Below are 69,617 nucleotides of genomic sequence, written 5' to 3'. Positions count from 1 at the left end.
AAAGACACACAGACACAGACACAGACACACACATACACACAGAGAGAGAGAGAGAGAGAGAGAGAGAGAGAGAGAACTGAATGGGCTAGCTTTCAACCAAGATCCTCATATGTTAGCCTCCTGAGCAGCTATGATCAGAGGTATAAGCCATTGGTACCTGGATTATACCATCCGTTTTAAAGGGGATTTAAATTAAGTCATCTTTAATGCTTTACTTTATTTATAGAACACAGCCTCAAGCTCTACCTTAGCTTTAGGCTCAAGGCTGCCTCTCTACTACTGTGCCACAGATCCACCTCCTGCTTTTGGCTGGCTAATTAAATAGCAGTGACCTTTCTATCTAAGCTGGCTTTGAAGGCCCAATCCTCCTATCTCAGCCGCCTGAGTATTGGAAGTACAGGATTGAAGCCCTAGTGCCATACTTTAATATTTAACATCACATTCTTCTCAATGTTATAGGGATGGAATCATTGGACAAATATTTTTCAGTTAAGGGGCTTGAACTCAGGGCCTAGTTCCTGAGATTTTTCACTCAAGGCTAGCACTCAACCACTTTGAACCACAGGTCCACTTCTGGTTTTTAGGTGATTAAGTAGAGATAAGAGTCACATGGCCTTTCCTGCCTGGGATGGCTTCAAACTGTGATCCTCATATCTCAGCCTCTTGAGTAGCTAGGATTACAAACATGAGCCATCAGCACCTGGCTTTAAACAAAATTATTTTTGCCTGCATGACTATCCTAAATCCTATGCCTATGAAGGCTTTATTTTTTTCCTCCTTATCATTATATACTGAAAGCTTAATTAATATATGTATTTTTTTCATAGAATTTTCTGTAGTCTACAAGAACATTGATCACAAATGCATTATTTGAGAACATGAACAAAAATTGGTAGCTTGATGATTTTTGTAACAACAGGATTAACGCTATTTTCTTGCTCTTTTTTTCTTTTTGGTGCCAGTGGTACGGTTTGAACTAAGGGCCTGGGCGCTGTCCCTGAGCTTCTGTGCTCAAGGCTGGCGCTGTACATTGCTAGCCACAGAGTCCTTCAGACTTTTAGGTAATTAATCGGAGATAAGAGTCTCACGGACTTTCCTGCCTGGGCTGGCTTCGAACCTCGATCCTCAGATTGCAGCCTCCTGAGTAGCTAGGATACAGGTGTAAGCCACCAGAGCCGGGCTTCGTTTGGTTTGGGATAAAAACCGAAAATACACTTGAAGGCAGTTTAGAAAGCCAGAGAGAAGGAAGCAAGAAAAAAAACACAAAACCCCAAAACATTAAGCTGTACCTTTCTCAATCCGTTTAGTGTAGGGTACAAGCAATGTAAATTTGATTCAGACATTAGAGCGTTAATATTAAATGAAAGCAAAAAAGGTACAGGACGCCACTACTGAAAACATAAGCGGAACGGGCGCAACGTCTATGCCAGATGGGGCCAGCGGCGGGGACCTCAGCAGTTTAGGCCCTCGCAGGCCGCCGTACACCGGGGGACATCTTAGCTTCCGCTAACTCGGGGCCTGGGCCGAGGCAGCTGGTGCGCGGAGTGATGACGCACTTCCGGAGCACGGCTCCGCGCAGGACTGTGCTTTTGGATCTGGCGGCCGAGCTTGGGGGGGAGACGCGTGGGAAAGGGTGAGGGAATTCTTCTGTGGTAGTAAATGGTTTCCCAAACACCTTATGCTAGGCAGGGAAAATACTTAAGAATTGTTGTTTTATGCACGTTGCTCCGTCACGATAGGAATTTAAAGGAGTTATCTCAACACTGCTTTCACCTGTTGATTTTTTTTTTTTAACCCCGTCCTGGGGACCTGGTGCTCTCTTAGATTTATTGATCAAGGGTGATGCTTTACGATTTGAGCAACACCTCTGCTCATGTCTCTCCCTCTCTCTCCCTTCTCCCTCTTCCTCTCCCTCCCCCTCCCTCCCCCTTCCTCCCCCTCTCCCCCCCTCTCTCTCTTTTGCTTTTTTCTTTTTCCGATCAACAGTGAATTGTAGCCTCCTTCATCTTTTGACCAGAGGTGCTTTTGAACCACATTTACTTCTGAATTGCTGGGACTATAGGTGTGAGCTACTGTTGTCTGGCCATAAACTGGTTCTTCAGTCTTGGTGATTACTACCCAGTTGACTAATCCTAGTGGCTGTGAATTAATAAATTAAGTAGCTTTAACAGCACGTATGAAATTGATGATTTTTCTATGAAAATTTTCTTGTAATCTATAACCACTCAAATTCATGGTTTCTAAACTCATTTTCTTACAACTGTGACCTAATTATTTCATCAATACTTATTGAGACAAGTGCTGGTGGCTCAAGCTAGTAATACTAGCTAGTAATCCCACAGGAGACTGAGAGCTGAGGATTTGAGTTCTAAGCCAGCCCAGGTAAGAAGTCGGTGAGACTCTTAACTTCAAGTAATGACAAAAAAGCTAGAAGTGGAGTCAGTTTACACTGGCTCATGCCAATAACCCTACCAACTCAGGAGGCTGAGTGCTGAGGATCAGAGTTGGAAGATAGCAAGGGGAGAAAAATCCTTGAAACTGTTATATCCAATAAACTACGCAGAATAAAACCAGAAGTGGCACCATGGCTCAAGTGGTAGAGCACTATCCTTGAGAAAAAAGAAACTCAGGGACTGTACTCTGTCTTGTCCATGTCCCTTCCTTAATATTTATTGAATTGGGTATAGTATGTGTGTGTTTCCAGGTAGCAGCAACCCAGTGTGTGTGTGGGGGGGGGGGGAGGGATCTGTGCAAATAAATGAAAATTTCTCCAAATAATGACAGATGGTTGTTGGATTTTGTATCTGTGGTCTGGGCACTGGTGGCTCATGCCTGTAATCTTACCTACTCAGAAGGTTGAGATCTAAGGATTGAGGTTTGTATCTAGCTCAGGCAGAAAAGTTTGCAAAACTCTTCTCTCCATTTAACAAGGAAAAAGCTGAAAGTAACATGAGGCCCCAGTGGTAGAACAACAACCTTGAGTGAAAAAGCTGAGCAACAGTGCAAGGCCCTGAGTTCAAGCCCTTGTACTACATACACAGAGAAATGTATCTGTGATAATTAATCCTAATTAATTTTTTTTGTATTGGAGACAAACTACATTCTGATTATGTTTTCTATTGCTTTATATAAGTCTAGGAGCAATTAGTTTTGTGTGGCAATGTCTGTTTTCAGAAACTCTAATCTTAATTTTATCTCTTTCTATTGATTAACCATGTATGCCTGTATGTATGTATCCATCTATGTAGGCTTTCTTTAAAAACTTAAGTCCTTCAGTGCTAATAGAGAAGAGGACTCCTCTCCACCTCTTCCCCTCCTCCCTTTGCTGAGGCTGCATTCCACACAAGTGTTCCTTCTCTTCTGTTAATGGTGACCGGTGGAAACCACACTGCACAGGCATTGCCAATTTTCCTACTCTGCCATTTAGCTGAGATTTTGTTCCTACTTGGAAACATGCTCTCTGGTCAACAAAACAGATTTAGAGCCAAATAGCAGACTTTCAAGTTAGAAAAAGAGAACAGCTGCACGCAATCATTTCAGATGATTGACAGGCTGGAATAGCCTTCCAAAAATAGTCTCATCTCTGCATGTGAGCCCATTGTCCCTATCAGAACATTCTTTCCAAGGCTTCTGTCTCCAGGGGCCATGCTTGATTGCAGAATGCTCACATTGGAGGACCTTGGAAGAAATACAGATACTCCACTCAGTTCTGTGAATGATGACAAAGGTTTCATAGGCCTCAGAGTGACTTTGATTTATACCCTGTATTATTTTTTATAGTTTGAGGACCAATGAGCTGAATTTCAAATTTCCAGTGCTTCGAAATCTAATCTCATTAACAAACGTGGTAGATGACTTATGGCTGTGTTCAGAAACAACTGAGATTAAGGGCATTGTTATTTTTATTTTCTGGGAGATTTACCCAGTTGTCACATTTCAAGGAGGCAAGGATTTCAAGAGTGTGTGTACTTGCAGTAGGAATGTTTGTCTTGCTTTGGGTATTTATCTAAAATGGTGTGAGAACCTTGGTTCCACCTACAGCAGTACAAAACAGAACAAAGCAAATGAAATAAAATGGTGTGTTCTCATGGTATCGTGTTTTTGCTCCTACCTGAAAATACAATTGGTGTAGGGACATTTCATGATTGTTATTTTATGATTGAGATTCTTACACGTTCTGGAAGTGGAACAACTGAAGAAAGCCTAGATATTAGTTACTCATGCATATCTTATAAGACCACACTGCCCCAGAGTCCATGCAAATGAAGGGGTAAGTCAAAAGTTCCGAGGTGCTCCTGATGATTGGTTTTAAACAGATGAGTTGATTATCTGCTAGGCTCAATCTGTGTATTGATGAGCATGCAGGTGCATATGTTTATTGCTAGAAAACCAGTGATTCTCCAGGAGTTTCTTCAGGCAGTATCCATGTAGAAAAGCTGTGAGAACCATTTGATCTGATTTCCAGGAGAGTATTCCTTCCATTCAAGAAGAGCTTGTTTTCCAGATAAGAGAGTAAAAGGTACTGTGATAGAGAAATCTAAGGCCTGGGGTATGCTCTAATTCAGACAACAAAGTGTCAGTTCTTCCATATCATTCTGTTTTCAAAGAGGATGGAACTGAAAATTCTAAACACAACAGTGCAGACCTTGATGAATGTCTTTATGTTTGCCTTGAGCCTGTGATGACATAAATAAGGTTTGGACCCTGCTTCTTGCTTTATACTCAAAAGATGGCCAGTGCTAAAAAGGATGAGGGCATAATCACAGTCTCTCTGTGGAAATGTTTGGCTGTTCACAGTGTTGTCCTTTAAGCTGGCTACCCATGACTCATAACTGGTTATTCAGGAGGCTGACATTTGAGGATCATAGTTGAAACCCAGAGAATACTGGAAAGTGTGAGACTCTTATCTCCAGTTAACCAGCAAAATGTGAGAAATGAGATGTGGCCCAAGTGGAAGTGTGCTGGCCTTGACAAAAAGTCAATGAGAATTGTCTCAGTCCTGAGTTCAAGCCACATGTTTGAATTAAATGAAACATTATATAATCTCCCTAGCATAAGCCAACATCTCTTAATTGTCTATGTTCTATCATCTACTTTTCATTCTTCCCACGTAATGTTTGATTTTAGAGATGACAAAATATAATGGTAATGATTAAGGGAGTTGAGCGTGTAGCAATATCCTTAAACTTTATTTAGGAATAAAATTCCAGGAATAATTACATTCCTGACTTTGAAACTGGTTAGAAATCGTACATAACTAGTCAGTAGGCTGAGATCTGAAGATAGCAGAGTAAAGTCAGTGCACGCAGGAATATCTGAGTTTGTTATCTCCAATCAATCACCAAAATTCAGAAATGGAGCTTTTGATCACGTGGTGGATCACCATCCTTGAGCAAAGGAACCTAAAAGATGGTGTCTAGATTCTGAGTTCAAGAACCATTACCCCCATACTCAAACAAAAAAAAATCATAGTTAATATTTTCAACTATGTCTTTCTACTAGCAAAGCACTTTTCTTTTTGCCCCCAGAAAGTACTAATTAGTTATGTGGTAAAGTTCTTCAAATCTTTATTGCTTTTGTTGTTGTTCATCCTGGGGCTGCCCCTCAGCTCTTTTGCTCATGGCTAGCACTCTACAGCTCTGAGCCACAGCACCATTTCTGGTTTCCTCATAGTTAATAGGAGATAAGAATCTCACAGATTTTCCTGTATGGGCTGGCTTATAACTCAGATCCTCAGAGCTCAGCCACCTGAGTAGCTAGGCTTACTGTCTTCTCTCTCTCTCTCTCTTTTTCTCTCCCTCCCTTCCTTCCTTCCTTCCTTCCTTCCTTCCTTCCTTCCTTCCTTCCTTCCTTCCTTCCTTCCTTCCTTCCTTCCTTCCTTCCTTCTTTCCTTTTATTCATTCTGTGCTGCTCCTAAGGCTTGAACTCAGGGCCTGGTGGCAGTCCCTGAGCTTTTGTGCTCTAGGCTAGCACTCTACCACTTGAGCCACAACTCCAATTCTGGCTTTTGTTTGGTGGTTAGTTGGAGATGAGTCTCATTGACTTCTTGTCCAGACTGGATTTGAACTGCCATCCCAGATCTCAACCTCCTAAGTAGCTTTGATTATAGGTGTGAGGCACCTGTGCCAGTCTTACCTTTGCTCTTTTTTAAAACTTGTTCTGGATGTCAAACCCAGCACCTTGCAATTGCTAGTCAATGCTGTCCATATTTTTGAAGCAAATGAGCAGCTAAATGCATGGCTGCAGCTTGTGACTCACGGGGTGGATTTGTGTTGGTCTCTGAATTCCAAGGTATCTGGAGAGGAGAGACAGTCCTCCTGAAGTTGACATACAGGTGATGAATACATCTCAGGTACAGATATTTGTAAGCCTGCATGAACCTGTCTGGGTCTGTCATCTATTATGAAAGGAACTCCTTCTAAGGCCACTTGTGAAACTAGGAAAGAGATGGAATGACAACTATTGCTTATATCTTTGTATCCTGATCTAAGGCCCAATCTTCTTCTCCTTCTATTGTTTTTTTTTTTTTTTTTTTGCCAGTCCTGGGCCTTGGACTCAGGGCCTGAGCACTGCCCCTGGCTTCTTTTTTTGCTCAAGGCTAGCACTCTGCCACTTGAGCCACAGCGCCACTTCTGGCTGTTTTCTATATATGTGGTGCTGGGGAAATGAACCCAGGACTTCAGGTATACAAGGCAAGCACTGTTGCCACTAGGCCAGATTCCAACCTAATTATCTTTAGGAGATGTGGAATTATTGGCATTTAATAACTTTTTTTTGCCAGTCCTGAGTCTTGAACTCAGGGCTTGAGCACTGTCCCTGGATTCTTTTTCCTCAAAGTTAGCACTCCGCCAACTTGAGCCACTACTGGCCACTACTGGCCTTTTCTATGTAAGTGGTGCTGAGGAATAAAACCTAGGGCTTCAGGTATGCAAGGCAAGTACTCTTGCCACTAGGCCATTTTCCCAGCCCCCTAATCTTCTTTATATCGCTTCCACTAAATCATGGAGCGTGGCTCTTGGTTCTTATCTTTTTAACTTAGTTGGTAAGATATCACCAAGCTTATAATGGGCTTTTCAAGTCATGTGGTTATTTGGCAGCCAAGTGTAATCATTTGGTTTCTCCTAAAGCCCAAATTTAGTACAAAAGCTATTTCTTCAAGCGTATAGTAGTTATTTTCAGAGGATGAGCCACGGCTCCACTTCCACCTTTTAACGGGGTTAAGTAGATCAGAGTCTTATGAAGTATTTTGCATGGACTGGCTTCCATCCACAATCCTCATATTGAAGTGATGAAGATAATCTGTTGCTATGCTAGCTTTCAACAACAAGGTATTGCTAATACTGTTCTGTAGTGTTCAATGTAAAACTTTTCTTTTACTGTTCTGTAGTTTTCAATGTAAAACTTTTCTGAAGCTGGCCCCTGCTGTAAGTTATGTTGTTGTATTTACCCAACTTCCTTTGAACTTGTTCTGCTCTGTATTTATCACACCTATAACAGCCCTCTCCATCAGAGAGGTTCATCCTGTTTTGCCACCTCCTTGGTAGGTGATCTTCAGTGAAGGTCAAAAGGCCCTGACTTGTTTGTTGTGATGGACACCTCTCAGAAGTAACAAGTCCCTATTGTTAAGCTAAAGGGAAAATTCATGTAATTTTGGGGTATATGAGCTGCCTTCTGAGATGGCCCAGGACTGCATCTTGAGATCCCAACCTGCATTCCCGACCTGCATTCCCAGGGCACCAGTGTTTTCTCTTTTTTCTTTCTTCTTCTTCTTTTTTTTTTTTTTTTTTGCCAGACTTAGGGTTTGAACTCAAGGCCTGGGCACCATCCCTAAGCTTCTTTTTGCTCAAGGCTAGTACTCTACTGAAAGCATAGGTATCAGCCATCCCAGAGGACCATAAGGAGATAATCACAGGCAGGAGAAAAAGGTTCATAAGGAGGTTTATTAGTGGGGCCATAGTTCCCACGGGAGAGGGAGCTACATGGCGTCTGCACCTCATCCAGGTGGCAGCTTCTCTCTGGGGGTAAAGAGGAAATAGATAGGTAGTGAGTAGGAGTGGCTCATTAGGTATGGGTGGATCTGGGGGCTATTGGGAGGAGCTGAGGACCTGAGGCTAGGGAAATGCTAACATCTACCACTTGAGCCACAGCACCACTTCCAGAGTTTTCTCTTTATGTGGTACTGAGGAATCAAACCCAGGGCTTCATGTATGCTGGGCAAGCACTCTACCACTAAGCCACATTCCCAGCTCTTACACCAGTATTTTCTTGCTCAATAAAATCCTTTTAAAAATTTTAATCCAAGTCTCATTGCCTGTGGATCCGTGGACCCCACAACAATATTTTAGTATCCTGAGTAGCTGGGATTGTGGGTATAAGCCACGGACTCCAGGGGGAGCAGTAGGTATTTGGAGCTACACCCATACGTACCATTGAAGGTAGAAATGCATTTGTGAGTTAACCTGCATCTGCACATAGGTTATTTGAATACCATCCATTCCTATCACAGTGCGGACGCCCAGCACGCATGCGCGGATGGTGCTCCTTGTGCGCACGCGCACGCGGCTGCCCGCTATCAGAGTGGCCGGCGCGGGTTCTGAGCTGGGCAGCGGCGCCGGGAGGTGACATCGGTCCGGTTCTGAGCGGCGGCAGCGACGCCATGGAGCCGGTAAGGTTAGCCAGCCCGGGGCCTTCCGGTTTGTAGAAGCATCGCTCTGGTTCCTCGAGGTGTGTGGAGCTGGCAGGCTGGGGACCTGGGTGTAGACCGTGGAGACTCGTGGCGAGGTCTTTGTGGTGGAGACCCCGGGGGCCCTCGCGTGGATTCGGGACGCCGAGGTCGCTCCCGGGGCGGTGCCACGAGGCCGCACCGCCTCCCGGATCCCGTGAACCACGTGTGTTCGTGGAGGTGACGGGACTCGGGTCTGAGTGGACACTTGGCATGGTGGGGCCCAGTGAGGACTGGGCGACCCGGTGGGAGCAGTGGTGCTGGCGTTTGCTGCGGCGTGCAGCGCGGGTTACCGTGACGTCCTCACGCACACACACGCACACACACGTTAACACACAACCGCCACCTAATGCACACAGCGCTATGCAGACACACAGGCCATCCTGGCTCTGGATTTGAGCCATTGCGGGAGTCTCTGCCCCTCTAATCAGCACAGGCTCCCTCTCCCCAGATCTCAGACTCATGAATAGCTCCTGTTATACAGAGCCAATGTTTGTTGTTTGGTTAGTTGGTTTTTGCCACTCCTGGGGCTTGAACTCAGGGTCTGGACACTGTCCTTGAGCTCTTTTTGCTCATGGCTAACACCTTGCCACTTGAGCCACAGCACCACTTCTAGGTTTTTCTGTATATGTTGTACCAAGGAATCGAACCCAGGGTTTTGTGCATAATAGGTAAGCACTCTACAACTAGGCCAGACTCCTGGCCCCTGAGCCAGTAATTTGAAAAGTCTGAATGTTTATGCAATTAGAATTCCAGGGGATGTCAGTGATACTTGCCCTTGAATAATCCCCTCTCCATTGAGTGTAGGCATAATCTGTGAACAGGATGAGCTATTACTTCCATATGGGAAGTGAATGGATCTGACCTATTTAACCCCTTTGAAAGCAGAGAATTTTCACCGGCTATTCAGAGGAGAGGAAGTCAGAGATTTATTGTTTGTTTGTTTTTTGCCCGTCCTGGGCCTTGGACTCAGGGCCTGAGCACTGTCCCTGGCTTCTCTTTTGCTCAAGGCTAGCACTCTGCCACTTGAGTCACAGTGCCCCTTCTGGCCATTTTCTGTATATGTGGTGCTGGGGAATCGAACCCAGGGCTTCAAGTATACAAGGCAAGCGCTCTTGCCACTAGGCCATATCCCTAGCCCATGAGGGTCAGAGATTTAAAGCACATGAAGTATTTAATGAAGCATTGCTGGATGGAAGATTGGGGGGAGGGGCACATGATAGAGAACTGAGTAGTCCCTAGGCACTGAGAGCACCCCTGCATGACAGCCATCAAGGGAATGGAGAGTTCAGTCCAAGAGACATTGGGTAATGATTTCTATGGCAACAAGAATGATACTGGAACAAGATTTTTACCTTAATCATCCATATGACACATCACTGAGCCTATGCTGATGTCTTAACCCCAGCCTGTGAGATCCTGAGCAGAGAATGACGTCATGTCCTGCCAGACTTCTGTGAACTAAGGAAGGGTAGATGCCAATCACCTCATTTGTGATTAAACACCCTAAAACATGAAGTAGCTCTAGTTCACCAGAACATAGGGATCGACTGTACAGCAGAAGGTGAGAGAGAAGATGTGGGAACCATGGCAGGACCACTTCTTGTTGCTATATTCCAGATGCTCCATTTCAGTTTTCTCTTTTATGAGACATAGGTATTTTCCCTTGGGAGCACTTATCACTTCTACTAATCTGTTCCAAAAGATTTTGTATTGCTCTCTCACTCATAAGATATCCCAGCAGCCAAGAGCCGATTTGAGTCTGGGATCTTGGCGTCTCTCCTGGTCGTCCCTGAAGGTTCAGTCCCCACTTTGCGAACCCAAACCCTCAGAAGAAATCAAATGCTAGGAGCGGGAACACCGCCCTTGTCGGCAGTGTTTCTGTTTTTTAAAAAGAATATTATTAATACAGGTTGGTACAGGGGGGTCTACAATTTGATAAGTTATGTGCTGTGAGTGCATGCCATACATATACATATATATATACATATACATATACATATACATATGTATACATATGTATATGTATACATATACATATACATACATATACATAAATATACATATATTTATATATATATATTTAAATGTCACCTCTTCCTTTAGTTTTCTGTAGTTTGACCCTCCAATCTATGTCTGTTTTTATAAATGATGTGTGGATTAAAATGAAAGTGGTTGGGCTCTGGTAACTCATGCTTGTTGTCCTAGCTACTCAAGAGGCTGAGATCTGAGGATCACAGTTCCATGCCAGCCTGTGTAGGAACATCTATGAGACTTATTGCTAATTAACCATGGGAAAACTGGATGTGTTGTTGGGTCCAAAGTGGTAGTATACTAGCGTTGAGTAAAAATGGTCAGTGCCAATGCTCCCATCCTCAGTTTACACCCCAAAAATGAGGGGGGAAAATGTGATTTTTTAACCTTTTTCCTAACATTTGAAAAGTATTTTTTAATGACATGGGCTTCTAACAGCACAAGTTTTTTTTTTTTGTTTTTTTTTGGCCAGTCCTGGGACTTGGACTCAGGGCCTGAGCACTGTCCCTGGCTTCTTCTTGCTCAAGGCTAGCACTCTGCCACTTGAGCCACAGCGCCACTTCTGGCCATTTTCTGTATATGTGGTGCTGGGGAATCGAACCTAGGGCCTCCTGTATACGAGGCAAGCACTCTTGCCACTAGGCCATATCCCCAGCCCGTAACAGCACAAGTTTTAACTGAAGAATAAATAGTGATTTGTTTTAATTATCTTGTCACCATTTTAAATTCCATGAAGTAGCCAGGCACCTGTGGCTCAATGCCTGTAATCCTAGCTATTCGGGCTGAGATCTGCCCATTGTGATCTGAACCTTGCCTGGGCAAAAATCTCTCTCATCTCCAATTAAGAACCAGAAAAGTGGAATGACACTTTGGCTCAAAGTATTAGAGCACTAGCCTTAAAGGAAAAAGTTAAGGGACAGTACTCAGGCACTGAGTTTAAGTCGTACAACCAACAAAAGTAGAAAAAGTCAGTGCATTAAGTATATTGAATGTAGTTTGAAACATAACTTTTAAGACTTAATAAAGGATGTTTCTTATGCAGATGTTTCCTTTTCTCTTCTGTATAGCTTCAGCTTGAGAGGAACTACAGAACCAAGTGGAAGTCTACATCCGATGTAGGAGGACACTTGGGGAACAGCCAGAGTAACAACAGTGTGAGTTTCAAACACATTGGACTCAAAATCGGTTGGGATTAAATGACCATATCATGCAGTGAAAACATGTAATTTGGTTTTAGTAACAAAAATTTAGGTGGAGAAAATAAATAATCGTAAATTGGGCTATCTTGATTTATTTGGCCCTGATTTTAGTCTCTCTTCCCTTCTATTCTTATATCTGGGGTTTTCTGTTTGTTTTGATATTTATCCTTCAATGTATAAATGATGAGGTATTTCTGCTACCTACCTTGTTATTTTTTTTCCCCAGTCCTGGGGCTTGGGACTCCAGGCCTGAGCACTGTCACTGGCTTCTTTTTGCTCAAGGCTATTACTCAATTACTTGAGCCAGAGCACCACTTTCACATTTTTCTGTTTATGTGGTGCTGAGTAATTGAATCCAGGGCTTCATGCATGCTAGGTAAGCACTCTACAGCTAGGCCACATTTCCAGCCCTTTCTATGTTATTCTCATTTTTTGTTTGTGTGCTTGTCCTAAGGATTGAACCAAGGGCCTGGGCGCTGCCCCCGAGTATATTTCGCTCTAGGCTAGCACTCTGCCATTTGAACCATAGCTCCCCTTCAGGCCCTTTGGTAGTTTCTTGGAAATAACTTTGGATCTTCATATCTCAGCCTCCTGAGTAGAGGTTACAGGCGTGAGCCACTGGCAACTAGGTACTCTTGATGGTATTATTCACTTGGCATGCTTTCACAATTTTTTTAATGTCTTAAAAAGATATTAATGTACATATTTTTCTTGGTTTGCAGTAGCTGCACTTTTTTGTGTAGAACATTTTGTCCAGTTAAAAATTTAAAATAGATCTGGATGAATAGCTCAAATGAGAGAGTTCTTTTTACCTTGTAAGGTCAAGGGCATGATTTCAACACTAGTATCACCACATACATTTACAAGTGATTATTTTTTTGTTTGGTGTTAGTGATGAAGCCTATGGTTTTTGCTACTCAGGAGAGTGAAATCTAAAGTTCCACAGTTCAAAGCCAGCACCAGCAAGTAAGGTCGTGGGAATCTTATCTGTCAAATGAACCACCAAAAACTGGAAGTAAAGCTGTAAGTCAACTGATAGAATGCTAGCCTTGAGCTAGGAGTGTCCATGTATATAAGAATATATTTTCTACATTTATTATCTTATTTTATTTATTTTTATCTTTTTGGCCAGTCCTGGGGCTTGGACTCAGGGCCTGAGCACTGTCCCTGGCTTCTTCCCGCTCAAGGCTAGCACTCTGCCACCTGAGCCACAGCGCCCCTTCTGGCCGTTTTCCATATATGTGGTGCTGGGGAATCGAACCAAGAGCCTCATGTGTAGGAGGCAAGCACTCTTGCCACTAGGCCATATTCCCAGCCCTATTATCTTATTTTATATAGTTTATACTAATAACAGTATATGAATATATTCTCTTTCTTCCTCTTCCTTATTTTTTGTTTGGCCAGTCCTGGGACATGGATTCATGGTCTGAGCACTGTCCCTGGCTTCCCTTTGCTCAAAGCTAGCACTCTACCACTTGAGCCACGGTGCCACTTCTGTCCTTTTCTGTTTATGTGGTTCTGAGGACTCGAACCCAGGGCTTTGTGCATGCTAGGCAAGCACTCTACCACTAAGCCACATTCCCAGACCCTACGTAAACATATTTTCTAAAAGTTAAAGCTAAATAGGATGCTCAGAAGTTACTTTCAACTTATGACCAATTGATCCCTCTTTCTTTCCTCTTAAAGATCATCTTTTAGAAGTCGTTCTGTCATGGTTTTAACCTTGCATATGCAGTTATCTATGCATGTGTGATGTATTACACAGAGCAATAGTGTAGCTTTGGTTCCAAGGCAGAGTGCTAGCCTGGAGCAAAAACAGCCAGGGACTGGGCCTACACCCTTAGTTCAAGCTCGTGGACCATCTTAAAAAAAAAAAAAGAAGAGTGTAAAGGGTAAAAAATGAAATCAGAACATGGGGCCCATGCCAGCTCTGGACTGGCTTTGAACAAAATAGCCCGAGGCCAGTGTTCAGGCCCCACATAGAGGAGAAAAGGAAATGATCGGAGGTCCTGGTAGCTCAGTCCACACAGTCATCGCCATCACCGTGAGGCGGGTGCCTTGCCTTGCAGTTAAGAACCGTGCGTGCATGGCCCTAGGGGGCTGTGGTGCGCACGCGCAGTGGGAGCCCAGCGTCCCAGTGCCTGCCGCCGCGGCTTTTAGGACAGGGAACCCCTGGCGGCAGACTTGCTGGATGTGGGGCTCTGAGCGGCGGCAGCGACTCCGTGAGAGGGCGAGGACAGCCCCGCCGGGGGCTCCCAGCCTGGAGGAGTCCAGAGCCGGAGGCTTGTGATCTGGTTGTAGACTTGGGGATCCCGGGCCGCGGCCTTTCCTCTGGAGACCCCGATAGACTTGGTGCTCCCGGGAGGCCCGGGCGCCGCGATGCCGCACGGCCGCGCCATCTGCCGGGTCCCGCGGACCACTAGTGTCCGTGGCGGTGGCCGGGCCGTGGGTCTGAGCGGATGCTGGGCGTGGTGGGGCCGTGTAAGGGGAGGGCGGTGCCGTGGGCGCGGAGATGCTGCTGTGCGCCGCGGGATCGGGCGCGGGGTCCCGGGACCGCCTGGCTCCGGGATGGCCGCGGTGGCCGAGCAGAAGGGGGATAAGAGATTTGGGGTTGGCAGCAGGGTTTCGGGTGTTCCATTAAGCAGACTGAGCGCCCTGATTTGGGCAAGTTGCATAGATTCGATGAGACAATTCAAGGTGCAGTGTATTTTAAAACCTGGTGTGTGGCATACAAGGATATAAATAAAGTATTCTAACAATAGTCCTCAGGGAAATAACAGTTGAGTTGATCTAAGGGTGGGAAGCTAGTGACGCACACTGCAATGCTTTGGGAAGAGATGGGTTAGTGTAGGAGTCATAGAGAGAACAGAAACAGTTTTCATTTATTGTTACTGTAACGGTGATTTGCAGAGGGGTTATGGCTACCTAAGTGAGAAGAAGAGCACCTCAATTTTTAAAGTCTGCTAAGCAAATGTTTTCTTTTCTTTTAGGGAGTTATAGACCAGAATGTACCAGAAGTGGAAGTCTGAGTCAAAAACAGGAGGACAGCTTTCAGGATCAACCAAGAGTAAAAACAGCAAATATGAAAAACATTCAGGTTAGAACCTGGCTTGGGATTAAAAGCATCATGTAGTGAATATGACATTAAATATAATTTCAGTACCAAAAAATGTAGGTGAAGAAAAATCAATGAAATATTCTTTAGTCATTTGTCCTAATTTAGCCTATACTCTGATTTTAGCATACTTTCTTACCTGTTCTTCTGTATAGGTTTTTCTCTTTGTTAGTTATCTTGTGCGTGTTTTTTTTGTTTGTTTGTTTTTGTCAGTCTTGGGGCTTAAACTCAGGACATGAGCACTGTCCCTGGTTTCCTTTTGCTCATGGTAGCACTCTACCACTTGAGCCACAGCACCAATTCTGACTATTTTTACTCATGTGGTACTGAGGAATAGAACACAGGGCTTCATGCATGCTAGGCAAGCACTCTACTGCTATGTTCCCAGCCCTATTTGTAAGTTTTTATGTATAAATATTAAGTTATTCCTGTTACTTCCTATGTTATTATTATTTGTTTATGCACTGTTCTTTGGTCTTGAACTCAGAGCCTGGGCACTGTCCCTGAGTTTCTTTTCCTCACTTCTTGGTTTTGGGTTGTTTCTTAGAGATAACTGTGGATCTTCATATCTCAGTCTCCTGAGTAGCTAAGATTACAGGTATGAGCCCTAAGTACCTGGCTTCTTTCTATGTTATTCACTTTGTATGCCTTTCCCATTTTTGTGTATTAAGAAGCACTAATATTTATATTTTTCAGGCTTTCCAATATCTATAATTTTTTGTGTAGTACATCTTAGTTAGTGAAAACTTCAAAATGGATGTGGGTGAATAGCTTAAATGGCAGAGTCTTTTTTGCCTCACAAGTTCAAGGTCATACAACCACCAAATGGGATTACAAATATTTTGGTGCCAGATGCTAGCGATCAAGTTTGTAATCCTAGGTACTCAAAGTCTTAGATAGGAAAGTTGTGAGAATCTTATCTGTAATGCACTGCCACAAAAGCTGGAAGGAGAGCTGTGACCCAACTGGTGGAGTGCTGGGTATAGCACCCAGACTCTAAGCCCAGGACCAGCACTAAAATAATAGTAGTGGTAGTAGTAGTAGTAAAAATAATATGTTTCCTCTGCACATGTATTCATATAGACACATACAAATATTTTATATTAATTTATATGTAGACTTGTACTTTATTGAACAAACTATGAATATCTTTAAATAACCTCAAAATATGTTGAGCATACATTGAATTTTTGGTGTCTTGTCATTGAATCTAAAATTCAGATGGGATTTATTAGAATAATATATTTTCTGCATTTATTGTTTTGGTCAAATTTATGTTAATAAATATATTATTTAAAAGGTAGTCTAAAAAATAAATAGATCCTCAAATGTTGTTCTAAAAGCTACAACCAGGGGCTGGGAATGTGGCCTACAGGACGCGGAACACCATATACATGAAGCCCTCGGTTCAATTCCTCAGCACCACATATATAGAAAAAAGCCAGAAGTGGCGCTATGGCTCAAGTGGTAGAGTTCTGGCCTTGAGCAAAAAGAAGCCAGGGACAGTGCTCAGGCCCTGGATTCAAGCCCCAGGACTGGCCCTCCCCCCACCCCTCAGTTAAAAAAAGCTGCAATCACTTTGTCTTTCCATTCAAAGACATTCCTTGTGAATTTTTGTGTCTTTGTGTTTTTAACCCTGCATTCTGTTGCATGCATCTGTGATGTCTTATGCAGTCATAGTGTAGCTTTGGGTCTCATGTTTTGTGTTAAGATCTTGAGCATAAACAGTGCAGGACTTGCGTTCAAGTCCAATGACTGGCATAAAAAAAGGTCAAAGATAATATATTAAAGGACAAAGGGCAGGTGCCCGACTGGCCTTGAAGAAAACAGCCTAGGCCCTCGGTTGAGGCCCTACATACAGGGAAGAGAAATAGCAAGAGGGCCTGGCTCTGTCCTCAAAAGTCCTTGGCCATCACTCTGTGGCCCTGGGCGCTGCTTTGCCGCAAATAACCGAGCCCTGTATGGCCGCGGATCTCGCTTGTGCGCCTGCGCAGATGGGAGCGGCCCAGTCCGCAGGCACCCGGCTCCTTCCCGGTTCTGAGCGGCGGCAGCGAAGCCGTGGAGCCGGCAAGGTTAGCGGGGCTGCAGCCTCTGGCCCTGGGGAACCATTGTTGTTGTTCCTTGAGGTGTCCAGAGCGGCAGGGCTTGCGATGTGGGTGCCGACTTGGGGATCCCAGGCCGAGGTTCTGGAGACCCCGGTGGCCCTCGGGGCAGTTCGGGAGGCCCGGGAGCGGTGCTGATGCGAGGCCGCAGTGTCTCCCGCGAACCCCGTGTGTTCGTGGAGGTCGCTGGGCCCTGGGTGCGAGGTGACGCTTGGCGTGGTGAGGGAGCCCAGGTGCTGCTGTTTGCCGCGGTGAAGGGCACAGGGTCAGGACGACCCGCGAAGGACGCAGCTCGAGGCTGGCTGCCTGGCTGCTTGGCTTGGATGCGCATGGCAATGGAGGGGCCGAGAAGAAGCGGGAAAGAAGGGTTTGGGGTTGCCAGAGGGGCTTCATGTTTGTCGTTAACCAGACGGGGCGGGCTGATTTAGGTTGCCATGGTTTCTGAGTGAGGGGGAGGAGGCCTGGGCGCCAGGTCTCAGAGCTACAGTGGGGGCTTCCCGGTTATCTGTGGGAAGCTGTTGGGGGGCCACTTTGTGGAGATCCGGGGATGATGTGAAGGCAGCTTGGGCGTCTGAAGATCCTGTGATATTTGGCTGAATGACAGCTGTCGTGGCCAGGAAGGATGTGAAATCCAGATGGGGTGGCCAGAGGTGCAGCTTAGGCCCGTTTTCTGCTCATGGCTGCTGTTCTGTCACTTGTACCAGAGCTCTGCCTACGGCTTTTTGTGGTTTTTTTGGAGATAAGTATCTTCACGACTCCATCTTCTTAGTACTGAAGAATACAGGCGTGAATCACCAGCACCTCGGCGAACCTCTTTATTAGCGAGTATGGATTTAAGATGTTTTGTTTTCTTATAATCCCATACAGATTTTAGAATGAGCTTCTCAAATGCAGACCAGAAGATGAGGACAATAACTCATGAGTAATCCTAGCCAAAGCCATCCTGGCAAGAAAGTCCATAAGAACCTTACCACCAGTGAAGCATCAGAAGACAGAAATGGACTTGTGGCTAAAACAGGAGATAGCAGCCTGGCCTTGACTTCAAGCCTTTGTGCTATGGCAGGTAAAAAATGAAAGCCCAAGTCAGAATTTTGTGTGAGATGAGTAGGAATATTAAGTTCTTTTTGCAACAGCTTGCTTGTCCATTTAATGGGTCTACTTACCTTTGTTAATTCCTAGCAATTGTGTTGTTGATATGTACATATGAAACCCCTTTTTTTGCCAGTCCTGGGGCTTGAACTCAAGGGCTGAGTACTGTCCTTGGCTTCCTTTTGCTCTAGGCTAGCACTCCACCATTTGAGCCACAGGACCACTTCCAGCTTTTTCTTTCTAGGTGGTGCTGAGGAATCAAACCCTGGCCTTCAAGCATGCTAGGCAAGCACTTTACCACTCAGCCTCATTCCCAGTCCTACATATAAAACATCTTTAGTGCTGGTCCTAGTGTTTGAACTGAGGGCCTATATGCTGTCCTTCAACATTTCTGCGTAAGAGTTACTGTCTATCACTTGAGTGACAGCTGCACTTCTGGCTTTGGGGTAATAATTTGAAGATAAGGGTTGTACAGACTTTCCTGCCGGGACTGGAGGCAGGAGGCTCAGATGTCAGTCCCCCCAGTAGTGACAGTGTTACTGGCATAAGCCACTACTGCTTGGCTGATTCTTTGAGTTTTGCTAAAACAAAAAAAAAAGAATTTCATTTGTGTTCAGAACATATATTTACATTTATAGTCACATACCCGTGGGTGTGTGTGTCTGTGTGTGTCCGTACACGTGCGCTTGCATGTCTGATCTCTCTCACTACATGGGGCTTTCAGGGATTTCCATATGCTATTGAAGTTCTCTAAAGGAAGAACCTGCACTCATTCTGGAGACTGTTTTCCAAGCTTGATCTTTTTGTATTCTAGTCTCCTGAATGGCCAGCATTATTGGAGGGAGGAAACTGGTCGCATCTGACCAGCATCTCATTTCAGAATAGGAAGTGCTGAAATAAAAGTTAAACAAGCCCGATACTACCAGATGTAATAGATTCAGTGACTACAAACAGCATTTTTTATTTCATTAATTAAAAAATTTATGCAAGTCCTGTCCTGAGATCAAGTCTCAGGACTGGCAAAAAAAAAATGAAATTTTTATGGGTATGCAGAAGCAGGAAGATTGTGAGATTCTTAACAGTTTAAGTTGCATATGGAAAACCATAGGGAGAACTTGTTCAAGAATAATATGAAGTAAAGAAACTTGGGTACACTTGGCTTGCACTTATAATCCTAGAGACTCGGGAGGTTGATTATAAAGGTTTGAAGATATCTCTGACAAAACAATCCTAAGGAATCTCTTATTACCCCTGAAGCACCAAAAGCAAAACTTGAGAGGTGGATCTGGTGGTACAGCATTATCTTAACCGTACTTCATTAAGCAAGATCATTAGGCCCTGAATATAAGCCGTAGGACAATCATAGAAAAAACATGCACTTTACTTATTTGGAAAGTTACTTGATATAATATTACATTGCAAATACATATACTGTATTGTGAAAGATACATTCAATAACCCTTCTAAACCTTCACTAAACCACTTTCTACCTTACCCTGCTTTCCTATATCAGATGGGTGAACAAAACTAGCTAGAGGGCCACAGGAGGAGGCAGAAGGTGTTGTGCTCCTTACACAGAGGGCACATACTGCACTACCACGATGTGGGCCACAGAGTCCTGCGGAGGCACCAGGTCTTCTTGTGCGGCAGGTGTAGCAGCGGGTTCCGGTGCCACATCTGCTGCCATCCCGGACCCGTCCTCGGCCTTGACCTCAGGAGCAGGTGCTGTGTGCAGCCCAGGATCTAAGGATGGAAATGGATGCACTGTTAATGGAGGGAGCTGTATAGTTTGAGTTGGGACTGAACCTTGAAGGAGAGTGTAGATGTTCGTGAGTATCTATGCACGCGAGTCTCCATACAAGGCGTAGAAGCTGCCTGACATAGAATCCACAAGGCATCGTGCCTTCCCAGTCAATGGCCAATCAGCACCTAGGATTCTCATCCCATGGGGCACTGGGGGGACTGGTTTCCCTCCATACTCGTATATTCTCAGGTACCTACCTAAGGAATGCTCTCCCTCTTGGTCAGCCTTCTTGCTGTCCTGCTCCTCCAGCTGGGTGAGGAGGAGGTATCCACGCATTACGAGGTCTGAGGAGGGCATGTGGAGCTGCACGTAGGCCATCAACTTGTTCAGGTTGTCCAGGTCCTTGGACTGGCAGAAATCGTCAGGATATCTGTCCAGCCACATGGCGAGCATGGAACACAGGGTGCTATGTACAATTGGATAGGAAGCAGAATGAGAGCCTGCTCTTACCTTCCTGAGCCTCTCCACAGCCTCTTGCTAGGAGAGGTCCCATGTACACACTGCCAATCAAATGTACACACTTGCATGATGCTATGTAGAAGGAGACTCATGTAAGGAGAAGGGCCTGTTCCGTTTCCCTGTGGCACCCATTGGAGGCTGCTTCTCATTAATTCTTGCTAGGATTGAATAGGATAGGATTGTTTCTCCATGGGCTGTCCAGCCCACAGACTGTCTTCTCCTCCCTGGTAGAACCAGGACACCCCTTTCATAGCTTTTTATGCAATTACATAAAGCCTCAGTCCCCATCAACCGTCCTGTGCTAAGTGGAATTGCGCACATTTCATCCCAATCCCTAATATTTAGCCAGTGTTCAAAGACAGCCCTTCCCTTTGTCCCAAATTCCACTCACTTCTTTACTTGCTCATCCTCCTCACTGTTAGGTTGGAAATGTGCATACCTATGGGAAGAGAGGAGGAAGTCATGTGTTCACCGTCCTGTTTTTCTGATCTCTCCTGTTGCCTAGGTTGGCTGGCTCAATCCACTATCTGAATGTGGAGATTTATGAGCACAGTTCCCTGAATTTCACACTAAGGACTTGGAATGTGCCTTTCCATAGTGCGTGCTTCACATGCTTGTGCAGTGATGCTTCCCTGGTGGCTCAGTAGACATGGGGCCCTCAGTCCACCCATACTGTATACCCTTTGTTTAGCTACAGTTCTTTCTCTCTCTGTCTCTGTCTCTCTCTCTCTCTCTCTTTTCCTGTCTTTCTCTCTCTTCCTCTCTCGCCCCCCCCCCCTTTTTTTTTTTTTTTGGCCTGTCCTGGGGTTTGGACATAGGTCCTGATCACTGTGCCTGGCTATGTTTTGCTCAAGGCTAGCACTCTGCCACTTGAACCACAGCGCCACTTCTGGCTTTTTCTGTATAGGTGGTACTGAGGAATCAAACCTAGGGCTCAGGTATGTGTGGCAAGCACTCGACCATTAGACCATATTCCCAGCCTCTGGGTACCATTCTTTGGGGGCCTTGTAGATTGCTTTGGGATCTTTGCTAACTTAAGGAAAGTGTATCAGAGCAGTTCAAACACATGATCCCTAGTGTCCTGTGTCTAAGGAATTCAAACGTCCTTATCAAGGGACCCATTATCCTGAGCCAACCCACTTCAAAGGAGCAAGCTTGGGAAGGCACTGCCTGGTCTTACCAGACTTTTGGTTGAGAACATCAATTTTAAACAAACTGCTGGTTAGAATATTTTCCAGTCAGGAAGGTAGTGCTATCACTTTGATTTGTAGAGGGCACTTACCTATTAAAAAGAAGGTCCAACACTTGCCCAGTTGTGGTAAACCTTCTGTAAGTCAACAGGAAGGCTGGCACAAAGAAGGGATCCTCCTTCTGGTGGAGAGGTACCAGGAGGTTGACCATCTTCTCCAGCATGCCTGGCTCCAGGGTGCCTACCATACGGGGCTCATCCTGGGTTGCGGCTGTCTCCTTTTCCTCCTGATCAAGGAGAGGGAGTTTAAGATGGGGATGGGAGCCCACTTCAGATTGACTCAGGGTGATCAAGTGAAGTGAACACTACACAGAATTAGTATTAACAGGAAACCTACTAATTGAGGAGGATTCTAGAGGTGGCTGGGATGGCAGTTAGGTAATTTACCTTGTCAGAGTTCATTTGCTGTGGCACAGCATTTGTAGCATTTGTGGCATTTGTGTGCCTATTGAAAAATGACCTGAGGCGCTGGAGTCGGGGGTGAGCACTGACCCAGCGACCACTCCGAGATTTCCTGAGACCTGAGTACCTGGATCTTGGCAAACAGCAGGAGAACATCCTGGCTCTTCGAGATTGCTAGCCAAGTGAGCTGGCTGCTGTTGATCTGGAATGTTGTTGCCTGGCTACCAGGATTCCATGTTCGGTTGGCCCCATCCTTAAAGACGTAGGGTCACTTCCCCAGTACTCCTTACCTGAGCCCCTTCCTCACACGAGACCGCAAAGCACTCAACGGCTGCTGAGATCACCCCTCCCTCATCACCATGTCCACCTCTGGTCATAGTTCACAGCACTTCTTGTCCCGTCTCAGCATTTTCTGTCCGGCCTGGCTTTTAGGCAGGGTCTCAGTTCAAAGGAGACAGAATGCTCTTTTCTTACCATTTGGATGATCCATGCCAGGTCCTTGTGGGTGTCATGATCCTCTTGTCACCCCCGTTGTTTCCTTGTCTTTATTTTAATATGTGTCCTAAGGTATTAATAGGTGTCTGCACCCTTCGGTGCTGGTTTTACCTGAGTTGGGGTGTTAGGGCGGCTTGTAGGAAGAAGGACCCAACTGGAAAGGAACTCAGCAAGGCAGAGTTTACTTGTGCGGAGGGGTAGATGGGACATCACCTCCAAATCTGGCAAGCATGCAGAGATCAGGCAGGTTGCTCCCTTCTTATCCCTAACTCAGCAGACCCTGCCTCTCTGCCGTGAACCAGGCTGAGCTCAGGTTCTCAATGTGTAAGAGCATTTGATTTAATGAAGAGGATATTCCTAAATTTCAAGGGGTTTGTAGCATTATATCTGCATTCAAATCCCAGGAAGGAAAAGAATATAACTGAAATGCTTTGCACAAGGCCCGAGCCACCTGTTGAGATGAGCAACTTTCAGAAGAATGATTCTTACAAGATTGTTGGAAAGGAAGCAGAGTACTTTGATAGGAAAGATACTTTTCTCTCACTGTGAAGTCCTTTGCCTGGTGTCAACTCTAGCTAATTTTAAGAGAGGAAAATGAAAGGAAATGTTTGAGGACAAATGATTATAGAGAGATGCAAACCCAAACTTGGACACATGTGCAAATGACTCGCTACCAAGTTAAAGTTCACTATGTGCCTTCATGATCACATAATTCATTTCAATATCACACAATTGAGTTTACCACTCATCCCATACATAATGTACATTCCAAATATGAGAAAAATAACTTTGTCAACTTCAATTTTGCATATGAAAATACATTGCACACTGTGAAGAATTTCATATGGAGAAATGCTGTTTCTTGCTGACAGTTGACTTCACTTCATTTTGGTGTTTGCTTTTGTAATGTGTTGGTCCTTGGGCTCGCATTCTCGCCTGGATGCTGTCCCTGATGTTTTTGTCTCAAGGCAAGTGTCCTGGGACATAAGTCAAAGATCCACTTCTTTCTTTGGTAATTTATTAGAGATAAGGTACTCAGGGACTTAACTGCGGTACAGTGGCCTTGAGCTCTGATGTTTAGGTCTGAGACTTCTAAGTAGGTAGTATTATAGGTGTGAGTCCCTGCTGCACAATGCATTTGGTTTTATGACATACTATCTTCTAGTACATACCACTTATAGACATCAACCTAAAGTTTTCTAGGAAGATAGTAATGTGTCACTTAAGTGACATAATCAAGGGATATTTCCGTATATTTTGGTTAATTTTTATTTTAAAGAAGTAAACATTTCTTGCACTGTAGATGCCTTGCTATCCTTCATCAGCACAGATGGGTTGATTTGGCAGAGTTTAGGCAGCTCCAGGTGGATATTGCCTGCCAGTGACACAAAGGTTACTTCCTGCCTTTCTAACTGGGTGCTTTTCTATGTCAGATGGGCGACCAGAACCAGCTGGAGGCCCACAGGAGGCAGAAGGTGTTGTGCTCCTTACACAGAGGACACATACTGCACTACCACGATGTGGGGCACAGAGTCCTGTGGAGGCACCAGGTCTTCTTGTGCGGCAGGTGAAGCAGCGGGTTCCAGTGCCACATCTGCTGCCATCCCGGACCCGTCCTCGGCCTTGACCTCAGGAGCAGGTGCTGTGTGCAGCCCCAGATCTAAGGTTGGAAATGGATGCACTGTTAATGGAGAGAACTCTAGAAACTGAGTTGAGACTGAACCTTTAATGAGAGTGTAGATGTTCATAGTGAGTGCCAATGCCTGACAGTCTCCAAACCTAGAGTAGATTCTGTCTCCTAAAATACGCACAACAGGACATCTTCCCTGACCAGGTTTTATGCTGGTGACTGGCCAGTACCTCAGGTCCCCTGTCACCCATTCTGGGACCACAGCCACCTGTAAATTGACCCCACACCCACCTACTCATAATCACTTCAGATAACCCTAGCAGCCTGACAGTCTCCATTAAATCCCATCTACCCACCCAGCCTCAGTTTTCCTGTCACTCCTAAATATTCCCTCAGATACTGCCACTGCTATCTCCATGTTGCACCCAGCAGGTCCAGGTAGGCATCTGATGGATTTCCTTCAGATCAGTCACCTGGGCAGATATCCCCCACACCCATTCACAACTGCCCTGGGATTGGGTCGTAGTATCCTCCCTCTTCCCCACCAGGCACCAGGTACCACACAGTAATTGTCCCCAATCTCAAGGACAGTTATAAGTATGCACCATTTGACCAGGACCATGTGGCGGGCGTGTAAGAGTTTCAAACTGGCATCACCAGACCATCCCACTTCCTCGATCTAGTCTCCATCACGAATTGGATTTTTATTTTCTGGTAGATTGTGGGGCTTGAACTCTTCAGCTCAAGGCTAGCACTCGACTTTGGTTTTCTGATGGTTAATTGGAGATATGTGTCCTAGAGTTTCCTGCCCAGGCTGGCTTTGAATTGCAATGCTCAGATCTCAGCCTCCTGAGTAGATTGGATTAAAGGGATGAGCCAGACAGAATAGGACTCGTTAAGTTTTGTATACAAATCAAAAGCATGCCTTAAGGGCGATATAAAAGCAAAAACTACTGAAAGGAAATGTGGTTCTTAAAATCAGTATTACTGGGGACACATCGCTGAGGCTGCAGCTATAACCACTAACCCCGAAATGGAAAGAAAAGGCTATATATGATTTCACTCTCATGTGCCCTTCGAAACTTTACCTTGTGGGCCACCTATTCCATCGCGGGCCAGTCTTGAGGTTACTTACAGCAGTGGAAAATCTGGGTTCAAGAGGTAGGATGGTAGCCATGAAGCAATAAGAAGCCAGGGACAGTGCTCAGATCCTGAGATCCAAGCCCCAGCACTGGCAAAAACAAAAGGAATTATATCTTCCATAACAGTAGAGGTCTTGCTTTCAAAATCTCACGTCTTCTTTTCTGTATGCCGTTTTGCCTGTTTTTCTTGTTTGTTTGTTTTGTTTTTTGGTGTATGTGCATATTGTGGGCCTTGAACTTATGGCCTGTGTGCTTTTCCTGAACTTCTTTTGCTCAGGGCTAGTGCTGTACAACTAGAGCCACAGCTCCACTACCATCTATGTACTAGAGCCACAGCTCCACTACCATCTATGTTGTTGTTGTTGTTGTTTTGTAGATTATTAGATATTAAGTGCCAAGGCATGTTTGGACTTGATATCGTTGGATCTCAGTATCTACAACTACAGGCACGATCCACTGATGTCTGGCTCCATTCGTGTTTTCTTAATATTTTACCAATCGTGAGGTTTGATCTCTGGACGTAGCCCATGGTACTGAAATTCTCTGCAAGTTGAGCCATGTCCTCATTCACCCAACATGCAGCTACACTCATCTAATAATGTGCATGACTATTTCATTAGGTTCACCCCTGTCATCCTCATCTACCTGAAAATAGAATTGACATGTATAGAAATCATTTGTCACCGATGTCCATTGAGTGCACCAATCCAATAGTGTTCTCATTTACAAGGCATCTAAGTTAACCTCTTCGGCAGAAAATGTCCAGCCCACGTGGATTCTTCCTAGTGGGAGAGATAGCATCTCATCTGCCAGGATGGCAGGAGTCAGAGTCCATTTAGTAGTGACGATTAATGAATGACACCGGATGAAGTTCCAGGCCCTTCTCATAAGCACACACGCAGAAATCCTACTCTCCCTATTGGCAGCCTTAAAAAATCCTCCTGAATATTTTTCCTTGACTATGGTGATCTTTGGGGAAAATGCTAGTAAACATGAAAAAGAAATCAAAACTATGAAATTTGACGCTCTGTTTTTATAATCAACAGAATTTATAGTTATTTTCCTTGACACTTTCAATGATGTATTTGCACAATGCAGTCAGGTTGTGTTTAATGTAGAGTTGATTGTGAACAAGTACACAATCACTACTGATAAGGTCTTCACATATCGTCCTGAAGAGGGCAGTTGTCAACCCCAATTTATAGATGAATAAAACCAGGCACAGGCAGGACACCATTCTTGGCCGTAGGGCTTGTGGTCTGATGCATCCCGAGTCCCGAACTATTAGGGGCCCAGTATTAGCACATGGTAGTATCTATTGCCAGATTCCTTGCCACAGCCTATATTGCCAGATTCCTTGCCACAGCCTAGGGATTCACTGTCCCTGCAAGTCCACCAGCTTCTCTCACTTCCTCCAGTTTAGGTTTTCTTCTACTTGGGAATCATGTGCTCTATTAGAAGATTGTATACATAGACAAAGTTGTTGTATGAAGTGGACAGTAGATTTACTACCTTAAAATTGCACATTGCAGAATGAAAAAACAGTGAAATTTTATTAAAATCAGTAATTAAAATAATTTCCCCATACTGAAAAAAACAACAACAAAAGTGATACATAATTCCCCTGGGTAAGAAAAGAATGTGAAGGAAGTTGCGGTCAGGTGGACAGTAGGAGGACAGTGGGAGGTGCACCAGTGGCTCAACGCCACAGCAGAGAGATCCTGGGCTGCAGATGCACTGTGGACACTTTCCTGTCCTTCAGCAGGACAGCTGTGTTGACTTGACAGAGTATAGGCAGCTCCAGGTGGGTATTGCTGCCAGTGACAGGAATGTTACCTCCCAGGATGGTTTGTATTTCAGGTGGGTGACCAGGACCAGCTGGAGGCCCGCAGGCGGAAGAAGGTGTTGTGCTCCTTACACAGAGGGCACATACTGCACTACCACGATGTGGGGCACAGAGTCCTGTGGAGGCACCAGGTCTTCTTGTGCGGCAGGTGAAGCAGCGGGTTCCGGTGCCACATCTGCTGCCATCCCGGACCCGTCCTCGGCCTTGACCTCAGGAGCAGGTGCTGTGTGCAGCCCAGGATCTAAGGATGGAAATGGATGCACTGTTAATGGAGGGAGCTGTATAGTTTGAGTTGGGACTGAACCTTGAAGGAGAGTGTAGATGTTCGTGAGTATCTATGCACGCGAGTCTCCATACAACGTGTAGATGCTGTCTGACATAGAATCCACAAGGCATCGTGCCTTCCCAGTCAATGGCCAATCAGCACCTAGGATTCTCATCCCATGGGGCACTGGGGGGACTGGTTTCCCTCCATACTCACATATTCTCGGGTACCTACCTAAGGAATGCTCTCCGTCTTGGTCAGCCTTCTTGCTGTCCTGCTCCTCCAGCTGGGTGAGGAGGAGGTATCCACGCATTACGAGGTCTGAGGAGGGCATGTGGAGCTGCACGTAGGCCATCAACTTGTTCAGGTTGTCCAGGTCCTTGGACTGGCAGAAATCGTCAGGATATCTGTCCAGCCACATGGCGAGCATGGAACACAGGGTGCTATGTACAATTGGATAGGAAGCAGAATGAGAGCCTGCTCTTACCTTCCTGAGCCTCTCCACAGCCTCTTGCTAGGAGAGGTCCCATGTACACACTGCCAATCAAATGTACACACTTGCATGATGCTATGTAGAAGGAGACTCATGTAAGGAGAAGGGCCTGTTCCGTTTCCCTGTGGCACCCATTGGAGGCTGCTTCTCATTCTTGCTAGGATTGAATAGGATAGGATTGTTTCTCCATGGGCTGTCCAGCCCACAGACTGTCTTCTCCTCCCTGGTAGAACCAGGACACCTCTTTCATAGCTTTTTATGCAATTACATAAAGCCTCAGTCCCCATCAACCGTCCTGTGCTAAGTGGAATTGCGCACATTTCATCCCAATCCCTAATATTTAGCCAGTGTTCAAAGACAGCCCTTCCCTTTGTCCCAAATTCCACTCACTTCTTTACTTGCTCATCCTCCTCACTGTTAGGTTGGAAATGTGCATACCTATGGGAAGAGAGGAGCAAGTCATGTGTTCACCGTCCTGTTTTTCTGATCTCTCCTGTTGCCTAGGTTGGCTGGCTCAATCCACTATCTGAATGTGGAGATTTATGAGCACAGTTCCCTGAATTTCACACTAAGGACTTGGAATGTGCCTTTCCATAGTGCGTGCTTCACATGCTTGTGCAGTGATGCTTCCCTGGTGGCTCAGTAGACATGGGGCCCTCAGTCTACCCATACTGTATACCCTTTGTTTAGCTACAGTTCTTTCTCTCTCTGTCTCTGTCTCTCTCTCTCTCTCTCTCTCTTTTCCTGTCTTTCTCTCTCTTCCTCCCTCGCCCCTTTTTTTTTTTTTTTTTTTTTTTTTTGGCCTGTCCTGGGGTTTGGACATAGGTCCTGATCACTGTGCCTGGCTATGTTTTGCTCAAGGCTAGCACTCTGCCACTTGAACCACAGCGCCACTTCTGGCTTTTTCTGTATAGGTGGTACTGAGGAATCAAACCTAGGGCTCAGGTATGTGTGGCAAGCACTCGACCATTAGACCATATTCCCAGCCTCTGGGTACCATTCTTTGCGGGCCTTGTAGATTGCTTTGGGATCTTTGCTAACTTAAGGAAAGTGTATCAGAGCAGTTCAAATACATGATCCCTAGTGTCCTGTGTCTAAGGAATTCAAACGTCCTTATCAAGGGACCCATTATCCTGAGCCAACCCACTTCAAAGGAGCAAGCTTGGGAAGGCACTGCCTGGTCTTACCAGACTTTTGGTTGAGAACATCAATTTTAAACAAACTGCTGGTTAGAATATTTTCCAGTCAGGAAGGTAGTGCTATCACTTTGATTTGTAGAGGGCACTTACCTATTAAAAAGAAGGTCCAACACTTGCCCAGTTGTGGTAAACCTTCTGTAAGTCAACAGGAAGGCTGGCACAAAGAAGGGATCCTCCTTCTGGTGGAGAGGTACCAGGAGGTTGACCATCTTCTCCAGCATGCCTGGCTCCAGGGTGCTCACCCTACGGGGCTCATCCTGGGTTGCGGCTGTCTCCTTTTCCTCCTGATCAAGGAGAGGGAGTTTAAGATGGGGATAGGAGCCCACTTCAGATTGACTCAGGGTGATCAAGTGAAGTGAACACTACACAGAATTAGTATTAACAGGAAACCTACTAATTGAGGAGGATTCTAGAGGTGGCTGGGATGGCAGTTAGGTAATTTACCTTGTCAGAGTTCATTTGCTGTGGCACAGCATTTGTGGCATTTGTGGCATTTGTGTGCCTATTGAAAAATGACCTGAGGCGCTGGAGTCGGGGGTGAGCACTGACCCAGCGACCACTCCGAGATTTCCTGAGGCCTGAGTACCTGGATCTTGGCAAACAGCAGGAGAACATCCTGGCTCTTCGAGATTGCTAGCCAAGTGAGCTGGCTGCTGTTGATCTGGAATGTTGTTGCCTGGCTACCAGGATTCCATGTTCGGTTGGCCCCATCCTTAAAGACGTAGGGTCACTTCCCCAGTACTCCTTACCTGAGCCCCTTCCTCACAGGAGACCGCAAAGCACTCAACGGCTGCTGAGATCACCCCTCCCTCATCACCATGTCCACCTCTGGTCATAGTTCACAGCACTTCTTGTCCCGTCTCAGCATTTTCTGTCCGGCCTGACTTTTAGGCAGGGTCTCAGTTCAAAGGAGACAGAATGCTCTTTTCTTACCATTTGGATGATCCATGCCAAGTCCTTGTGGGCGTCATGATCCTCTTGTCACCCCCGTTGTTTCCTTGTCTTTATTTTAATATGTGTCCTAAGGTATTAATAGGTGTCTGCACCCTTCGGTGCTGGTTTTACCTGAGTTGGGGTGTTAGGGCGGCTTGTAGGAAGAAGGACCCAACTGGAAAGGAACTCAGCAAGGCAGAGTTTACTTGTGCGGAGGGGTGGATGGGACATCACCTCCAAATCTGGCAAGCATGCAGAGATCAGGCAGGTGGTGCTCCCTTCTTATCCCTAACTCAGCAGACCCTGCCTCTCTGCCGTGAACCAGGCTGAGCTCAGGTTCTCAATGTGTAAGAGCATTTGATTTAATGAAGAGGATATTCCTAAATTTCAAGGGGTTTGTAGCATTATATCTGCATTCAAATCCCAGGAAGGAAAAGAATATAACTGAAATGCTTTGCACAAGGCCCGAGCCACCTGTTGAGATGAGCAACTTTCAGAAGAATGATTCTTACAAGATTGTTAGAAAGGAAGCAGAGTACTTGGATAGGAAAGATACTTTTCTCTCACTGTGAAGTCCTTTGCCTGGTGTCAACTCTAGCTAATTTTAAGAGAGGAAAATGAAAGGAAATGTTTGAGGACAAATGATTATAGAGAGATGCAAACCCAAACTTGGACACATGTGCAAATGACTCGCTACCAAGTTAAAGTTCACTATGTGCCTTCATGATCACATAATTCATTTCAATATCACACAATTGAGTTTACCACTCATCCCATACATAATGTACATTCCAAATATGAGAAAAATAACTTTGTCAACTTCAATTTTGCATATGAAAATACATTGCACACTGTGAAGAATTTCATATGGAGAAATGCTGTTTCTTGCTGACAGTTGACTTCACTTCATTTTGGTGTTTGCTTTTGTAATGTGTTGGTCCTTGGGCTCGCATTCTCGCCTGGATGCTGTCCCTGATGTTTTTGTCTCAAGGCAAGTGTCCTGGGACATAAGTCAAAGATCCACTTCTTTCTTTGGTAATTTATTAGAGATAAGGTACTCAGGGACTTAACTGCGGTACAGTGGCCTTGAGCTCTGATGTTTAGGTCTGAGACTTCTAAGTAGGTAGTATTATAGGTGTGAGTCCCTGCTGCACAATGCATTTGGTTTTATGACATACTATCTTCTAGTACATACCACTTATAGACATCAACCTAAAGTTTTCTAGGAAGATAGTAATGTGTCACTTAAGTGACATAATCAAGGGATATTTCCGTATATTTTGGTTAATTTTTATTTTAAAGAAGTAAACATTTCTTGCACTGTAGATGCCTTGCTATCCTTCATCAGCACAGATGGGTTGATTTGGCAGAGTTTAGGCAGCTCCAGGTGGATATTGCCTGCCAGTGACACAAAGGTTACTTCCTGCCTTTCTAACTGGGTGCTTTTCTATGTCAGATGGGCGACCAGAACCAGCTGGAGGCCCACAGGAGGCAGAAGGTGTTGTGCTCCTTACACAGAGGACACATACTGCACTACCACGATGTGGGGCACAGAGTCCTGTGGAGGCACCAGGTCTTCTTGTGCGGCAGGTGAAGCAGCGGGTTCCAGTGCCACATCTGCTGCCATCCCGGACCCGTCCTCGGCCTTGACCTCAGGAGCAGGTGCTGTGTGCAGCCCCAGATCTAAGGTTGGAAATGGATGCACTGTTAATGGAGAGAACTCTAGAAACTGAGTTGAGACTGAACCTTTAATGAGAGTGTAGATGTTCATAGTGAGTGCCAATGCCTGACAGTCTCCAAACCTAGAGTAGATTCTGTCTCCTAAAATACGCACAACAGGACATCTTCCCTGACCGGGTTTTATGCTGGTGACTGGCCAGTACCTCAGGTCCCCTGTCACCCATTCTGGGACCACAGCCACCTGTAAATTGACCCCACACCCACCTACTCATAATCACTTCAGATAACCCTAGCAGCCTGACAGTCTCCATTAAATCCCATCTACCCACCCAGCCTCAGTTTTCCTGTCACTCCTAAATATTCCCTCAGATACTGCCACTGCTATCTCCATGTTGCACCCAGCAGGTCCAGGTAGGCATCTGATGGATTTCCTTCAGATCAGTCACCTGGGCAGATATCCCCCACACCCATTCACAACTGCCCTGGGATTGGGTCGTAGTATCCTCCCTCTTCCCCACCAGGCACCAGGTACCACACAGTAATTGTCCCCAATCTCAAGGACAGTTATAAGTATGCACCATTTGACCAGGACCATGTGGCGGGCGTGTAAGAGTTTCAAACTGGCATCACCAGACCATCCCACTTCCTCGATCTAGTCTCCATCACGAATTGGATTTTTATTTTCTGGTAGATTGTGGGGCTTGAACTCTTCAGCTCAAGGCTAGCACTCGACTTTGGTTTTCTGATGGTTAATTGGAGATATGTGTCCTAGAGTTTCCTGCCCAGGCTGGCTTTGAATTGCAATGCTCAGATCTCAGCCTCCTGAGTAGATTGGATTAAAGGGATGAGCCAGACAGAATAGGACTCGTTAAGTTTTGTATACAAATCAAAAGCATGCCTTAAGGGCGATATAAAAGCAAAAACTACTGAAAGGAAATGTGGTTCTTAAAATCAGTATTACTGGGGACACATCGCTGAGGCTGCAGCTATAACCACTAACCCCGAAATGGAAAGAAAAGGCTATATATGATTTCACTCTCATGTGCCCTTCGAAACTTTACCTTGTGGGCCACCTATTCCATCGCGGGCCAGTCTTGAGGTTACTTACAGCAGTGGAAAATCTGGGTTCAAGAGGTAGGATGGTAGCCATGAAGCAATAAGAAGCCAGGGACAGTGCTCAGATCCTGAGATCCAAGCCCCAGCACTGGCAAAAACAAAAGGAATTATATCTTCCATAACAGTAGAGGTCTTGCTTTCAAAATCTCACGTCTTCTTTTCTGTATGCCGTTTTGCCTGTTTTTCTTGTTTGTTTGTTTTGTTTTTTGGTGTATGTGCATATTGTGGGCCTTGAACTTATGGCCTGTGTGCTTTTCCTGAACTTCTTTTGCTCAGGGCTAGTGCTGTACAACTAGAGCCACAGCTCCACTACCATCTATGTACTAGAGCCACAGCTCCACTACCATCTATGTTGTTGTTGTTGTTGTTTTGTAGATTATTAGATATTAAGTGCCAAGGCATGTTTGGACTTGATATCGTTGGATCTCAGTATCTACAACTACAGGCACGATCCACTGATGTCTGGCTCCATTCGTGTTTTCTTAATATTTTACCAATCGTGAGGTTTGATCTCTGGACGTAGCCCATGGTACTGAAATTCTCTGCAAGTTGAGCCATGTCCTCATTCACCCAACATGCAGCTACACTCATCTAATAATGTGCATGACTATTTCATTAGGTTCACCCCTGTCATCCTCATCTACCTGAAAATAGAATTGACATGTATAGAAATCATTTGTCACCGATGTCCATTGAGTGCACCAATCCAATAGTGTTCTCATTTACAAGGCATCTAAGTTAACCTCTTCGGCAGAAAATGTCCAGCCCACGTGGATTCTTCCTAGTGGGAGAGATAGCATCTCATCTGCCAGGATGGCAGGAGTCAGAGTCCATTTAGTAGTGACGATTAATGAATGACACCGGATGAAGTTCCAGGCCCTTCTCATAAGCACACACGCAGAAATCCTACTCTCCCTATTGGCAGCCTTAAAAAATCCTCCTGAATATTTTTCCTTGACTATGGTGATCTTTGGGGAAAATGCTAGTAAACATGAAAAAGAAATCAAAACTATGAAATTTGACGCTCTGTTTTTATAATCAACAGAATTTATAGTTATTTTCCTTGACACTTTCAATGATGTATTTGCACAATGCAGTCAGGTTGTGTTTAATGTAGAGTTGATTGTGAACAAGTACACAATCACTACTGATAAGGTCTTCACATATCGTCCTGAAGAGGGCAGTTGTCAACCCCAATTTATAGATGAATAAAACCAGGCACAGGCAGGACACCATTCTTGGCCGTAGGGCTTGTGGTCTGATGCATCCCGAGTCCCGAACTATTAGGGGCCCAGTATTAGCACATGGTAGTATCTATTGCCAGATTCCTTGCCACAGCCTATATTGCCAGATTCCTTGCCACAGCCTAGGGATTCACTGTCCCTGCAAGTCCACCAGCTTCTCTCACTTCCTCCAGTTTAGGTTTTCTTCTACTTGGGAATCATGTGCTCTATTAGAAGATTGTATACATAGACAAAGTTGTTGTATGAAGTGGACAGTAGATTTACTACCTTAAAATTGCACATTGCAGAATGAAAAAACAGTGAAATTTTATTAAAATCAGTAATTAAAATAATTTCCCCATACTGAAAAAAACAACAACAAAAGTGATACATAATTCCCCTGGGTAAGAAAAGAATGTGAAGGAAGTTGCGGTCAGGTGGACAGTAGGAGGACAGTGGGAGGTGCACCAGTGGCTCAACGCCACAGCAGAGAGATCCTGGGCTGCAGATGCACTGTGGACACTTTCCTGTCCTTCAGCAGGACAGCTGTGTTGACTTGACAGAGTATAGGCAGCTCCAGGTGGGTATTGCTGCCAGTGACAGGAATGTTACCTCCCAGGATGGTTTGTATTTCAGGTGGGTGACCAGGACCAGCTGGAGGCCCGCAGGCGGAAGAAGGTGTTGTGCTCCTTACACAGAGGGCACATACTGCACTACCACGATGTGGGGCACAGAGTCCTGTGGAGGCACCAGGTCTTCTTGTGCGGCAGGTGAAGCAGCGGGTTCCGGTGCCACATCTGCTGCCATCCCGGACCCGTCCTCGGCCTTGACCTCAGGAGCAGGTGCTGTGTGCAGCCCAGGATCTAAGGATGGAAATGGATGCACTGTTAATGGAGGGAGCTGTATAGTTTGAGTTGGGACTGAACCTTGAAGGAGAGTGTAGATGTTCGTGAGTATCTATGCACGCGAGTCTCCATACAACGTGTAGATGCTGTCTGACATAGAATCCACAAGGCATCGTGCCTTCCCAGTCAATGGCCAATCAGCACCTAGGATTCTCATCCCATGGGGCACTGGGGGGACTGGTTTCCCTCCATACTCACATATTCTCGGGTACCTACCTAAGGAATGCTCTCCGTCTTGGTCAGCCTTCTTGCTGTCCTGCTCCTCCAGCTGGGTGAGGAGGAGGTATCCACGCATTACGAGGTCTGAGGAGGGCATGTGGAGCTGCACGTAGGCCATCAACTTGTTCAGGTTGTCCAGGTCCTTGGACTGGCAGAAATCGTCAGGATATCTGTCCAGCCACATGGCGAGCATGGAACACAGGGTGCTATGTACAATTGGATAGGAAGCAGAATGAGAGCCTGCTCTTACCTTCCTGAGCCTCTCCACAGCCTCTTGCTAGGAGAGGTCCCATGTACACACTGCCAATCAAATGTACACACTTGCATGATGCTATGTAGAAGGAGACTCATGTAAGGAGAAGGGCCTGTTCCGTTTCCCTGTGGCACCCATTGGAGGCTGCTTCTCATTCTTGCTAGGATTGAATAGGATAGGATTGTTTCTCCATGGGCTGTCCAGCCCACAGACTGTCTTCTCCTCCCTGGTAGAACCAGGACACCTCTTTCATAGCTTTTTATGCAATTACATAAAGCCTCAGTCCCCATCAACCGTCCTGTGCTAAGTGGAATTGCGCACATTTCATCCCAATCCCTAATATTTAGCCAGTGTTCAAAGACAGCCCTTCCCTTTGTCCCAAATTCCACTCACTTCTTTACTTGCTCATCCTCCTCACTGTTAGGTTGGAAATGTGCATACCTATGGGAAGAGAGGAGCAAGTCATGTGTTCACCGTCCTGTTTTTCTGATCTCTCCTGTTGCCTAGGTTGGCTGGCTCAATCCACTATCTGAATGTGGAGATTTATGAGCACAGTTCCCTGAATTTCACACTAAGGACTTGGAATGTGCCTTTCCATAGTGCGTGCTTCACATGCTTGTGCAGTGATGCTTCCCTGGTGGCTCAGTAGACATGGGGCCCTCAGTCTACCCATACTGTATACCCTTTGTTTAGCTACAGTTCTTTCTCTCTCTGTCTCTGTCTCTCTCTCTCTCTCTCTCTCTTTTCCTGTCTTTCTCTCTCTTCCTCCCTCGCCCCTTTTTTTTTTTTTTTTTTTTTTTTTTGGCCTGTCCTGGGGTTTGGACATAGGTCCTGATCACTGTGCCTGGCTATGTTTTGCTCAAGGCTAGCACTCTGCCACTTGAACCACAGCGCCACTTCTGGCTTTTTCTGTATAGGTGGTACTGAGGAATCAAACCTAGGGCTCAGGTATGTGTGGCAAGCACTCGACCATTAGACCATATTCCCAGCCTCTGGGTACCATTCTTTGCGGGCCTTGTAGATTGCTTTGGGATCTTTGCTAACTTAAGGAAAGTGTATCAGAGCAGTTCAAATACATGATCCCTAGTGTCCTGTGTCTAAGGAATTCAAACGTCCTTATCAAGGGACCCATTATCCTGAGCCAACCCACTTCAAAGGAGCAAGCTTGGGAAGGCACTGCCTGGTCTTACCAGACTTTTGGTTGAGAACATCAATTTTAAACAAACTGCTGGTTAGAATATTTTCCAGTCAGGAAGGTAGTGCTATCACTTTGATTTGTAGAGGGCACTTACCTATTAAAAAGAAGGTCCAACACTTGCCCAGTTGTGGTAAACCTTCTGTAAGTCAACAGGAAGGCTGGCACAAAGAAGGGATCCTCCTTCTGGTGGAGAGGTACCAGGAGGTTGACCATCTTCTCCAGCATGCCTGGCTCCAGGGTGCTCACCCTACGGGGCTCATCCTGGGTTGCGGCTGTCTCCTTTTCCTCCTGATCAAGGAGAGGGAGTTTAAGATGGGGATAGGAGCCCACTTCAGATTGACTCAGGGTGATCAAGTGAAGTGAACACTACACAGAATTAGTATTAACAGGAAACCTACTAATTGAGGAGGATTCTAGAGGTGGCTGGGATGGCAGTTAGGTAATTTACCTTGTCAGAGTTCATTTGCTGTGGCACAGCATTTGTGGCATTTGTGGCATTTGTGTGCCTATTGAAAAATGACCTGAGGCGCTGGAGTCGGGGGTGAGCACTGACCCAGCGACCACTCCGAGATTTCCTGAGGCCTGAGTACCTGGATCTTGGCAAACAGCAGGAGAACATCCTGGCTCTTCGAGATTGCTAGCCAAGTGAGCTGGCTGCTGTTGATCTGGAATGTTGTTGCCTGGCTACCAGGATTCCATGTTCGGTTGGCCCCATCCTTAAAGACGTAGGGTCACTTCCCCAGTACTCCTTACCTGAGCCCCTTCCTCACAGGAGACCGCAAAGCACTCAACGGCTGCTGAGATCACCCCTCCCTCATCACCATGTCCACCTCTGGTCATAGTTCACAGCACTTCTTGTCCCGTCTCAGCATTTTCTGTCCGGCCTGACTTTTAGGCAGGGTCTCAGTTCAAAGGAGACAGAATGCTCTTTTCTTACCATTTGGATGATCCATGCCAAGTCCTTGTGGGCGTCATGATCCTCTTGTCACCCCCGTTGTTTCCTTGTCTTTATTTTAATATGTGTCCTAAGGTATTAATAGGTGTCTGCACCCTTCGGTGCTGGTTTTACCTGAGTTGGGGTGTTAGGGCGGCTTGTAGGAAGAAGGACCCAACTGGAAAGGAACTCAGCAAGGCAGAGTTTACTTGTGCGGAGGGGTGGATGGGACATCACCTCCAAATCTGGCAAGCATGCAGAGATCAGGCAGGTGGTGCTCCCTTCTTATCCCTAACTCAGCAGACCCTGCCTCTCTGCCGTGAACCAGGCTGAGCTCAGGTTCTCAATGTGTAAGAGCATTTGATTTAATGAAGAGGATATTCCTAAATTTCAAGGGGTTTGTAGCATTATATCTGCATTCAAATCCCAGGAAGGAAAAGAATATAACTGAAATGCTTTGCACAAGGCCCGAGCCACCTGTTGAGATGAGCAACTTTCAGAAGAATGATTCTTACAAGATTGTTAGAAAGGAAGCAGAGTACTTGGATAGGAAAGATACTTTTCTCTCACTGTGAAGTCCTTTGCCTGGTGTCAACTCTAGCTAATTTTAAGAGAGGAAAATGAAAGGAAATGTTTGAGGACAAATGATTATAGAGAGATGCAAACCCAAACTTGGACACATGTGCAAATGACTCGCTACCAAGTTAAAGTTCACTATGTGCCTTCATGATCACATAATTCATTTCAATATCACACAATTGAGTTTACCACTCATCCCATACATAATGTACATTCCAAATATGAGAAAAATAACTTTGTCAACTTCAATTTTGCATATGAAAATACATTGCACACTGTGAAGAATTTCATATGGAGAAATGCTGTTTCTTGCTGACAGTTGACTTCACTTCATTTTGGTGTTTGCTTTTGTAATGTGTTGGTCCTTGGGCTCGCATTCTCGCCTGGATGCTGTCCCTGATGTTTTTGTCTCAAGGCAAGTGTCCTGGGACATAAGTCAAAGATCCACTTCTTTCTTTGGTAATTTATTAGAGATAAGGTACTCAGGGACTTAACTGCGGTACAGTGGCCTTGAGCTCTGATGTTTAGGTCTGAGACTTCTAAGTAGGTAGTATTATAGGTGTGAGTCCCTGCTGCACAATGCATTTGGTTTTATGACATACTATCTTCTAGTACATACCACTTATAGACATCAACCTAAAGTTTTCTAGGAAGATAGTAATGTGTCACTTAAGTGACATAATCAAGGGATATTTCCGTATATTTTGGTTAATTTTTATTTTAAAGAAGTAAACATTTCTTGCACTGTAGATGCCTTGCTATCCTTCATCAGCACAGATGGGTTGATTTGGCAGAGTTTAGGCAGCTCCAGGTGGATATTGCCTGCCAGTGACACAAAGGTTACTTCCTGCCTTTCTAACTGGGTGCTTTTCTATGTCAGATGGGCGACCAGAACCAGCTGGAGGCCCACAGGAGGCAGAAGGTGTTGTGCTCCTTACACAGAGGACACATACTGCACTACCACGATGTGGGGCACAGAGTCCTGTGGAGGCACCAGGTCTTCTTGTGCGGCAGGTGAAGCAGCGGGTTCCAGTGCCACATCTGCTGCCATCCCGGACCCGTCCTCGGCCTTGACCTCAGGAGCAGGTGCTGTGTGCAGCCCCAGATCTAAGGTTGGAAATGGATGCACTGTTAATGGAGAGAACTCTAGAAACTGAGTTGAGACTGAACCTTTAATGAGAGTGTAGATGTTCATAGTGAGTGCCAATGCCTGACAGTCTCCAAACCTAGAGTAGATTCTGTCTCCTAAAATACGCACAACAGGACATCTTCCCTGACCGGGTTTTATGCTGGTGACTGGCCAGTACCTCAGGTCCCCTGTCACCCATTCTGGGACCACAGCCACCTGTAAATTGACCCCACACCCACCTACTCATAATCACTTCAGATAACCCTAGCAGCCTGACAGTCTCCATTAAATCCCATCTACCCACCCAGCCTCAGTTTTCCTGTCACTCCTAAATATTCCCTCAGATACTGCCACTGCTATCTCCATGTTGCACCCAGCAGGTCCAGGTAGGCATCTGATGGATTTCCTTCAGATCAGTCACCTGGGCAGATATCCCCCACACCCATTCACAACTGCCCTGGGATTGGGTCGTAGTATCCTCCCTCTTCCCCACCAGGCACCAGGTACCACACAGTAATTGTCCCCAATCTCAAGGACAGTTATAAGTATGCACCATTTGACCAGGACCATGTGGCGGGCGTGTAAGAGTTTCAAACTGGCATCACCAGACCATCCCACTTCCTCGATCTAGTCTCCATCACGAATTGGATTTTTATTTTCTGGTAGATTGTGGGGCTTGAACTCTTCAGCTCAAGGCTAGCACTCGACTTTGGTTTTCTGATGGTTAATTGGAGATATGTGTCCTAGAGTTTCCTGCCCAGGCTGGCTTTGAATTGCAATGCTCAGATCTCAGCCTCCTGAGTAGATTGGATTAAAGGGATGAGCCAGACAGAATAGGACTCGTTAAGTTTTGTATACAAATCAAAAGCATGCCTTAAGGGCGATATAAAAGCAAAAACTACTGAAAGGAAATGTGGTTCTTAAAATCAGTATTACTGGGGACACATCGCTGAGGCTGCAGCTATAACCACTAACCCCGAAATGGAAAGAAAAGGCTATATATGATTTCACTCTCATGTGCCCTTCGAAACTTTACCTTGTGGGCCACCTATTCCATCGCGGGCCAGTCTTGAGGTTACTTACAGCAGTGGAAAATCTGGGTTCAAGAGGTAGGATGGTAGCCATGAAGCAATAAGAAGCCAGGGACAGTGCTCAGATCCTGAGATCCAAGCCCCAGCACTGGCAAAAACAAAAGGAATTATATCTTCCATAACAGTAGAGGTCTTGCTTTCAAAATCTCACGTCTTCTTTTCTGTATGCCGTTTTGCCTGTTTTTCTTGTTTGTTTGTTTTGTTTTTTGGTGTATGTGCATATTGTGGGCCTTGAACTTATGGCCTGTGTGCTTTTCCTGAACTTCTTTTGCTCAGGGCTAGTGCTGTACAACTAGAGCCACAGCTCCACTACCATCTATGTACTAGAGCCACAGCTCCACTACCATCTATGTTGTTGTTGTTGTTGTTTTGTAGATTATTAGATATTAAGTGCCAAGGCATGTTTGGACTTGATATCGTTGGATCTCAGTATCTACAACTACAGGCACGATCCACTGATGTCTGGCTCCATTCGTGTTTTCTTAATATTTTACCAATCGTGAGGTTTGATCTCTGGACGTAGCCCATGGTACTGAAATTCTCTGCAAGTTGAGCCATGTCCTCATTCACCCAACATGCAGCTACACTCATCTAATAATGTGCATGACTATTTCATTAGGTTCACCCCTGTCATCCTCATCTACCTGAAAATAGAATTGACATGTATAGAAATCATTTGTCACCGATGTCCATTGAGTGCACCAATCCAATAGTGTTCTCATTTACAAGGCATCTAAGTTAACCTCTTCGGCAGAAAATGTCCAGCCCACGTGGATTCTTCCTAGTGGGAGAGATAGCATCTCATCTGCCAGGATGGCAGGAGTCAGAGTCCATTTAGTAGTGACGATTAATGAATGACACCGGATGAAGTTCCAGGCCCTTCTCATAAGCACACACGCAGAAATCCTACTCTCCCTATTGGCAGCCTTAAAAAATCCTCCTGAATATTTTTCCTTGACTATGGTGATCTTTGGGGAAAATGCTAGTAAACATGAAAAAGAAATCAAAACTATGAAATTTGACGCTCTGTTTTTATAATCAACAGAATTTATAGTTATTTTCCTTGACACTTTCAATGATGTATTTGCACAATGCAGTCAGGTTGTGTTTAATGTAGAGTTGATTGTGAACAAGTACACAATCACTACTGATAAGGTCTTCACATATCGTCCTGAAGAGGGCAGTTGTCAACCCCAATTTATAGATGAATAAAACCAGGCACAGGCAGGACACCATTCTTGGCCGTAGGGCTTGTGGTCTGATGCATCCCGAGTCCCGAACTATTAGGGGCCCAGTATTAGCACATGGTAGTATCTATTGCCAGATTCCTTGCCACAGCCTATATTGCCAGATTCCTTGCCACAGCCTAGGGATTCACTGTCCCTGCAAGTCCACCAGCTTCTCTCACTTCCTCCAGTTTAGGTTTTCTTCTACTTGGGAATCATGTGCTCTATTAGAAGATTGTATACATAGACAAAGTTGTTGTATGAAGTGGACAGTAGATTTACTACCTTAAAATTGCACATTGCAGAATGAAAAAACAGTGAAATTTTATTAAAATCAGTAATTAAAATAATTTCCCCATACTGAAAAAAACAACAACAAAAGTGATACATAATTCCCCTGGGTAAGAAAAGAATGTGAAGGAAGTTGCGGTCAGGTGGACAGTAGGAGGACAGTGGGAGGTGCACCAGTGGCTCAACGCCACAGCAGAGAGATCCTGGGCTGCAGATGCACTGTGGACACTTTCCTGTCCTTCAGCAGGACAGCTGTGTTGACTTGACAGAGTATAGGCAGCTCCAGGTGGGTATTGCTGCCAGTGACAGGAATGTTACCTCCCAGGATGGTTTGTATTTCAGGTGGGTGACCAGGACCAGCTGGAGGCCCGCAGGCGGAAGAAGGTGTTGTGCTCCTTACACAGAGGGCACATACTGCACTACCACGATGTGGGGCACAGAGTCCTGTGGAGGCACCAGGTCTTCTTGTGCGGCAGGTGAAGCAGCGGGTTCCGGTGCCACATCTGCTGCCATCCCGGACCCGTCCTCGGCCTTGACCTCAGGAGCAGGTGCTGTGTGCAGCCCAGGATCTAAGGATGGAAATGGATGCACTGTTAATGGAGGGAGCTGTATAGTTTGAGTTGGGACTGAACCTTGAAGGAGAGTGTAGATGTTCGTGAGTATCTATGCACGCGAGTCTCCATACAACGTGTAGATGCTGTCTGACATAGAATCCACAAGGCATCGTGCCTTCCCAGTCAATGGCCAATCAGCACCTAGGATTCTCATCCCATGGGGCACTGGGGGGACTGGTTTCCCTCCATACTCACATATTCTCGGGTACCTACCTAAGGAATGCTCTCCGTCTTGGTCAGCCTTCTTGCTGTCCTGCTCCTCCAGCTGGGTGAGGAGGAGGTATCCACGCATTACGAGGTCTGAGGAGGGCATGTGGAGCTGCACGTAGGCCATCAACTTGTTCAGGTTGTCCAGGTCCTTGGACTGGCAGAAATCGTCAGGATATCTGTCCAGCCACATGGCGAGCATGGAACACAGGGTGCTATGTACAATTGGATAGGAAGCAGAATGAGAGCCTGCTCTTACCTTCCTGAGCCTCTCCACAGCCTCTTGCTAGGAGAGGTCCCATGTACACACTGCCAATCAAATGTACACACTTGCATGATGCTATGTAGAAGGAGACTCATGTAAGGAGAAGGGCCTGTTCCGTTTCCCTGTGGCACCCATTGGAGGCTGCTTCTCATTCTTGCTAGGATTGAATAGGATAGGATTGTTTCTCCATGGGCTGTCCAGCCCACAGACTGTCTTCTCCTCCCTGGTAGAACCAGGACACCTCTTTCATAGCTTTTTATGCAATTACATAAAGCCTCAGTCCCCATCAACCGTCCTGTGCTAAGTGGAATTGCGCACATTTCATCCCAATCCCTAATATTTAGCCAGTGTTCAAAGACAGCCCTTCCCTTTGTCCCAAATTCCACTCACTTCTTTACTTGCTCATCCTCCTCACTGTTAGGTTGGAAATGTGCATACCTATGGGAAGAGAGGAGCAAGTCATGTGTTCACCGTCCTGTTTTTCTGATCTCTCCTGTTGCCTAGGTTGGCTGGCTCAATCCACTATCTGAATGTGGAGATTTATGAGCACAGTTCCCTGAATTTCACACTAAGGACTTGGAATGTGCCTTTCCATAGTGCGTGCTTCACATGCTTGTGCAGTGATGCTTCCCTGGTGGCTCAGTAGACATGGGGCCCTCAGTCTACCCATACTGTATACCCTTTGTTTAGCTACAGTTCTTTCTCTCTCTGTCTCTGTCTCTCTCTCTCTCTCTCTCTCTTTTCCTGTCTTTCTCTCTCTTCCTCCCTCGCCCCTTTTTTTTTTTTTTTTTTTTTTTTTTGGCCTGTCCTGGGGTTTGGACATAGGTCCTGATCACTGTGCCTGGCTATGTTTTGCTCAAGGCTAGCACTCTGCCACTTGAACCACAGCGCCACTTCTGGCTTTTTCTGTATAGGTGGTACTGAGGAATCAAACCTAGGGCTCAGGTATGTGTGGCAAGCACTCGACCATTAGACCATATTCCCAGCCTCTGGGTACCATTCTTTGCGGGCCTTGTAGATTGCTTTGGGATCTTTGCTAACTTAAGGAAAGTGTATCAGAGCAGTTCAAATACATGATCCCTAGTGTCCTGTGTCTAAGGAATTCAAACGTCCTTATCAAGGGACCCATTATCCTGAGCCAACCCACTTCAAAGGAGCAAGCTTGGGAAGGCACTGCCTGGTCTTACCAGACTTTTGGTTGAGAACATCAATTTTAAACAAACTGCTGGTTAGAATATTTTCCAGTCAGGAAGGTAGTGCTATCACTTTGATTTGTAGAGGGCACTTACCTATTAAAAAGAAGGTCCAACACTTGCCCAGTTGTGGTAAACCTTCTGTAAGTCAACAGGAAGGCTGGCACAAAGAAGGGATCCTCCTTCTGGTGGAGAGGTACCAGGAGGTTGACCATCTTCTCCAGCATGCCTGGCTCCAGGGTGCTCACCCTACGGGGCTCATCCTGGGTTGCGGCTGTCTCCTTTTCCTCCTGATCAAGGAGAGGGAGTTTAAGATGGGGATAGGAGCCCACTTCAGATTGACTCAGGGTGATCAAGTGAAGTGAACACTACACAGAATTAGTATTAACAGGAAACCTACTAATTGAGGAGGATTCTAGAGGTGGCTGGGATGGCAGTTAGGTAATTTACCTTGTCAGAGTTCATTTGCTGTGGCACAGCATTTGTGGCATTTGTGGCATTTGTGTGCCTATTGAAAAATGACCTGAGGCGCTGGAGTCGGGGGTGAGCACTGACCCAGCGACCACTCCGAGATTTCCTGAGGCCTGAGTACCTGGATCTTGGCAAACAGCAGGAGAACATCCTGGCTCTTCGAGATTGCTAGCCAAGTGAGCTGGCTGCTGTTGATCTGGAATGTTGTTGCCTGGCTACCAGGATTCCATGTTCGGTTGGCCCCATCCTTAAAGACGTAGGGTCACTTCCCCAGTACTCCTTACCTGAGCCCCTTCCTCACAGGAGACCGCAAAGCACTCAACGGCTGCTGAGATCACCCCTCCCTCATCACCATGTCCACCTCTGGTCATAGTTCACAGCACTTCTTGTCCCGTCTCAGCATTTTCTGTCCGGCCTGACTTTTAGGCAGGGTCTCAGTTCAAAGGAGACAGAATGCTCTTTTCTTACCATTTGGATGATCCATGCCAAGTCCTTGTGGGCGTCATGATCCTCTTGTCACCCCCGTTGTTTCCTTGTCTTTATTTTAATATGTGTCCTAAGGTATTAATAGGTGTCTGCACCCTTCGGTGCTGGTTTTACCTGAGTTGGGGTGTTAGGGCGGCTTGTAGGAAGAAGGACCCAACTGGAAAGGAACTCAGCAAGGCAGAGTTTACTTGTGCGGAGGGGTGGATGGGACATCACCTCCAAATCTGGCAAGCATGCAGAGATCAGGCAGGTGGTGCTCCCTTCTTATCCCTAACTCAGCAGACCCTGCCTCTCTGCCGTGAACCAGGCTGAGCTCAGGTTCTCAATGTGTAAGAGCATTTGATTTAATGAAGAGGATATTCCTAAATTTCAAGGGGTTTGTAGCATTATATCTGCATTCAAATCCCAGGAAGGAAAAGAATATAACTGAAATGCTTTGCACAAGGCCCGAGCCACCTGTTGAGATGAGCAACTTTCAGAAGAATGATTCTTACAAGATTGTTAGAAAGGAAGCAGAGTACTTGGATAGGAAAGATACTTTTCTCTCACTGTGAAGTCCTTTGCCTGGTGTCAACTCTAGCTAATTTTAAGAGAGGAAAATGAAAGGAAATGTTTGAGGACAAATGATTATAGAGAGATGCAAACCCAAACTTGGACACATGTGCAAATGACTCGCTACCAAGTTAAAGTTCACTATGTGCCTTCATGATCACATAATTCATTTCAATATCACACAATTGAGTTTACCACTCATCCCATACATAATGTACATTCCAAATATGAGAAAAATAACTTTGTCAACTTCAATTTTGCATATGAAAATACATTGCACACTGTGAAGAATTTCATATGGAGAAATGCTGTTTCTTGCTGACAGTTGACTTCACTTCATTTTGGTGTTTGCTTTTGTAATGTGTTGGTCCTTGGGCTCGCATTCTCGCCTGGATGCTGTCCCTGATGTTTTTGTCTCAAGGCAAGTGTCCTGGGACATAAGTCAAAGATCCACTTCTTTCTTTGGTAATTTATTAGAGATAAGGTACTCAGGGACTTAACTGCGGTACAGTGGCCTTGAGCTCTGATGTTTAGGTCTGAGACTTCTAAGTAGGTAGTATTATAGGTGTGAGTCCCTGCTGCACAATGCATTTGGTTTTATGACATACTATCTTCTAGTACATACCACTTATAGACATCAACCTAAAGTTTTCTAGGAAGATAGTAATGTGTCACTTAAGTGACATAATCAAGGGATATTTCCGTATATTTTGGTTAATTTTTATTTTAAAGAAGTAAACATTTCTTGCACTGTAGATGCCTTGCTATCCTTCATCAGCACAGATGGGTTGATTTGGCAGAGTTTAGGCAGCTCCAGGTGGATATTGCCTGCCAGTGACACAAAGGTTACTTCCTGCCTTTCTAACTGGGTGCTTTTCTATGTCAGATGGGCGACCAGAACCAGCTGGAGGCCCACAGGAGGCAGAAGGTGTTGTGCTCCTTACACAGAGGACACATACTGCACTACCACGATGTGGGGCACAGAGTCCTGTGGAGGCACCAGGTCTTCTTGTGCGGCAGGTGAAGCAGCGGGTTCCAGTGCCACATCTGCTGCCATCCCGGACCCGTCCTCGGCCTTGACCTCAGGAGCAGGTGCTGTGTGCAGCCCCAGATCTAAGGTTGGAAATGGATGCACTGTTAATGGAGAGAACTCTAGAAACTGAGTTGAGACTGAACCTTTAATGAGAGTGTAGATGTTCATAGTGAGTGCCAATGCCTGACAGTCTCCAAACCTAGAGTAGATTCTGTCTCCTAAAATACGCACAACAGGACATCTTCCCTGACCGGGTTTTATGCTGGTGACTGGCCAGTACCTCAGGTCCCCTGTCACCCATTCTGGGACCACAGCCACCTGTAAATTGACCCCACACCCACCTACTCATAATCACTTCAGATAACCCTAGCAGCCTGACAGTCTCCATTAAATCCCATCTACCCACCCAGCCTCAGTTTTCCTGTCACTCCTAAATATTCCCTCAGATACTGCCACTGCTATCTCCATGTTGCACCCAGCAGGTCCAGGTAGGCATCTGATGGATTTCCTTCAGATCAGTCACCTGGGCAGATATCCCCCACACCCATTCACAACTGCCCTGGGATTGGGTCGTAGTATCCTCCCTCTTCCCCACCAGGCACCAGGTACCACACAGTAATTGTCCCCAATCTCAAGGACAGTTATAAGTATGCACCATTTGACCAGGACCATGTGGCGGGCGTGTAAGAGTTTCAAACTGGCATCACCAGACCATCCCACTTCCTCGATCTAGTCTCCATCACGAATTGGATTTTTATTTTCTGGTAGATTGTGGGGCTTGAACTCTTCAGCTCAAGGCTAGCACTCGACTTTGGTTTTCTGATGGTTAATTGGAGATATGTGTCCTAGAGTTTCCTGCCCAGGCTGGCTTTGAATTGCAATGCTCAGATCTCAGCCTCCTGAGTAGATTGGATTAAAGGGATGAGCCAGACAGAATAGGACTCGTTAAGTTTTGTATACAAATCAAAAGCATGCCTTAAGGGCGATATAAAAGCAAAAACTACTGAAAGGAAATGTGGTTCTTAAAATCAGTATTACTGGGGACACATCGCTGAGGCTGCAGCTATAACCACTAACCCCGAAATGGAAAGAAAAGGCTATATATGATTTCACTCTCATGTGCCCTTCGAAACTTTACCTTGTGGGCCACCTATTCCATCGCGGGCCAGTCTTGAGGTTACTTACAGCAGTGGAAAATCTGGGTTCAAGAGGTAGGATGGTAGCCATGAAGCAATAAGAAGCCAGGGACAGTGCTCAGATCCTGAGATCCAAGCCCCAGCACTGGCAAAAACAAAAGGAATTATATCTTCCATAACAGTAGAGGTCTTGCTTTCAAAATCTCACGTCTTCTTTTCTGTATGCCGTTTTGCCTGTTTTTCTTGTTTGTTTGTTTTGTTTTTTGGTGTATGTGCATATTGTGGGCCTTGAACTTATGGCCTGTGTGCTTTTCCTGAACTTCTTTTGCTCAGGGCTAGTGCTGTACAACTAGAGCCACAGCTCCACTACCATCTATGTACTAGAGCCACAGCTCCACTACCATCTATGTTGTTGTTGTTGTTGTTTTGTAGATTATTAGATATTAAGTGCCAAGGCATGTTTGGACTTGATATCGTTGGATCTCAGTATCTACAACTACAGGCACGATCCACTGATGTCTGGCTCCATTCGTGTTTTCTTAATATTTTACCAATCGTGAGGTTTGATCTCTGGACGTAGCCCATGGTACTGAAATTCTCTGCAAGTTGAGCCATGTCCTCATTCACCCAACATGCAGCTACACTCATCTAATAATGTGCATGACTATTTCATTAGGTTCACCCCTGTCATCCTCATCTACCTGAAAATAGAATTGACATGTATAGAAATCATTTGTCACCGATGTCCATTGAGTGCACCAATCCAATAGTGTTCTCATTTACAAGGCATCTAAGTTAACCTCTTCGGCAGAAAATGTCCAGCCCACGTGGATTCTTCCTAGTGGGAGAGATAGCATCTCATCTGCCAGGATGGCAGGAGTCAGAGTCCATTTAGTAGTGACGATTAATGAATGACACCGGATGAAGTTCCAGGCCCTTCTCATAAGCACACACGCAGAAATCCTACTCTCCCTATTGGCAGCCTTAAAAAATCCTCCTGAATATTTTTCCTTGACTATGGTGATCTTTGGGGAAAATGCTAGTAAACATGAAAAAGAAATCAAAACTATGAAATTTGACGCTCTGTTTTTATAATCAACAGAATTTATAGTTATTTTCCTTGACACTTTCAATGATGTATTTGCACAATGCAGTCAGGTTGTGTTTAATGTAGAGTTGATTGTGAACAAGTACACAATCACTACTGATAAGGTCTTCACATATCGTCCTGAAGAGGGCAGTTGTCAACCCCAATTTATAGATGAATAAAACCAGGCACAGGCAGGACACCATTCTTGGCCGTAGGGCTTGTGGTCTGATGCATCCCGAGTCCCGAACTATTAGGGGCCCAGTATTAGCACATGGTAGTATCTATTGCCAGATTCCTTGCCACAGCCTATATTGCCAGATTCCTTGCCACAGCCTAGGGATTCACTGTCCCTGCAAGTCCACCAGCTTCTCTCACTTCCTCCAGTTTAGGTTTTCTTCTACTTGGGAATCATGTGCTCTATTAGAAGATTGTATACATAGACAAAGTTGTTGTATGAAGTGGACAGTAGATTTACTACCTTAAAATTGCACATTGCAGAATGAAAAAACAGTGAAATTTTATTAAAATCAGTAATTAAAATAATTTCCCCATACTGAAAAAAACAACAACAAAAGTGATACATAATTCCCCTGGGTAAGAAAAGAATGTGAAGGAAGTTGCGGTCAGGTGGACAGTAGGAGGACAGTGGGAGGTGCACCAGTGGCTCAACGCCACAGCAGAGAGATCCTGGGCTGCAGATGCACTGTGGACACTTTCCTGTCCTTCAGCAGGACAGCTGTGTTGACTTGACAGAGTATAGGCAGCTCCAGGTGGGTATTGCTGCCAGTGACAGGAATGTTACCTCCCAGGATGGTTTGTATTTCAGGTGGGTGACCAGGACCAGCTGGAGGCCCGCAGGCGGAAGAAGGTGTTGTGCTCCTTACACAGAGGGCACATACTGCACTACCACGATGTGGGGCACAGAGTCCTGTGGAGGCACCAGGTCTTCTTGTGCGGCAGGTGAAGCAGCGGGTTCCGGTGCCACATCTGCTGCCATCCCGGACCCGTCCTCGGCCTTGACCTCAGGAGCAGGTGCTGTGTGCAGCCCAGGATCTAAGGATGGAAATGGATGCACTGTTAATGGAGGGAGCTGTATAGTTTGAGTTGGGACTGAACCTTGAAGGAGAGTGTAGATGTTCGTGAGTATCTATGCACGCGAGTCTCCATACAACGTGTAGATGCTGTCTGACATAGAATCCACAAGGCATCGTGCCTTCCCAGTCAATGGCCAATCAGCACCTAGGATTCTCATCCCATGGGGCACTGGGGGGACTGGTTTCCCTCCATACTCACATATTCTCGGGTACCTACCTAAGGAATGCTCTCCGTCTTGGTCAGCCTTCTTGCTGTCCTGCTCCTCCAGCTGGGTGAGGAGGAGGTATCCACGCATTACGAGGTCTGAGGAGGGCATGTGGAGCTGCACGTAGGCCATCAACTTGTTCAGGTTGTCCAGGTCCTTGGACTGGCAGAAATCGTCAGGATATCTGTCCAGCCACATGGCGAGCATGGAACACAGGGTGCTATGTACAATTGGATAGGAAGCAGAATGAGAGCCTGCTCTTACCTTCCTGAGCCTCTCCACAGCCTCTTGCTAGGAGAGGTCCCATGTACACACTGCCAATCAAATGTACACACTTGCATGATGCTATGTAGAAGGAGACTCATGTAAGGAGAAGGGCCTGTTCCGTTTCCCTGTGGCACCCATTGGAGGCTGCTTCTCATTCTTGCTAGGATTGAATAGGATAGGATTGTTTCTCCATGGGCTGTCCAGCCCACAGACTGTCTTCTCCTCCCTGGTAGAACCAGGACACCTCTTTCATAGCTTTTTATGCAATTACATAAAGCCTCAGTCCCCATCAACCGTCCTGTGCTAAGTGGAATTGCGCACATTTCATCCCAATCCCTAATATTTAGCCAGTGTTCAAAGACAGCCCTTCCCTTTGTCCCAAATTCCACTCACTTCTTTACTTGCTCATCCTCCTCACTGTTAGGTTGGAAATGTGCATACCTATGGGAAGAGAGGAGCAAGTCATGTGTTCACCGTCCTGTTTTTCTGATCTCTCCTGTTGCCTAGGTTGGCTGGCTCAATCCACTATCTGAATGTGGAGATTTATGAGCACAGTTCCCTGAATTTCACACTAAGGACTTGGAATGTGCCTTTCCATAGTGCGTGCTTCACATGCTTGTGCAGTGATGCTTCCCTGGTGGCTCAGTAGACATGGGGCCCTCAGTCTACCCATACTGTATACCCTTTGTTTAGCTACAGTTCTTTCTCTCTCTGTCTCTGTCTCTCTCTCTCTCTCTCTCTCTTTTCCTGTCTTTCTCTCTCTTCCTCCCTCGCCCCTTTTTTTTTTTTTTTTTTTTTTTTTTGGCCTGTCCTGGGGTTTGGACATAGGTCCTGATCACTGTGCCTGGCTATGTTTTGCTCAAGGCTAGCACTCTGCCACTTGAACCACAGCGCCACTTCTGGCTTTTTCTGTATAGGTGGTACTGAGGAATCAAACCTAGGGCTCAGGTATGTGTGGCAAGCACTCGACCATTAGACCATATTCCCAGCCTCTGGGTACCATTCTTTGCGGGCCTTGTAGATTGCTTTGGGATCTTTGCTAACTTAAGGAAAGTGTATCAGAGCAGTTCAAATACATGATCCCTAGTGTCCTGTGTCTAAGGAATTCAAACGTCCTTATCAAGGGACCCATTATCCTGAGCCAACCCACTTCAAAGGAGCAAGCTTGGGAAGGCACTGCCTGGTCTTACCAGACTTTTGGTTGAGAACATCAATTTTAAACAAACTGCTGGTTAGAATATTTTCCAGTCAGGAAGGTAGTGCTATCACTTTGATTTGTAGAGGGCACTTACCTATTAAAAAGAAGGTCCAACACTTGCCCAGTTGTGGTAAACCTTCTGTAAGTCAACAGGAAGGCTGGCACAAAGAAGGGATCCTCCTTCTGGTGGAGAGGTACCAGGAGGTTGACCATCTTCTCCAGCATGCCTGGCTCCAGGGTGCTCACCCTACGGGGCTCATCCTGGGTTGCGGCTGTCTCCTTTTCCTCCTGATCAAGGAGAGGGAGTTTAAGATGGGGATAGGAGCCCACTTCAGATTGACTCAGGGTGATCAAGTGAAGTGAACACTACACAGAATTAGTATTAACAGGAAACCTACTAATTGAGGAGGATTCTAGAGGTGGCTGGGATGGCAGTTAGGTAATTTACCTTGTCAGAGTTCATTTGCTGTGGCACAGCATTTGTGGCATTTGTGGCATTTGTGTGCCTATTGAAAAATGACCTGAGGCGCTGGAGTCGGGGGTGAGCACTGACCCAGCGACCACTCCGAGATTTCCTGAGGCCTGAGTACCTGGATCTTGGCAAACAGCAGGAGAACATCCTGGCTCTTCGAGATTGCTAGCCAAGTGAGCTGGCTGCTGTTGATCTGGAATGTTGTTGCCTGGCTACCAGGATTCCATGTTCGGTTGGCCCCATCCTTAAAGACGTAGGGTCACTTCCCCAGTACTCCTTACCTGAGCCCCTTCCTCACAGGAGACCGCAAAGCACTCAACGGCTGCTGAGATCACCCCTCCCTCATCACCATGTCCACCTCTGGTCATAGTTCACAGCACTTCTTGTCCCGTCTCAGCATTTTCTGTCCGGCCTGACTTTTAGGCAGGGTCTCAGTTCAAAGGAGACAGAATGCTCTTTTCTTACCATTTGGATGATCCATGCCAAGTCCTTGTGGGCGTCATGATCCTCTTGTCACCCCCGTTGTTTCCTTGTCTTTATTTTAATATGTGTCCTAAGGTATTAATAGGTGTCTGCACCCTTCGGTGCTGGTTTTACCTGAGTTGGGGTGTTAGGGCGGCTTGTAGGAAGAAGGACCCAACTGGAAAGGAACTCAGCAAGGCAGAGTTTACTTGTGCGGAGGGGTGGATGGGACATCACCTCCAAATCTGGCAAGCATGCAGAGATCAGGCAGGTGGTGCTCCCTTCTTATCCCTAACTCAGCAGACCCTGCCTCTCTGCCGTGAACCAGGCTGAGCTCAGGTTCTCAATGTGTAAGAGCATTTGATTTAATGAAGAGGATATTCCTAAATTTCAAGGGGTTTGTAGCATTATATCTGCATTCAAATCCCAGGAAGGAAAAGAATATAACTGAAATGCTTTGCACAAGGCCCGAGCCACCTGTTGAGATGAGCAACTTTCAGAAGAATGATTCTTACAAGATTGTTAGAAAGGAAGCAGAGTACTTGGATAGGAAAGATACTTTTCTCTCACTGTGAAGTCCTTTGCCTGGTGTCAACTCTAGCTAATTTTAAGAGAGGAAAATGAAAGGAAATGTTTGAGGACAAATGATTATAGAGAGATGCAAACCCAAACTTGGACACATGTGCAAATGACTCGCTACCAAGTTAAAGTTCACTATGTGCCTTCATGATCACATAATTCATTTCAATATCACACAATTGAGTTTACCACTCATCCCATACATAATGTACATTCCAAATATGAGAAAAATAACTTTGTCAACTTCAATTTTGCATATGAAAATACATTGCACACTGTGAAGAATTTCATATGGAGAAATGCTGTTTCTTGCTGACAGTTGACTTCACTTCATTTTGGTGTTTGCTTTTGTAATGTGTTGGTCCTTGGGCTCGCATTCTCGCCTGGATGCTGTCCCTGATGTTTTTGTCTCAAGGCAAGTGTCCTGGGACATAAGTCAAAGATCCACTTCTTTCTTTGGTAATTTATTAGAGATAAGGTACTCAGGGACTTAACTGCGGTACAGTGGCCTTGAGCTCTGATGTTTAGGTCTGAGACTTCTAAGTAGGTAGTATTATAGGTGTGAGTCCCTGCTGCACAATGCATTTGGTTTTATGACATACTATCTTCTAGTACATACCACTTATAGACATCAACCTAAAGTTTTCTAGGAAGATAGTAATGTGTCACTTAAGTGACATAATCAAGGGATATTTCCGTATATTTTGGTTAATTTTTATTTTAAAGAAGTAAACATTTCTTGCACTGTAGATGCCTTGCTATCCTTCATCAGCACAGATGGGTTGATTTGGCAGAGTTTAGGCAGCTCCAGGTGGATATTGCCTGCCAGTGACACAAAGGTTACTTCCTGCCTTTCTAACTGGGTGCTTTTCTATGTCAGATGGGCGACCAGAACCAGCTGGAGGCCCACAGGAGGCAGAAGGTGTTGTGCTCCTTACACAGAGGACACATACTGCACTACCACGATGTGGGGCACAGAGTCCTGTGGAGGCACCAGGTCTTCTTGTGCGGCAGGTGAAGCAGCGGGTTCCAGTGCCACATCTGCTGCCATCCCGGACCCGTCCTCGGCCTTGACCTCAGGAGCAGGTGCTGTGTGCAGCCCCAGATCTAAGGTTGGAAATGGATGCACTGTTAATGGAGAGAACTCTAGAAACTGAGTTGAGACTGAACCTTTAATGAGAGTGTAGATGTTCATAGTGAGTGCCAATGCCTGACAGTCTCCAAACCTAGAGTAGATTCTGTCTCCTAAAATACGCACAACAGGACATCTTCCCTGACCGGGTTTTATGCTGGTGACTGGCCAGTACCTCAGGTCCCCTGTCACCCATTCTGGGACCACAGCCACCTGTAAATTGACCCCACACCCACCTACTCATAATCACTTCAGATAACCCTAGCAGCCTGACAGTCTCCATTAAATCCCATCTACCCACCCAGCCTCAGTTTTCCTGTCACTCCTAAATATTCCCTCAGATACTGCCACTGCTATCTCCATGTTGCACCCAGCAGGTCCAGGTAGGCATCTGATGGATTTCCTTCAGATCAGTCACCTGGGCAGATATCCCCCACACCCATTCACAACTGCCCTGGGATTGGGTCGTAGTATCCTCCCTCTTCCCCACCAGGCACCAGGTACCACACAGTAATTGTCCCCAATCTCAAGGACAGTTATAAGTATGCACCATTTGACCAGGACCATGTGGCGGGCGTGTAAGAGTTTCAAACTGGCATCACCAGACCATCCCACTTCCTCGATCTAGTCTCCATCACGAATTGGATTTTTATTTTCTGGTAGATTGTGGGGCTTGAACTCTTCAGCTCAAGGCTAGCACTCGACTTTGGTTTTCTGATGGTTAATTGGAGATATGTGTCCTAGAGTTTCCTGCCCAGGCTGGCTTTGAATTGCAATGCTCAGATCTCAGCCTCCTGAGTAGATTGGATTAAAGGGATGAGCCAGACAGAATAGGACTCGTTAAGTTTTGTATACAAATCAAAAGCATGCCTTAAGGGCGATATAAAAGCAAAAACTACTGAAAGGAAATGTGGTTCTTAAAATCAGTATTACTGGGGACACATCGCTGAGGCTGCAGCTATAACCACTAACCCCGAAATGGAAAGAAAAGGCTATATATGATTTCACTCTCATGTGCCCTTCGAAACTTTACCTTGTGGGCCACCTATTCCATCGCGGGCCAGTCTTGAGGTTACTTACAGCAGTGGAAAATCTGGGTTCAAGAGGTAGGATGGTAGCCATGAAGCAATAAGAAGCCAGGGACAGTGCTCAGATCCTGAGATCCAAGCCCCAGCACTGGCAAAAACAAAAGGAATTATATCTTCCATAACAGTAGAGGTCTTGCTTTCAAAATCTCACGTCTTCTTTTCTGTATGCCGTTTTGCCTGTTTTTCTTGTTTGTTTGTTTTGTTTTTTGGTGTATGTGCATATTGTGGGCCTTGAACTTATGGCCTGTGTGCTTTTCCTGAACTTCTTTTGCTCAGGGCTAGTGCTGTACAACTAGAGCCACAGCTCCACTACCATCTATGTACTAGAGCCACAGCTCCACTACCATCTATGTTGTTGTTGTTGTTGTTTTGTAGATTATTAGATATTAAGTGCCAAGGCATGTTTGGACTTGATATCGTTGGATCTCAGTATCTACAACTACAGGCACGATCCACTGATGTCTGGCTCCATTCGTGTTTTCTTAATATTTTACCAATCGTGAGGTTTGATCTCTGGACGTAGCCCATGGTACTGAAATTCTCTGCAAGTTGAGCCATGTCCTCATTCACCCAACATGCAGCTACACTCATCTAATAATGTGCATGACTATTTCATTAGGTTCACCCCTGTCATCCTCATCTACCTGAAAATAGAATTGACATGTATAGAAATCATTTGTCACCGATGTCCATTGAGTGCACCAATCCAATAGTGTTCTCATTTACAAGGCATCTAAGTTAACCTCTTCGGCAGAAAATGTCCAGCCCACGTGGATTCTTCCTAGTGGGAGAGATAGCATCTCATCTGCCAGGATGGCAGGAGTCAGAGTCCATTTAGTAGTGACGATTAATGAATGACACCGGATGAAGTTCCAGGCCCTTCTCATAAGCACACACGCAGAAATCCTACTCTCCCTATTGGCAGCCTTAAAAAATCCTCCTGAATATTTTTCCTTGACTATGGTGATCTTTGGGGAAAATGCTAGTAAACATGAAAAAGAAATCAAAACTATGAAATTTGACGCTCTGTTTTTATAATCAACAGAATTTATAGTTATTTTCCTTGACACTTTCAATGATGTATTTGCACAATGCAGTCAGGTTGTGTTTAATGTAGAGTTGATTGTGAACAAGTACACAATCACTACTGATAAGGTCTTCACATATCGTCCTGAAGAGGGCAGTTGTCAACCCCAATTTATAGATGAATAAAACCAGGCACAGGCAGGACACCATTCTTGGCCGTAGGGCTTGTGGTCTGATGCATCCCGAGTCCCGAACTATTAGGGGCCCAGTATTAGCACATGGTAGTATCTATTGCCAGATTCCTTGCCACAGCCTATATTGCCAGATTCCTTGCCACAGCCTAGGGATTCACTGTCCCTGCAAGTCCACCAGCTTCTCTCACTTCCTCCAGTTTAGGTTTTCTTCTACTTGGGAATCATGTGCTCTATTAGAAGATTGTATACATAGACAAAGTTGTTGTATGAAGTGGACAGTAGATTTACTACCTTAAAATTGCACATTGCAGAATGAAAAAACAGTGAAATTTTATTAAAATCAGTAATTAAAATAATTTCCCAATGCTGAAAAATACAACAACAAAAGTGATACATAATTCCCCCGGGTAAGAAAAGAATGTGAAGGAAGTTGCGGTCAGGTGGACAGTAGGAGGACAGTGGGAGGTGCACCAGTGGCTCAACGCCACAGCAGAGAGGTCCTGGGCTGCAGATGCACTGTGGACACTTTCCTATCCTTCAGCAGGACAGCTGTGTTGACTTGACAGAGTATAGGCAGCTCCAGGTGGGTATTGCTGCCAGTGACAGGAATGTTACCTCCCAGGATGGTTTGTATTTCAGGTGGGTGACCAGGACCAGCTGGAGGCCCGCAGGCGGAAGAAGGTGTTGTGCTCCTTACACAGAGGGCACATACTGCACTACCACGATGTGGGGCACAGAGTCCTGTGGAGGCACCAGGTCTTCTTGTGCGGCAGGTGAAGCTGCGGCTTCCGGTGCCACATCTGCTGCCATCCGGGACCCATCCTCGGCCTTGACCTCAGGAGCAGGTGCTGTGTGCAGCCCAGGATCTAAGGATGGAAATGGATGCACTGTTAATGGAGGGAGCTGTATAGTTTGAGTTGGGACTGAACCTTGAAGGAGAGTGTAGATGTTCGTGAGTATCTATGCACGCGAGTCTCCATACAAGGCGTAGATGCTGTCTGACATAGAATCCACAAGGCATCGTGCCTTCCCAGTCAATGGCCAATCAGCACCTAGGATTCTCATCCCATGGGGCACTGGGGGGACTGGTTTCCCTCCATACTCGTATATTCTCAGGTACCTACCTAAGGAATGCTCTCCGTCTTGGTCAGCCTTCTTGCTGTCCTGCTCCTCCAGCTGGGTGAGGAGGAGGTATCCACGCATTACGAGGTCTGAGGAGGGCATGTGGAGCTGCACGTAGGCCATCAACTTGTTCAGGTTGTCCAGGTCCTTGGACTGGCAGAAATCGTCAGGATATCTGTCCAGCCACATGGCGAGCATGGAACACAGGGTGCTATGTACATTTGTATAGGAAGCAGAATGAGAGCCTGCTCTCACCTTCCTGAGCCTCTCCACAGCCTCTTGCTAGGAGAGGTCCCATGTACACACTGCCAATCAAATGTACACACTTGCATGTTGCTATGTAGAAGGAGACTCATGTAAGGAGAAGGGCCTGTTCCGTTTCCCTGTGGCACCCATTGGAGGCTGCTTCTCATTCTTGCTAGGATTGAATAGGATAGGATTGTTTCTCCATGGGCTGTCCAGCCCACAGACTGTCTTCTCCTCCCTGGTAGAACCAGGACACCCCTTTCATAGCTTTTTATGCAATTACATAAAGCCTCAGTCCCCATCAACCGTCCTGTGCTAAGTGGAATTGCGCACATTTCATCCCAATCCCTAATATTTAGCCAGTGTTCAAAGACAGCCCTTCCCTTTGTCCCAAATTCCACTCACTTCTTTACTTGCTCATCCTCCTCACTGTTAGGTTGGAAATGTGCATACCTATGGGAAGAGAGGAGGAAGTCATGTGTTCACCGTCCTGTTTTTCTGATCTCTCCTGTTGCCTAGGTTGGCTGGCTCAATCCACCATCTGAATGTGGAGATTTATGAGCACAGTTCCCTGAATTTCACACTAAGGACTTGGAATGTGCCTTTCCATAGTGCGTGCTTCACATGCTTGTGCAGTGATGCTTCCCTGGTGGCTCAGTAGACATGGGGCCCTCAGTCCACCCATACTGTATACCCTTTGTTTAGCTACAGTTCTTTCTCTCTCTGTCTCTGTCTCTCTCTCTCTCTCTCTTTTCCTGTCTTTCTCTCTCTTCCTCTCTCGCCCCCCCCCTTTTTTTTTTTTTTTGGCCTGTCCTGGGGTTTGGACATAGGTCCTGATCACTGTGCCTGGCTATGTTTTGCTCAAGGCTAGCACTCTGCCACTTGAACCACAGCGCCACTTCTGGCTTTTTCTGTATAGGTGGTACTGAGGAATCAAACCTAGGGCTCAGGTATGTGTGGCAAGCACTCGACCATTAGACCATATTCCCAGCCTCTGGGTACCATTCTTTGGGGGCCTTGTAGATTGCTTTGGGATCTTTGCTAACTTAAGGAAAGTGTATCAGAGCAGTTCAAATACATGATCCCTAGTGTCCTGTGTCTAAGGAATTCAAACGTCCTTATCAAGGGACCCATTATCCTGAGCCAACCCACTTCAAAGGAGCAAGCTTGGGAAGGCACTGCCTGGTCTTACCAGACTTTTGGTTGAGAACATCAATTTTAAACAAACTGCTGGTTAGAATATTTTCCAGTCAGGAAGGTAGTGCTATCACTTTGATTTGTAGAGGGCACTTACCTATTAAAAAGAAGGTCCAACACTTGGCCAGTTGTGGTAAACCTTCTGTAAGTCAACAGGAAGGCTGGCACAAAGAAGGGATCCTCCTTCTGGTGGAGAGGTACCAGGAGGTTGACCATCTTCTCCAGCATGCCTGGCTCCAGGGTGCTCACCCTACGGGGCTCATCCTGGGTTGCGGCTGTCTCCTTTTCCTCCTGATCAAGGAGAGGGAGTTTAAGATGGGGATGGGAGCCCACTTGAGATTGACTCAGGGTGATCAAGTGAAGTGAACACTACACAGAATTAGTATTAACAGGAAACCTACTAATTGAGGAGGATTCTAGAGGTGGCTGGGATGGCAGTTAGGTAATTTACCTTGTCAGAGTTCATTTGCTGTGGCACAGCATTTGTAGCATTTGTGGCATTTGTGTGCCTATTGAAAAATGACCTGAGGCGCTGGAGTCGGGGGTGAGCACTGACCCAGCGACCACTCCGAGATTTCCTGAGACCTGAGTACCTGGATCTTGGCAAACAGCAGGAGAACATCCTGGCTCTTCGAGATTGCTAGCCAAGTGAGCTGGCTGCTGTTGATCTGGAATGTTGTTGCCTGGCTACCAGGATTCCATGTTCGGTTGGCCCCATCCTTAAAGACGTAGGGTCACTTCCCCAGTACTCCTTACCTGAGCCCCTTCCTCACACGAGACCGCAAAGCACTCAACGGCTGCTGAGATCACCCCTCCCTCATCACCATGTCCACCTCTGGTCATAGTTCACAGCACTTCTTGTCCCGTCTCAGCATTTTCTGTCCAGCCTGACTTTTAGGCAGGGTCTCAGTTCAAAGGAGACAGAATGCTCTTTTCTTTCCATTTGGATGATCCATGCCAAGTCCTTTTGGGTGTCCTGTTCCTCTTGTCTCACCCATTGCCCTGTAGATGCTTTGCTATCCTTCATCAGTATAGATGGGTGGATTTGGCAGAGTTTAGGCAGCTCCAGGTGGATATTGCCTGCCAGTGACACAAAGGTTACTTCCTGCCTTTCTAACTGGGTGCTTTTCTATGTCAGTTGGGCGACCAGAATCAGCTGGAGACCCACGGGAGGTAGAAAGTTTGTGCTCCTTACACAGAGGACACATACTGCACTACCACGATGTGGGGCACAGAGTCCTGTGGAGGCACCAGGTCTTCTTCTGCGGCAGGTGAAGTAGCGGGTTCCAGTGCCACATCTGCTGCCATCCCGGACCCGTCCTTGGCCTTGATCTTAGGAGCAGGTGCTGTGTGCAGCCCCAGATCTAAGGTTGGAAATGGATGCACTGTTAATGGAGAGAACTCTAGAAACTGAGTTGAGACTGAACCTTTAAAGCGAGTGTAGATGTTCATTGTGAGTGCCAATGCCTGAGAGTCTCCAAACCTAGAGTAGATTCTGTCTCCTAAAATTCGCACAACAGGACATCTTCCCTGACTGGGATTTATACTGGCCGTCACCAGCTTGGGATTCTCATCCCTTTAGGGACCAATTTTCTCAATTACCTAGTTAAGGAATCCTCTGTCTTCGTGTCTGCCTACTTGGTCTCCTGCTCCTCCAGCTAGGTGGAGTGGGGGTGTCCATAGACTGACTGCCAGGTCTTAGGAGAGCATGTGGAACAACACGTAGGCCATCAGTTTCATTAGGTTGGCCTGGTCCTTCGAGTGGAAGAAATGCTTAGGGTGCTTGTCCAGCCACATGGCAAGTACAGAACACAGGGTTCTTTGTGCAGGTAGCATAGTACATTCTATTGTCTGAACACACAACGTTTGTAATTTTCCACCAGCAGAGACACTTGCGGCCAGGGAGCAATTACTTCTTCAGCAAACAGTGTACACCCCACCATGCCAACATGAAGAAGGCATGCATACAAAGCACAGAGGGATACCCCATAGTCACAGAAAACTAGAGAAGCTGCCTCACCTTCAAGGCAGTGAAGCATGGATGACAAGGGTGTTCTGAAAGGATGAATGAATAGCAGAAGAGTTTATATTCAGTTCTTAAAATCTGGAATTTGCATCTGGTTATCTTTTCTGTGACTACTCGGTCATTTGCACCATATGGTGTCTGTTGTTTATGAAATTATAGCCATAGGTAGTACATAAACACAGGATCCTGTTTATGGATACAAACTGTCACAATTTATACCTGTTAAAGAGTAAGTTTTACTTTTCATTTCTCCTTTTAGTTTTTAACTCTTTTTGTATGTTTATCCTAGGGCTTGAACCTTGCCTGAGTGTATAGTCCCTGATCTTTTTTGTCAAGGTTAGTGTTCTAACATTTGAGCCACAGCTCCTCTTCCATTTGTTTTGCTTGTTAATTGCAAGGAAGAGTCTCATGGACTTTCTGTGCTGTCTTTGAACTGTAATGCTCCAATCTCAGTCTCAATAGGCTAGATTTTACATGCATGCGTTATCAGTGTCAGGCTACTTTCTTCTTCTTTTTATTGGGGGGGGGGGGTAGGGGGGAAGGGTATGTTTTGAGCTCAGGGCCTGAGAACTGCCACTGAGTTCTGCTCTGCCTCTTTGAGCCCCAGCTCCACTTCTGTTTTTCTGGTGGTTAATTGGAAATAAGAGTGTCATAGCCTTTCTGCCCATGCTGACTTTGAACCCTGATCCTCAGATGTCAGCCTCCTGAGTCGCTAGGGTTATAGGCATGATCCACTACTGCCAGCACTACTACCATTCTTAATAGTTAGGGTAAAATCTACCCCTCTGCCTGCCCAGTGCTTGGCTCTCACCCTTCCTCTTATAGCCACAGTGGAGTTTCTGTTAAGCATTCCTCTCTCATCAGCCACCCAGTGGCTTTGCCACTATCCACACACACGTAAGTCTTACAGCCATCCCTTCGTGATAACTCAAGTTCCCTATCACCCATTCTGGGACCTCAGGCAACTGTGAATTGACCTCACACCCTCCTACTCACAATTACTTCAGATAACCGTAGCTGCCTGACATTCTCCATTAAATCCCATCTACCCACCCAGCCTCAGTTTTGCTTTCACTCCTAAATATTCCCCGACCCTTACCTCAGATACTGCCACTACTATTTCCATGTTGCACCCAGCAGGTCCAAGTCAGCATCTGATGGATTTCCCTCAGATCAGTCTCCTGGGCTGATATCCCCCACACCCATTCACAGCTGCCCTGGGATTGGGTCATAGTAGCCTCCCCTCCTCCCCACATAGCACCAGGTACTACACAGTAATTGCCCCCAATCTTAAGGACAGTTATAATTCTACACCATTTGACCAGGACTGTTTTGCCAAGTCGTGAAACCACCACCAAGAAGACCACCAAGACTCAGACATTCTGAAATGCAAAAGCAAGGCAAGGCTTTATTTAAGCGAGCTGTACCTTGGGCCTTGTCCTACCCACTGACACAGCGGAGGTTAGGAGGGAGCCTAAAGCTGCGATTATGCAGAGCTTATAAAGGCAAAGACAAAGTTACAGCAATCAGGTGTTTAAGCAAGCAAAATTACGGGTACAAATCTGATTGGCTCAGGGCTCGAGGTATTCTAGGGGCGGTTAGAGTTAAGCATTCCTAGTCCTTAGAGTTCTCGACCGGCTGGGCCCTAATAAGCTTGTCCTGGGTTTGTTCACGGGGCCTGCTTATTTTCAGGTTCACGTCATAATGGGGGGTTCGTGTGGTAAAGTGGGGCCTGACTTCAAAGTCTGGCACTTTAAGACCATGTGGCGGGCGTGTAAGAGTTTCAAACTGGCATCACCAGACCATCCCACTTCCTAGATCTAGTCTCCATCACGAATTGGATTTTTATTTTCTGGTAGATTGTGGGGCTTGAACTCTTCAGCTCAAGGCTAGCACTCGACTTTGGTTTTCTGATGGTTAATTGGAGATATGTGTCATAGAGTTTCCTGCCCAGGCTGGCTTTGAATTGCAATGCTCAGATCTCAACCTCCTGAGTAGATTGGATTAAATGGATGAGCCAGACAGAATAGGACTCGTTAACTTTTGTATACAAATCAAAAGCATGCCTTAAGGGCGATATAAAAGCAAAAACTACTGAAAGGAAATGTGGTTCTTAAAATCAGTATTACTGGAGACACATTGCTCAGGCTGTAGCTGTAACCGCCAATTCCAAAATGGAAAGAAAAGGCTATATATGATTTCACTCTCATGTGCCCTTCGAAAGAACCCAGCGTGCTGCCTATTCTGAAGTGGGCCAGTCTTGAGGTTTCTTACAGTAGTTTAGGCCAATGCGGGCTGCCGTACATTCGCTAGGAGCGTCCCTGTGCTAGCTGCGCTGAGTGATGATGTAGTTGGTTCAAGTAGCTCAGTCTGCCTGGCAGCAGCGGTTGCCTAGGAAACGGGGAGGCAACAATGTGGGATCCAAAGTGTAATGGAAAGTAAAGATGTTTCTAACAGACCAAGAAGGCAGAAAACATGTTCTTCGGTATTAGCACCTGTTTATATTCATTCCCCCCACAACAGTCAAGGAATGGGAACTGGCATAACTATGGAAATGAGTGTAACACTTGTCCGGAAGCATTTTTAAAAGATCAAATTCCTCGTTCTCAGTTTTAAAACACAAATGACGCCCAGATCCAATTTTATTCCCATTTCTATGTAAATTCATGACCTTCAAATCCTGGTTCCTTACATTTAAAAGCTTGGCACACAGTACATTGTTAAAGAATAATACCTGCAGTTAATTACTTTAATAATCCTGTAGTTTAAATAACAAATATAAAAATGTAATAGTACCAAAAAGTAACAAGCATTTTTTGTTTCTTTGTTTTTCTGTTTTTAACATTTCAGAATTGAGCTCAGGGTTTAAGAACATTATGGCATTCAGGAGATTCCACATCCCTCCAAGAGTCCCTCACTCACAGACAGTCTCAAGCAAAAACATGGACGGGCCAGGGATGCATCACAGTCTTGGGAGCTGAACTGCAACAGTGAAAAGCAGGCTGACCCGCCAGAGACACAGTGCAGACTCGGGGACTGACACTGTGACCCCGTACAGTCCTCAAATTGGGGTTTATAAAGGTAAAAGCATAGCACAAATGGTAGGGGGTTGACACAGGGGGTCAAGTAAGCAACAAGTTAAACAAGCCATTTACAGAAGCAGAATTTTGGGGTCAGGTTGACCTAATAATCAAGACGGAGTCAGCTCTACTACCCCCAACATTTCCTGCCATATTTCCCTAGTCAAGATGAAGTCAGCTCTACAACAACTACAAGCTATGCATTTTTTTTGTACAAGGAGATAAACCCCTGTCCTTGTTTTCTTAAATGTGAATTTTAATATGATATCCAAACTGCAGATGTTTTGAGAGCTGCACAAATGAGAAGATTCAGACAAATTTCATTTCTTAATCTTTGTAAATACTTGAGTTTACCAAATTAGCAATGAATTGAAACATATACAAATAAAGAAAAAATGTAACTCAAAAAATTTAAATCTTTTTAAGTGAGTCATTTTGTCCCCAAATTGTGTGTATTTGCTTGTTAGTACAAATTGTGTGTGTTATATGTATTATGTGTATGAATACACGGAATTATGTAATAGTTGAAGACCACAAAATGTGTCAGAAAACATTGTAATATTGTGATTATTCTCTACTAATCCTTTAAACTTCTTGAAATTCTAGTATTCTGTAATTGGAAAACATTTTTAGTTTTTGTTTCTCAGTTTTGGGATTTTTATAGAAGCCACCCACTATTTTTGAAAAATAGTCTTGTGATTACATAAACTCTCAATCTCTTCCCCACCCCTCTCCCCTTGTATGAGGGTGTGGATGAGTGCACATGTATACACACCCATGTGCATGCCTACCTGCCCTGGGGCTTAAACTCAGGGCCTGGGCACTGCCCTTGAGCTCCTTCGTTCAAAGCTAGCATTCTACTTATTAAGCTACAACCTTCACATACGGATTTTTGATGGTTAATTGTAGACAAGAGTCTCACAGCCTTTCCTGCACTGTCTTGCTTCTAATAGGTATCCTTGGATCTCGGCCTTCTGAGTAGCTAGGATTACAGGAGTAAGCTACTAGCATCAGGAAATTTTTAATTTTACTTTTTTAGAATACCCTAGATAATATCAGATTACTCTAACTTGTCTTTAATCAGAAATGTCTTTTCTGCCTAACAATATTGGATCCACCTAGCTAAATACACATATGTGCTCCATTCTGCATAGGCACTATCTCTCACACAAAACCTTTTTGTAGTGGTTCTTTTATATATTCATATGATTAATTTCATTAGTTGCAGAACAACCATTGGATACATTTAAAAATAAAGGCAAGTAAACTACATATTGCTATTTTACGTAAGAGCCTTATATTGCTTTAAAATGCATTTTGCACCACTGCTGCAAATATACTGCCATCAATTCTGTCCTAGTTTTTTTTTTCTTTTTTTGGTCTTGGAGCTTAACTCAGGGACTGGGCACTAGCCCTGAGCCTTTTTGCTCAAGATTAACACTTAAGCCACAACTCTACCTCCAGCTTTTTGGTGATTAACTGGAGATCAGAGTTTCATGGACTTTTCCTGCCCAGGCTGGTTTTGAGCCATGGTCCTCAGATCTCAGCTTCCTGAGTAGCTAGAATTATAAGCATGAGCCATCGGCACCTAGCTAGAGAGGTATTTCTTTTTCTTTCTTTTTTTTTCTCTACCACTTGAGCCACAGCACCATTTCTGGCTTTTTCTGTTAATGAGGTATTGAGGAGTTGAACCTAGGGCTTCATGCATGCTAGGCAAGCACTCTACCACTAAGCCACATTCCCAGCCCCTAGGGAGGGATTTCTTTTTTTTTTTTTTTTTTGGCCAGTCCTGGGCCTTGGACTCAGGGCCTGAGCACTGTCCCTGGCTTCTTCCCGCTCAAGGCTAGCACTCTGCCGCTTGAGCCACAGCGCCGCTTCTGGCCGTTTTCTGTATATGTGGTGCTGGGGAATCGAACCTAGGGCCTCGTGTATCCAAGGCAGGCACTCTTGCCACTAGGCCATATCCCCAGCCCCCTTAGGGAGGGATTTCTTAAGCACAGATTTGAATAGAGACAGAAGTGAAGATGTTAAGGAGTATAAGTACACAATAAGATAAATGTTTATTTCTTAATGTTTTGAATTATTTCAACTAGATTCAGCTGGGGCCAACTTTCTCAATGTTATTGGCAACTTATATATAAAATATTGAGAAGATAAAGATGCTTTCATTTGTTAGATATGGTTCTTATTGTGCTGGAAGTATCAGCAGGAATTATTTAGTTCCTTTACACATGGAAAAATGTAAAAAAAAATATTGTGACATGTATATGTGTGTGTGTGTGTGTAAAATGTGTACTTCCAGTCCTTTGTCTTGTGTTCAGAAAGCACAGAGCTATTAGAGTCCTAACAGAAATAATTACACTTACTACCAGATATTAGATTCTAAGAACATTCACCAAACATGGACAAAAGAGAAGAAGCAGGAGGAGGAAGAGCAAGAGGAGAAGAAGGGAGGGAGGGAGGAACAGAGGAAGTAAAGAAGGAAGAAAACAAGCAGGGAAGACAAACTAGAATTCCACTAAGAAACTGTTGGTTCCCAGCTTGGGCAGGGAATAACCAAATGTAACCTACAGGACTTTGTGAGTCCATAAAGTAAGCAAATGCTGTGGGGACAAGCTGAGCAAGCATGCGGGCTTGATTTCAAACCACAGTATCGGAAATCATCAAAAAGAATAAGACTCATTAAAACTGGGATATTAGCTAGGTGCCTCTGACTCAATCATCCCAGCTATTCAGAAGCCCAAGACCTGATGGTAGTTCAGTGCCAGCCAGAGCAGAAAAGTCTGCAAGTCTCCATAACCATTCAGCCAACAAAAATGCTGGGATGTGCCAGGTGCCAGGGGCTCACGCCTGTAATCCTGACTACTCAGGAGGCAGAGATCTGAGGATCTTGATTCAAAGACAGGTCAGGCAGGAACAGCCATGCCACTTATCTCCAGTGAACCAGCAGAAAACTGGGAATGAGCTGTGGCTCAAAGTAGAAGAGTACACTAACTTTGAGCAGAAAAACCTCAAGGACTGGGCCTAGTCCTCAAGCCTCATGGTCAACTAAAAAGAAAAATAAAGAATCAGCCATGTACAAAAAACTGCAAGAATGTGAGTCTGAATTCAAACTCCAATACCAGCACACAACACAGACTGATAACAGTGATATTTAGGAAACAAAATGATATTGGTAATTCAATACACTAACCAGATTCGAATGGCTCAATCCTATAACCTTAGCAACTCAGGAGGCTGAGGTCTGAAGATTGAGGTTACAACCAATCCAGGCAGAAAACTCCACAAAATTCTTATTTCCAATTTGCCAGGAAAATGTTAGTGAAGTGCCAGACTTTGAAGTGAGGCCCCACTTTAACATGTGAACCTGAGATAAGCAGGCCCTGTGAGCAGACCCAGGATAAGCCCATTAGGGCCCAGTCGGTCTAGAACTCTAACCGCTGGGAATGCTTAACTCTGACCACCCCTGGGGTGCCTCGAACCCTGAGCCAATCAGATTTGTACCTGTGTCCTAATCTTGCTTACTTGAACACCTGATTGTTGTAACTTTGTTTTTTTGCCTTTATAAGCCCTGTGTAATCGTAGCTCGAGGCTGCCTCCTAACCTCCGCTGTGTCAATGGGTAGGACAAGGCCCGGGCCGCAGCCCCGCTTGAATAAAGTCTTGCCTTGCTATTGCATTTCGGAATGTCTGAGTCTCAGTGGTCTTCTTGGTGGTGGTCTCGCGACTTGGCACAACATATGGGGGCTCGTCCGGGATGGCCCCAGAGACCCCCGAGACCCCAGACTCCGAAGGTAAGAAAGTAGCGCTGTTCATTCTGTGAGTCTGTGTCTGTGTGATTTGTAGTTTTGTTTTCTGTTTTGGCCGGCTGCCTGAATCTGAACCTGTAGGTAGTGAAGGACCAGCCGGAGTGGATGCGCTCGTATGGGCAGTTCTGGAGGACTTGGGGGACGCCTCAAGCCCTCTACAGGGGGCTCAGGCTTCCCACTACCACCCTGAACCTGAAGGGCTGGACCGGGAGGCCCTTCTATCAGGTGCCCATCCAGTCCACTCTATATTCGGGGTTGTCTGGTCCGCTCCTACACAGGAATGGGAGAGAGAGCCTCAACACTGTGTGGTCTGCCCCCTCACAGGGGCAGGAGAGACACAGTGAGACTGTGTGGTCTGCCCCCTCACAGGGGCAGGGGAGACGCAGTGAGACTGTGTGGTCTGCCCCCTCACAGGGGCAGGAGAGACACAGTCGAACCTGTAAGCCGTGGCTCCCTAAGTCTGTCTGTAAGTGTTGTCTGGTCTTTGTGCTTGTGATTATTTTTGTGTGTTTCTTTCTTGCGCTGTGCCTGACTGACAAACGGATGATGGGGAACGTTCCTTCCACTCCCCTGGACTTGACTTTAGCTCACTGGAAAGATGTACAGGTGACAGCCCACAATCAGTCAATCAGTGAGAGTGTCCACACAAAAGAACTCTAGGGGGACCCCACCCAGCCTTCTTAAGCAGAAAATTGTTTGGTGTGCTAAAATGTTTTACTAAGACTAAAAATGTTTTACTAAAACTATCAAGCCCTGGAAAATGAGGCTGGAGAATGCTAAAATCATTTGTTAAAGGTTTTTTTCTTAAAATGTACGGCCGATGCTTATTCAGTGCACTTTAAGATCTTTTGAAAATGTATGTGTGTGTGCATGTGTGAGTGTGAACATGTTCAAGACTGCAGTATGATGCAAAACTAAGCTTAAGTTTAAATTCAAATGGTCATCAAGTTTGGGCATTACCAAATGCTTTAAAGGTATTATTACATTGTTTTAAAGAGGAACTAGAGTTAAAAAAGGATTTCTCAGGGTTCTTTAAAATTTAAAAAAATCAGAGCTAAGTGTCAGAAATTTAGATTGAAAAGGAGATATATATATATATATATATATTAAACTAATGGGGATAGAAGTAAACTCTCATTAACTCTATGTATGTAGGAATAAATGGCAAAATAGGCCAATGTTTCTCACTAATGTATTGGAAAGCTGAATGGATAAGTATTTCTAATTGTAATTCTTTCATTAAGGAAAAATTCAAAGGTCTTCATTGCCATAAAGTAACTGGGACTGAAGAAAAAAAAAAAGAGGCTCTTTTGAAACAAGCAGCCCGTAGGCAAAGGGCGGCATCTGGTTT

At 45.5% G+C, this 69,617-nt stretch overlaps 5 protein-coding genes across 5 annotated transcripts; all 5 read right to left on the bottom strand.

Moving 5' to 3' along the window:
* Window positions 1-19,831: 19,831 nt before the first annotated feature.
* Window positions 19,832-22,136, bottom strand: LOC125368212 (ral guanine nucleotide dissociation stimulator-like). Its single transcript, XM_048369055.1, has 4 exons — window positions 21,807-22,136; window positions 20,916-20,963; window positions 20,263-20,471; window positions 19,832-20,004 (listed from the first exon to the last, which is right to left on the bottom strand). The coding sequence occupies exons 1-4, from the start codon at window positions 21,959-21,961 to the stop codon at window positions 19,832-19,834; spliced, it is 585 nt and encodes a 194-aa protein (XP_048225012.1). The 5' UTR covers window positions 21,962-22,136.
* A 4,345-nt stretch (window positions 22,137-26,481) lies between these two features.
* Window positions 26,482-29,710, bottom strand: LOC125368211 (ral guanine nucleotide dissociation stimulator-like). Its single transcript, XM_048369054.1, has 5 exons — window positions 29,336-29,710; window positions 28,437-28,484; window positions 27,788-27,996; window positions 27,361-27,529; window positions 26,482-26,614 (listed from the first exon to the last, which is right to left on the bottom strand). The coding sequence occupies exons 1-5, from the start codon at window positions 29,464-29,466 to the stop codon at window positions 26,482-26,484; spliced, it is 690 nt and encodes a 229-aa protein (XP_048225011.1). The 5' UTR covers window positions 29,467-29,710.
* A 4,302-nt stretch (window positions 29,711-34,012) lies between these two features.
* Window positions 34,013-37,241, bottom strand: LOC125368210 (ral guanine nucleotide dissociation stimulator-like). Its single transcript, XM_048369053.1, has 5 exons — window positions 36,867-37,241; window positions 35,968-36,015; window positions 35,319-35,527; window positions 34,892-35,060; window positions 34,013-34,145 (listed from the first exon to the last, which is right to left on the bottom strand). Exons 1-5 carry the CDS (start codon window positions 36,995-36,997, stop codon window positions 34,013-34,015), a joined length of 690 nt encoding a protein of 229 aa, XP_048225010.1. The 5' UTR covers window positions 36,998-37,241.
* Window positions 37,242-41,543: 4,302 nt separating this feature from the next.
* LOC125368209 (ral guanine nucleotide dissociation stimulator-like) lies at window positions 41,544-44,772 on the bottom strand. The gene is made up of 5 exons (XM_048369052.1): window positions 44,398-44,772; window positions 43,499-43,546; window positions 42,850-43,058; window positions 42,423-42,591; window positions 41,544-41,676 (listed from the first exon to the last, which is right to left on the bottom strand). The coding sequence occupies exons 1-5, from the start codon at window positions 44,526-44,528 to the stop codon at window positions 41,544-41,546; spliced, it is 690 nt and encodes a 229-aa protein (XP_048225009.1). The 5' UTR covers window positions 44,529-44,772.
* Window positions 44,773-49,074: 4,302 nt separating this feature from the next.
* Window positions 49,075-52,303, bottom strand: LOC125368208 (ral guanine nucleotide dissociation stimulator-like). Its single transcript, XM_048369051.1, has 5 exons — window positions 51,929-52,303; window positions 51,030-51,077; window positions 50,381-50,589; window positions 49,954-50,122; window positions 49,075-49,207 (listed from the first exon to the last, which is right to left on the bottom strand). The coding sequence occupies exons 1-5, from the start codon at window positions 52,057-52,059 to the stop codon at window positions 49,075-49,077; spliced, it is 690 nt and encodes a 229-aa protein (XP_048225008.1). The 5' UTR covers window positions 52,060-52,303.
* Between the last annotated feature and the right edge of the window lie 17,314 nt (window positions 52,304-69,617).

The sequence above is a fragment of the Perognathus longimembris genome, chromosome 20 (assembly GCF_023159225.1).
Source record: "Perognathus longimembris pacificus isolate PPM17 chromosome 20, ASM2315922v1, whole genome shotgun sequence".
Taxonomy (NCBI): Eukaryota; Metazoa; Chordata; class Mammalia; order Rodentia; family Heteromyidae; genus Perognathus; species Perognathus longimembris.
The sequence above is the reverse complement of the archived record's forward strand: the minus strand, read 5'-3'. Positions and strand labels throughout refer to the sequence as shown.

Excerpts from the sequence above, each read along its gene's own strand:
- LOC125368212 (XM_048369055.1), bottom strand. The coding sequence starts at position 21,961 with ATGGTAGGCACCCTGGAGCCAGGCATGCTGGAGAAGATGGTCAACCTC. Across the intron at positions 20,964-21,806 it reads TTGGACCTTCTTTTTAATAG|GTATGCACATTTCCAACCTA; the intron begins GTAAGTGCCCTC and ends CTCTTCCCATAG. Across the intron at positions 20,005-20,262 it reads AGAGGGAGAGCATTCCTTAG|ATCCTGGGCTGCACACAGCA; the intron begins GTAGGTACCTGA and ends TTCCATCCTTAG.
- LOC125368211 (XM_048369054.1), bottom strand. The coding sequence starts at position 29,466 with ATGCTGGAGAAGATGGTCAACCTCCTGGTACCTCTCCACCAGAAGGAG. Across the intron at positions 27,997-28,436 it reads GAGGATGAGCAAGTAAAGAA|CACCCTGTGTTCCATGCTCG; the intron begins GTGAGTGGAATT and ends AATTGTACATAG. Across the intron at positions 26,615-27,360 it reads GTGCAGTATGTGCCCTCTGT|GACGATATGTGAAGACCTTA; the intron begins GTAAGGAGCACA and ends TGCCCTCTTCAG.
- LOC125368210 (XM_048369053.1), bottom strand. The coding sequence starts at position 36,997 with ATGCTGGAGAAGATGGTCAACCTCCTGGTACCTCTCCACCAGAAGGAG. Across the intron at positions 35,528-35,967 it reads GAGGATGAGCAAGTAAAGAA|CACCCTGTGTTCCATGCTCG; the intron begins GTGAGTGGAATT and ends AATTGTACATAG. Across the intron at positions 35,061-35,318 it reads AGACGGAGAGCATTCCTTAG|ATCCTGGGCTGCACACAGCA; the intron begins GTAGGTACCCGA and ends TTCCATCCTTAG.
- LOC125368209 (XM_048369052.1), bottom strand. The coding sequence starts at position 44,528 with ATGCTGGAGAAGATGGTCAACCTCCTGGTACCTCTCCACCAGAAGGAG. Across the intron at positions 42,592-42,849 it reads AGACGGAGAGCATTCCTTAG|ATCCTGGGCTGCACACAGCA; the intron begins GTAGGTACCCGA and ends TTCCATCCTTAG. Across the intron at positions 41,677-42,422 it reads GTGCAGTATGTGCCCTCTGT|GACGATATGTGAAGACCTTA; the intron begins GTAAGGAGCACA and ends TGCCCTCTTCAG.
- LOC125368208 (XM_048369051.1), bottom strand. The coding sequence starts at position 52,059 with ATGCTGGAGAAGATGGTCAACCTCCTGGTACCTCTCCACCAGAAGGAG. Across the intron at positions 50,590-51,029 it reads GAGGATGAGCAAGTAAAGAA|CACCCTGTGTTCCATGCTCG; the intron begins GTGAGTGGAATT and ends AATTGTACATAG. Across the intron at positions 50,123-50,380 it reads AGACGGAGAGCATTCCTTAG|ATCCTGGGCTGCACACAGCA; the intron begins GTAGGTACCCGA and ends TTCCATCCTTAG.